Source organism: Eublepharis macularius, chromosome 14 (assembly GCF_028583425.1).
Source record: "Eublepharis macularius isolate TG4126 chromosome 14, MPM_Emac_v1.0, whole genome shotgun sequence".
In the NCBI taxonomy this organism is placed as follows: Eukaryota; Metazoa; Chordata; class Lepidosauria; order Squamata; family Eublepharidae; genus Eublepharis; species Eublepharis macularius.
Window position 1 is genome coordinate 5,465,940 of NC_072803.1, and position 71,402 is coordinate 5,537,341.

Below are 71,402 nucleotides of genomic sequence, written 5' to 3' on the forward strand. Positions count from 1 at the left end.
TCGCAAGCCTGCTGGACAAGAGGGCTCTCAACGATCGTTTGGGGGCGGGCAGCTGCTACTTTCTCCCTGGGCGTCCTGCTCCCGGGGAGCTGCTCTAGAGAAAGCCGCCGTGTGTATTGTTCCAGCCGCAGCGACAGTGGAAGAATCTGCTGCTGCTTCAGGCAGCGATTCTAACAGAGAGGGGAAGGACACTTGGACTTCAGTTCCCAGGAAAACTTGCGAAAACAATCAAGTGTTCTCCACGTGAAAAAAGTCACTTGTAGCTTGGCTCTGAGTCTACTTGTTTAACCAACTTCAATCTTTGTGTGCCAAATGACTCAACGACAGCAAATGTTTATTGATGTGTGTGTTCGTTTATTGTTTATTGTTACACTGTTATAAAAACATTAAAACCAAAATAAAGTATTTTTTAAAAAACTAAGCTATTATTTTCCAGGTTGCAACCTGGTAGCCCTGCTTGCTTCTGAGCGCAGTGTTCAGACCCAATGCAAGTCCTTAGCTTGGCAACATTTGGAACTGGCAGTCCTTTCAAGGGTTGTGTTTTCAGTGACAACATACAGTTGGAGCATTCCCTGCAGGCCTTCCTCAGGCACACCAATGGCTCTAAATCTTCAACGGACACCTTGACAGTCCGTGGGATCTCGAAAAACAAAGGAGGTTGAAGCGCTGGGTGCATTCCAAGGTTCTAGGCATGCAAGAAAGTCCGTGGAGAATTATTGTACCTCCTTTAGGATTATTAGCAGCTGAGGCCAAACTTAACGGAAAAAATCTTGAGAGCCTCCAGGGTGGAGAGATTTCTAGTCTGTGCTCTTTTGCACTAGAGTGCCTGATTCTTTCTCAGCCATGTAGCCCCTCTTTACACACTCCACAAAGCTCTCTTAAGGGCTTTGCATCATGTTGGAAGTGGGCAAATTAGTTTTATCACTTGGTCTGTTGAAAAAGAAAATGTAATATTTTTTTTACCCTGTGCTCTCAATGCCACACTATCGTTCTCCTGCGCCTTCCCCCACCTCGTTTAAAAGGAGAGATTAGCTGGGTGTATTCTTGCATCGTCATTTAAAATTCTGCAGTTCTTGAGATCTGGTAAAGATAGGGCTGTCACCTGAATAAAGAAATCCTAGCCAATTGATCATATGAATTTGAATCAGTTAATTGATAGTTTAAATTGGTGTACAGTTGTTTTTCTTTGGGGACAATGCACATATGTCAAAACAGAAGCATTTGAAAAAAGTATTTCTTCCACTGCATAAGAGAAAGGAGGTATGCCTCTTCTGAGATGATAAGTTGTATCCAGACAGCTTTTCCCCTGGTGAAAGGAGGAGAGGGTAGCGGACATAGGAGGGAAAGTCAGTGTGAGCCCAATTCCCCCTAACGAGCTCCGAAGACTGCCCCTTAATTGACAATCAGCTTGACAATCCCAACACTCTGGAAAAGTTCTACCACCTGGGGCTTTAGCTCTGATTTTTGGATGGGAAATAAAGGCCGAGAGTCTCCAGGCCAGGACTTGGCAGGAGTTCAACAATTCATTGCTCGACACCTTGAATTCATGTACCAGTGGCTGCTGTCAGGGATGCACCTCAAATCTCTCTCCTCTAAAATGCTCCCTGGATTTGAGAGTTCTACCTTATCTGCTTTAAGATGGGTAGCCATGTCGGTCTGTCTGTAGCGGTAGAAAAGAACAAGAGTCCAGTAGCATCTATAAGACTAACAAAATTTGTGGTCGAATATGAACTTTAGTGAGTCACAGCTTTCTTCTTCAGATACAGCTAGAATGTGAATCCATCTGTCCTATCCTGGAGAGTGGAGTGATTTCAGATGCTGAATGACATAAGCCAGTGAATGACAATAGCAGGGTACTTAAGATCACCAAGAAAGTATATGCAAGGGATCCTGGAACCCACAAAGCCAGAAGCCATACAAACACAGGGCAGGGGAGAAGAAGAGCGTCAGGCAAGAATGAATGGGAAAGCTGGTAGGATACATCCCAGCACTTTGGGGAAGTATTAATTTTTTAAAGTCTGCCAACTGATTAACTGGGGGCAATTTCTTTAGCTGATGAAAAGCTTTTTAATTGATTGCCTTTACTAGTTAACCAACCAAATACTGGAGCCCGGAGAAAAACTCCCGGTGAAATTACATTGCTAACATAAAGCTTTCTTGCAAGAGCAGCCCTGGAATGATTACAAGGCTCAGGGACGAGGTAGTTTGTCTCCCCGCTTCGGCTGCAATTTTTCCTGCCAACTTTGGTGACTTGCTGTGCATCAGAAAAAAGCACTAGCTTGTGGTCCTGCCTTTTCTCTTTATTTCTTCAGTCTGACTCATTGGCGAGCTTTCCAGTTCTACACACTCAGCAGCTCAGGATATAAACAATTGTGAAGGCTAGACAGAAAGCTTGCATGTCAAAGTCACAAATCCCTTGGTTTAAAAAGAAATGGGGAGACTGGTAGAGTTTCACTAGGAATTCTGAAAAGAAATAAGAGTTCTTTCTTGCAGGAACTCCAAACTCTGATAGGAAAGGAGGAGAGACAGATCCTAACTACCTATCTAGTCTAAGGAGGGACATGGGTGGCAGGGCAAGGCCTGCATCCATGCTGCCAAGATGGAGGGAGGAGAAGGAGAGAGGTGTTGCCTGGAACAATGCCAGGAAGAGAAGGAGGGAGAGGGAGGAAGTCAGGAGGAGGAAATACTGAGAATAGCAATCTGCATATCAAAGGATAGTCAGAGCAGTAAACAGTAAACAGAGTGCCCTGACCTCTCTATCTTTCTAACTCTTTGGTTTGTCCCCCTCTGAAACCTGAGAAGAGGGACAGCGCTGGATCCTCCTCTTCCAACAGAGACTTTGCTGGTAATGTTGCTGTAGTTATTGTAAGCTATTAAAAAAGAAAGACATAAAACATGCCCAATTAGAGGTGGGCATGAACCGCAAAAAAACCCTCAGCTTCCAAGCAAATGAGCTAAATGAGTCGTGTACCAAACATAAGTGACAGCATTTGTGATGGAGATATGCCATGTGGGAGCGGAAGTTTAGCAGCGGCCAGGGCTTTTTTTCTGGGAAAAGAGGTGGTGGAACTCAGTGGGTGGCCCTCGGAGAAAATGGTCACATGGCTGGTGGCCCCGCCCCCTGATCTCCAGACAGAGGGGAGTTGAGATGGCCCTCCGCGCTGAGGGCAATCTCAACTCCCCTCTGTCTGGAGATCAGGGGCGGGGCCACCAGCCATGTGACCATTTTCAAGAGGTTCCGGAACTCCGTTCCACCACGTTCCAGCTGAAAAAAAGCCCTGGCAGCGGCCCTCTCTTGTACAAGGCTGTGGGGTGGATCACAGCTGGGCTGGGTTTTGCCAGATCTTTGAAAAGTCTGTCACTTTTATAACTTACTGTTTTTCACCCTTGCAAATGTGAGGAAACAAGGATTGGATGGATTCAATAGGCTGGAAATCCCAAAGACAGCCCAGTGTTTGCATGGTGGCTTCTGAGTAGGAGGATATTGTGCAGAAGTGCAATCACAAACAGCCAACCTCAGTGTTATGAAAGGCATTTTAACCCCCCTTTTTCCTGGAAGGCTCAAGGCATCATTAACTACTCTTGTCATTTGCTTGTGTAGTTCGAATCCCTCTCCTTAAAGGCTGAACATACTCTGAGGCTGTTGGGAGGTTTTTTTTATTTTAAACTCACACACACCATCTGGAGCAAGCATTTTCTTCTCATTCCTGGAATGTGAAGACCTCTCCAAAGTTACCATTTCATTCAGTTGATTTTTTTTGTATTGGGTTTTAACTGCTGCAAGCCACTTGGGGCAGGAATTTTCTTGCATCAGAAATCAGGGGAACCATGCCACCAGGACAATGCAATACAGAAGCTTCTGCTTCTCAGTTGGCGCTGACCAACTTTGCTGGTACCTCAGGGAGCTCCACAAACATGCAAAATATCTGGGAACATTCCTGGACCCCTTCCTTGGGCTTTGTAAGGACAAGGAACATGAGGCTTCAATGAGAGGCTATGGGAGCTGCATGGTCAGGACGTCTTTTCTGGGAAAAGAGGTGGTGGAACTCAATGGTGGAACTCAGGGCGAAGCTACAAGTGACGAATGACACTTGAATGGCAAGTGAATTTCTCCCTGTTCACTTGCGCTCCACTCAATCCACTTGCCGTTCAAGTGTCATTTGTCACTTGTCGCTTGGCCCTCAGGACCACACAATGATGTCACTTTGGGTCAGCTGGAACAAGGGGGGAGTTTTTTAAAGTTTAAATCGCCCTCGGCGAAAATGGTCACATGATAGGTGGCCCCACCTCCTGATCTCCAGACAGAGGGGAGTTTAGATTGCACCATGGCGTGGAGGGCAATCTCAACTCCCCTCTGTCTGGAGATCAGGGGGCGAGGCCACCGGCCATGTGACCATTTTCAAGAGGTGCCGGAACTCCGTTCCACCAAACTCCAGCTGAAAAAAAGCCCTGTGCCTGGTACCCGCTCCTGCAGACCTCCACCTGGGAAACCTTTTCATTAGCAGCATCTTGCTTCCTGGAATGGTTCTGCAGGCACAAGATTTATAGACACTGTGCTAGCCCTGCCCTCTTGAGGCACAGACATTAGCAGGTAATACAGGTGCCTGCCTCTATGCCATGGGAAGTTCACCCGCTGCTACCTTCCAACGGTTGTTAAAAATACAGGAATTGTTTCTTTGCCCAGCCTGTTGGCAACTGATTTCTGGTTCCCTGGCTGAATGGCCAGCTATTGGTTCCTGCCTGAAGTCCATTCAGCCCTTCCTTTTCTCCTTTGTGGCGTTTTTTTCCTGCATCGCCAGTCACTCCGGATTACTTCTCTTAAATCATACGAGACAGATACTTTAAATGGCAACACGTCTTTGGCTGGGCCATAGTACAGTGAGATTCTGGATGCAAATCTCATTAGTGACAATGGAACTTTTTTCCTGCATCCACTCGCTGAGCATTTCACAGCCAAATTCTTCAGTTTGTTTCCTAGAGAGGAGGAGGAGGGAGTAGCCAGCAGGGGGCAGATTCACCCAAGAAACATCCATGCATACCAAGTTTTATGAGTCTTTAAAGAAATGCAGTTTAACCCTCTCTGGGGCACACGCTACAGAGAGAGAGCCATGCTACAAGTGACGAATTGCACTTGCCTGGCAAGTGAACAGACTCGCGTTTGTTCCTCCCTGTTCACTTGCCATTCACTTGTGCTCCACTTGAACAGGGAGGAATACACGTGAGGGCCAAGCTACACATGACGAATGACACTTGAACGGCAAGTGGATTGAGTGGAGGGCAAGTGAACAGGGAGAAATACACTTGCCATTCAAGTGTCATTCATCATGTGTAGCTTGGCCCCAAGTCTGTTCACTTGCCAGGCAAGTGTCATTCGTCACTTGTAGCTTGGCTCTCAATGGGACCCTGAAGTCATCAGACCCCACTTGCCACAAAAAGCCCTCTGTTGCAGAGAAACATTTAAACAACATAAATGACCCACTGAGAAAATGATTGGAAACCAGACAAGAAGAAAGCCAGAATTATCTCTCTTTGCCATGAGAAATTTTGGCATCTTTGGCAGCAGAGGGATATAAGAAAGAAAGAAAGAAAGAAAGAAAGAAAGAAAGAAAGAAAGAAAGAAAGAAAGAAAGAAAGAAAGAAAGAAAGAAAGAAAGAAAGAAAGAAAGAAAGAAAGAAAGAAAGAAAGAAAGAGTAAAAAGTCCAGTAGCACCTTTAAGACTAACCAACTTTATTGTAGTGTAAGCTTTCGAGAGCCACAGCTCTCTTCGTCAGAGGCATCCTTTAAAGACTCATAAAACTTGTATGCATGGATGTTTCTTGGGTGAATCTGCCACCTGCTGTCATCCTGCATCTGACGAAGAGAGCTGTGGCTCTCAAAAGCTTATGCTACAATAAAGCTGGTTAGTCTTAAAGGTGCTACTGGAGTTTGTACTGTTTTGCTACTACAGACTAACACGGCTAACTCCTCTGGATCTATGACCAAAGAAAGATGGAAAATTCATTGGCCACCGTCCCCAAATCCATGCAATTTAACATGCCCAAAGGTGGCTTTGGACTTGGTTTTCTGGGACAGCAGCTTCCTTGCACCTAACAGCAAAGTGCCTTTCAAAACCAAGCAATAAAGGAAGCCAGGATCCAAGGCCAGGATCTGCTGAACGATGTCCTCCTGCCCAGGTTAAGCAGGGGTGGGGGAGACGAGGGCAGGGTGGACTCCTGTTCTCAAGCAGCAGCCCACAGGATGCACGGTTGGCTGCTTTGGACAGCAAGGAGTGTTCTACAAACTTTGGGATATCGCCCGTTCTACCATTCAAAGATCAACAAAGCCAACATCCCCCTGGGGCCTCCATCCTCCCTTCTTGTGGCTCCAGCTCTCCCCATACTTTTGTGCAGGGCTTTTTTTCTGGGAAAAGAGGTGGTGGAACTCAGTGAGTTGCCCTTGGAGAAAATGGTCACATGGCTGGTGGCCCCGCCCCCTGATCTCCAGACAGAGGGGAGTTGAGATTGCCCTCTGTGCCGCTCGGAGGCACAGAGTCAATCCCCCATCCTTTACAATTTACAACCACGGAGGGTGGCAGAAGAGACTAGGAACAAATAAACTGTTTTGAACTGGTTGTGTCATTTTGGCAGTTGTATTTAAGTGTTGTATACTGGTTTTTAAAACGTGTTTATGAACCGTTGGCATTGGCTGTAAACCTTTTGGACCACGGCTGGTTCCAGAGTTGGTTTGGAGCAGGGCTTTTTTTCAGGGGGAATGTGGGGCAACGGAGTTCCGGAACCTCTTGAAAATGGTCGCATGGCTGGTGGCCCCACACCCTGATCTCCAGACAGAGGGGAGCTTAGATTGCCCGGCGCGCAGAGCAATCTCAACTCCCCTCTGTCTGGAGATCAGGGGGCGGGGCCACCAGCCATGTGACCATTTTCTCGGAGGGCAACCCACTGAGTTCCACCACCTCTTTTCCCAGAAAAATGCCCTGGTTTGGAGACATATAAACAGTCTTAATAAATACACTAGATCTGGAAAAAAAGGGAGGCCAATGGGGAAACTACTAGAAAACGAGGAGTTTGTCAGCACAGCCATCTGGATTCTCTGTTGCAAACGAGTACTAACAGCAGGTACAGTATCCAGTGTGCTGAAGCACATGAGCATGCTATGGGGAAATGTCTTACCTGTTATGAAAAAGTAACTAAACAAAGCCTCCTGCCCAAGTGAAATCCTGACATACAAAGAAGACTGCCTACCTGAAGCACCTTCTAGTCCTCCTGAGGCCGTGCTGATGGGCTCCTTCAGTTGATCCTGGCTCAGAGAGGCAAGTGACTCTCCTTCTATCAGATGAGCAGTGACTCACGCTAAGATAGACTCCTCTGAGTGCTGGAAGTCTTGCACACACTAACAGTAAACCTTTTGGACCATGGCTGGTTCCAGGGTTGGTAAGATGCTTGCCAGCGGGCCCCAGAAGCAGCCATGACACAGTGGGAGCAGGGAAATAAGCAGGGGTTTCATCACTCCTCTCTGGCTCAGCGTCCCAGGCAAATCAGCCACTGCCTCTGCTAGGAGCAGTTCGTGCCACATTCTTGCCTGTCTGAATTGGGGAGGGTACCGTTCGGCTTGCCCTCTGGTTATTGGGCAGAGGAGGAGAAGAGGGAAAGGAGGAGCTGCCATGGCACAACAGGGGGGGGGGAGGAGTGTATGTGTGTGCGTTATGTGCCGTCAAGTCACCTCCACCTCCAACCTACGACAACCCTATTAATGAAAGACCTCCAAAACATCCAATTATTAACAGACTTGCCCAGATGGTTGTTGTGGATTTTCTGGGCTGTATAGCTGTGGTCTTGGCATTGTAGTTCCTGACATTTCGCCAGCAGCTGTGGCTGGCATCTTCAGAGGTGTATCACCAAAAGACAGAGATCTCTCAGTGCTCTGTCTTTTGGTGCTACACCTCTGAAGATGCCAGCCACAGCTGCTGGCGAAATGTCAGGAACTACAATGCCAAGACCACGGCTATACAGCCCGGAAAACCCACAACAACCATCGTTCTCCGGCCGTGAAAGCCTTCGACAATATATTGAGACTTGCCCATACTTTGCAAACTGGAAGACGTGGTTTCTTTTAATTCAGTCCAGCCATCTTTCGGGGTTTTTCCTCTTTTCCTACTGCCTTCCACCATTCCTAGCATTATTGACTTTTCCAGAGAATCTTGTCTTCTCATGATGTGTTCAAAGTATGATAGCCTCAGTTTTGTCATTTTAGCTTCTAGGGAGAGTTCAGGTTTGATTTGATCTAGTATCCATTTATTTGTCTTTTTGGCTGTCCATGTATCTGCAAAACTCTCCTCCAGCACCACATTTCGAATGAATCCATTTTCTTCCTGTCCGCTTTCTTCACCATCCAACTTTTCACATCTATACATAGTAATGGGAAATACCATTGTTTGGATTATCTTGATCTTGGTTCCCAGAGAGACATCTTTATCTTTAAGGATCTTTTCTAGCTCCCTCACAGCTGCACTTCTTAGTCTCAAATTTCTTATGATTTCTTCATTGCAGTCTCCCTTTTGGTGGATAATTGAGCCAAGGAATAGAAAATCTTGAACAATTTCAATTTCCTCATTGTCAAGGAGGAGTGGGGTAGCTCAATTCTGGCAGGCGGGCCCGAGGCCACTGCTGCCACACAATGGCAACACAGTAGTTGGCCCGTCAAAGGCCATGGATCCTCAGTAGCTGCCTAACAAAACCCCGCACCCCTGCTTCTTGGTAGTGAATGCCTTATTTCAGAAAAAAAAGTCTCAGTTTTCATTTGGATCTGCCATTAATATTCCAAGGCTGGGATTCCAGGTGTTTGCAGGTGTAAGATGGGTACTTGGATCCCCCCCCCACCGTTCATCTCAACATGACATGTACACACACCACAATAATTCATCTTACTTCTGTAACTGACCACTGTGCGTTGAAAGGCTACGTATTTCCAAAGAGCAGAAACAGATAACATTTTTTTGTTTCAACTTGGTTAACCAAAAAATTGCCCATGTCTTGGAAGCGAAGCAAATGCTTTGTTCCTGTAGGAACATGCTCAGAAGGATGTCTTTTGTAATAAAGTGGAAAACTAGGCTGGGGGTGGGGGGAATCTTTCAGCTACTTCTTTTGCTTTGCTTAAGCGGCAGCTTTAACTACCGAAGCTGGCTAATTCCTCCTAAGTGCACAATGATTTTCGTAGAAATCATTTCAGGAAATGATTTCAGGAAATAGCAGTTCCAAAAAAAACAAAACAAACCCCCATGACCAAACGAACAGATACTTGATTTCTTGTTTAAATAATAGCAGGGCTTTTTTTCAGCGGGAACGCGGTGGAACGGAGTTCCGGAACCTCTTGAAAATGGTCACATGGCTGGTGGCCCCGCCCCCTGATCTCCAGACAGAGGGGAGTTTAAATGGCCCTCTGTGCTGCCAAGCGACGCAGAGGGCAATGTAAACTCCCCTCTGTCTGGAGATAAGGGGGAGGGGCCACCAGCCATGTGACCATTTTCTCCGAGGGCAACCCACTGAGTTCCACCACCTCTTTTCCCAGAAAAAAAGCCCTGAATAATATTATTATTACAGCCACTGTGGTCCAGTGGTTAAATTAGAACTGGGGAGGCCTGTGTTCAAATCCCTGTTCTGCCCTGAAGCTCACTGGTTGCCCTTGGGCTACTCACTCTTTATTATCCTAACCTACCTCGCAGGGTTGGTGTGAGGATAAAATAGGGGGAGGGGACCATGTGATCAACTGGAGCTTTTGGGGTGGTGGGCAGAAAAAAACCCCAAGAATTAAATCTCCACCTCTGTCCCCTGTGCCACGAGCAATCGGCCAGGAGTTTGGCAGGTTAAGGTAAGCAGTAAAAACTGGCCCTTGCCTATTTGTGTTCTAGGAGCGTTATACAAGGACATGTTTGCTGGGCATCTGTTGCTGGCACTAATCCACTTTTAGAAAGGACATCGCTTGTAATCTCTGCTCCTAACCAGAGAGCAGAGGCAAAAGAAAGAGGTATTTTGGCTTATACTTGTTTGTATCCTTTAATTGGGACAATACACACTAATTCTAGAGGTATCACAACAGAAAAATGAACCTGGGGAGTCTGGATAGTTGACATTTCCATGCAGTGATGTAATGAAGTAATCCAAATATTTCCATTTGTATCAAACTACTCTCTTTTTTTTTTTTGCAACCTCAAATTAGCTTTTAAAAAACCTCTCCTGATGAGTCCTCCTGCGTAATATGGACGTTTGCAAATTCTCGCAGTAAAGGTTGGCCCAGTGACATCTCTGTTTGGTGTAATCTCAGTAGCCTCTCTAGTACATTTGAAGGGCAGAAAAATTCCTACTCTAACAGGAGATATTAATTCTTGGGTGTTTGCACCTCTCCTCCCACTGAGTGGCAGGACAGAAGTGGATTTTGAAGCAAATCTACAAGCTGAATTTTGCCTGTTTCATTCCAAAGCTGAAGGGAGGAAGAATTCCAAAGTTTAGTGCTGTCTTGGAGAAAAAACAGCAGCCTCTAACTCCCTCCTTTTCCGAACCCGTCATGTCCTCCTCGTCAAGAACTTTTCTCCTACAGCTCAGACCCTTTTCAGTTTTCTGGGCTGGAAACCATTTTTAAAACACTTTGCAGTTGAAAGGCGTTGTTTAATTGTTCAGTGAGGATGGCAACAACTTTGTGACTGAGAAAACAGTCACTGCTGGACAGTTCTTACGGTAAGCAGCTCGCCATCTTGCGATGGCAGACCAGCCTGTCATACGGGCGTTCTCTGCTGAGCACTGGACAAAACAGGCGATGCGTGAGAAGAGCCTTTGGTGGCCGAGGGAGCCCAAAACCTGCAGCAGCTCTTTGGCTTCCTCAGTTCAGCTCGTTGCCCAACCAGTTTGTGGGGAGGTGTTGCTGCTGACATGTGTTTGGGGGGAGGGTTTTTTGGCAACGTACCTCTGGGGCTTATCTTCTGACTGTATACACAACACAGACACGGGTGATTGACCATCTGCTGGGCCAGCCAGCGTGTGGGATGCTCTTTTTTGAAAGAAAAAAAAAATCTGTGGACAACGTGCCCCTTGCAACTTCCTCATTTCAGAAATGTACTAGAACGGGGGGCGGGGGGGGGGCGGGGAGAGACTTGATTGTTTCAGTACTCCTGAGAATATATACAGGCCAAGCGGCAAATGGCTACTCCAAGGAGATGCTTAAGCAGGCCACATTACAGACGGCTTTGGGATTCTCTTGGATTTCAAAGCAGTTTTACGGAAAGCACCTAATTGCTGAGGAAAGTGCGCCGCATCTAATTGCTGCGCACTTTCCTCCAACTTGGCCACTGAGGGCCAAGCTACAGGTGACGAATTACACTTGCCTGGCAAGCGAACAGACTCACGTGTATTCCTCTCTGTTCACTTGTGCTCCACTTGCTACGTGATTGAGAGCTAAGCTACAAGTGACGCCTGACACAGGTTGGACACTTGTCAGCTTCCCTCAAGTTTTGATGGGAAATGTATACATCCTGGTCTTGCAGCTGTAATGGAGAGCCAAGCTGTATAACCAGGACGTCTACATTTCCCATAAAAACTTGAGGGAGGCTGACAAGTGTCCAACCTGTGTAAGGCGTCACTTGTAGCTTGGCTCCGAGTAGAGTGCAAGTGAACAGGGAGGAATACACATGAGTCTCTTCACTTGCCAGGCAAGTGTAATTTGTCACTTGTAGCTTGGCTCTGAGGGCCAAACTACAAGTGACGAATGACACTTGAACAGCAAGTGTATTCCTCCCTGTTCACTTGCATCTCCACTTGCTCTCCATTCGATCCACTTGCCGTTCAAGGGTCATTTGTCACTTGTAGCTTGGCCCTGAGAGAAAGATCTTCTCTTCTTCTACCAAGCTTCTTCTTCTACCAAGCTCTTCTTCTTTTTCATAATGCCCCGTGGCACAGAGTGGTAAGCGGCAGTACTGCAGCCCAAGCTCTGCTCGTGACCTGAGTTCAATCCTGGCGGAAGCTGGGTTCAAATAACTGGCTCAAGGTTGACTCAGCCTTCCATCCTTCTGAGGTCAGTAAAATGAGTACTCAGTTTCCTGGGGGTAAAGTGTAGATGACTGGGGAAGGCAATGGCAAACCACCCCATAAAAAGTGTGCCAAGAAAACGTCGTGGTACGACGTCCCCCCCATGGGTCAATAATGACTCGGTGCTTGCACAGGGGACTACCTTTACCTTTAGTCTGAAGCAGTGGGTGCCTGGATATAAACTCTGACCTTGCCTTCCCCCCATGCCTTCATCTTCACCATTCAGTCTCTCTACACAATACTTTTGACACGTTTTCTTCACGTATCGGGAGATGCAATGTTAGCTGGAAAGCGTAGTTTTGAAAGACAGAGTCAGTGGAGATCGCTCCAGAGAGGACAGATTCTCTCACAGCCTTCTGCTACCTCTGGCATCTCCCCTTCTGGAGCCTTTGCCCAGCTGAGGTCCAGTTAATTTAAAAATTTTAAGCGGCAAGGGTGGCAGGGTAAAAGCTCCGGAAGGGGAGACAGCCTGGCACACCAGAGGCAGCGGAGGGCTATGAGAGAATCCATCCCCCCCAGGGCGATCTCTGCCGGCTCTGTCTTTCAAAACTACACTTCCCAGCTAACATTGCATCTCCTAACACTTGACAGACATGTGCCCCAGCATCTCGTGTAGAGAGACTCTCAGCTATAGTTTGTTTAGGCTATGATGAGCCCTGGAGCTCCATCTTTACACTTTTGAGTTAATGTACTGTGGCAGAGATGAGGCTTTAACTGACTAAAAGGTCCCACTGTCTGAGTTAGAGGACATCAGATGCAGCCAGCCCCCCCACCCTCGTGTATGCTGCCTTGAATTTTATAATCGCCATCTATTGTTGTCAGTCCTTCCAATGCAAATGTTAATTTTGTGCAGCCTCGGTTTGCAGCTGGGCTATGCAGGGAAGGGAGAAGGAGTTTAACCCTTCAACCTTTGTACTATTTTGTTAATAAAAGCTGCCTCCCCCTTTGCTATTACCATTTTAAAGAGAAAATACCTCCTCTGAAAGCACTTCTTTCGCCCCTTTAACACAGGGAAGCCAAGTTTCAATTAATGAAACTAAATGAAGGATGAAGGGTTAAACCCTCTCCCTTCCCCGCATGGCCTCGAGGCAAATTGTGGCTGCATGAGCGGCAATTTGCATTTTACAGACAAAAGGAGATGGATGGTCCTGTCAGGTCTGGTTTTTCCCCAGAAGGATTTCAGTATTAAGCTTTCTGATTTCTTGGTGGTTAGGAAAGGGCACTCTACACATGCTCAGAAGCACATTTTTAATTTGGGTACCATCCTCCCATGTCATTTGCCAGGTACTATCAATCCTTTTGGATCTTTGTATTTTATATTTGAGGATTTATTACCAGTGATGTTTATTATTAATGACATTTCTGTTCACTCTGGGTTCACTGGCGGTGGTGTTATAGGTAACGGTTTTCCGCTGGTTTTAAAGTTTACTTTGAAAGCTGCCCTGGAGCCTTTTAGACTGAATGTTGTGGGTAAATATACAAGAAAGAAAGAAAGAAAGAAAGAAAGAAAGAAAGAAAGAAAGAAAGAAAGAAAGAAAGAAAGAAAGAAAGAAAGAAAGAAAGAAAGAAAGAAAGAAAGAAAGAAAGAAAGAAAGAAAGAAAGAAAGAAAGAAAGAAAGGGCTTGCAATTGTTTTCTTTTCCACTTGCCTTCCTTCCATGGTCTTAATACTACCTCAGCCCGTCGGAATTATCCAAATTCTCTTAAATCAGATACTGGCTCATGAACAATCACTAGGATATACAGCACTCAAGTTTAAGGAATTGCTGGGAACTCTGGCCCGGACGCATTTGGTTGGGACCTCTACAGCAAGACTCTTGGTTGTTCCAGCTGCCATAGGCTAATGGGGTTCCTCCTCCAGACATTAAGAAGAAGAAGCTTTTTTCTGACACATACACAAAATGATGGGGAGAATGTACTAGAGTAAGTCTGTCTGCCAGGCTGCTATTGATGGTTCAGGAGCAGGGCCAGTAAAAAGAAGGCCGTGGCTTGGCCCCTGAGCGTTCAAGTTGAATAATGCCAGGCTCAGTCTAGGCGGAAACTGCCATGGCGGTTTCAGGTTTGAATATTTCTGCCTTTTAAAGTGCCATCTTGACTAAGGGCTGACGAACCCTGCACTGTATCCCCCTGTCCACTGCCTTCTCTAATAGGAAATGTGATCTTTTAACATGTACAACCGAAGTCCTTTTTGGCCAACGATGCATGACATTCTCACAGGTGCTTCCTCTCGAGTCTTGGCTGAGCAGCCCTGAGGGACTACAGATTCTTGTAAAGAGTCCAAAATAAAACCAAAACCAAACCAAACTTGTTCTCTCTTTTGAAATGGTTGAATGTTGCCCAGCCAGGTCCTCCATCTGGTGTAAATAATGAGAGCCACATCAACGGCCTTTAACGAAACATTTGAGCCCCAGATCCTTGAATATAACCCAATCCTTCCAAAGAGGGATTTCAAACTGGGAATTCTACAGCCCTGCCTGGAAAATAAGGCCAAGCAAAGTTCCTTGAGTGGCATTTCTTTTTCCTGGGCCTTAAAGGCGTGTTTACAAAATGCTCCACTGATTAAAAGTGTCTTTGATGCACAAAATTTTCTCCGTTGCTGTCGCTTTGGAAGAACTCTGTGTGTTGTGGCAAAGAGCAACACACAGTAAAGAGGTGGGGTGGGGTGAATCTAGAGAGCGCTTGTGGGTAGAGGATGTGACAACGTCATGTCATTCAGCGGGAACCTGGACTTTAAAAAAAGCCGACGGGAGCATCTGGAGGGTCTCTCATCACATACAGGAGCAAAGAGCAACCCAAAACCAGAGAGAGGGGGGAAAGCGGCTCCCTCCGGCCACAGAATATGCACTGGCAAAAATGTGAGTTCTGAACTCTTTTTTAAAAAAATGTAGCTAATGTAGATATATACAAGGCTCTTGAGTAGAGTTATGGCAGTAATAACCACGGATGTTTAGAATTTGCATTGCTCTTTAATTTTCCCAAAGTGCTTGGACCCACTTGTGGCAGGTTATTATTATTCAAATTTTACAAGGCAGGAACTGAGGCAGAAAGATAGTTGCCTTCTAAATGCCACACAATGGGCTGCCAAAGACGAAGCCCAGACTCGGGTTTTCCACATTTGAGTTTAACTGGCCACCACGTGAAAGGGAGACGTGGAGCCTGACGCCTGCCAAAGACGATTACTTGCGATCCAGTCTCGTTGCCTCTCAGTCCCTGGTATGCGTGGTTGTTGCATGATAAGGCATGGGTACTTTGCACATGCTCAGAGGAACTTTCTTCTCTTTAGTGTTGTTCTTCTAGAGGCATTTTCACCACTAGATCCTGGCTAGAAGGCAACGGACAGTCTTAGTCATCTGCATTCTAACCAACTCTTTCTCCCACACTTTGCAAACTTTCCAAGTTTGTTTAAACTGGGCTCCTCAAAATCTCACCACCTTATTTATTTATTTATTTATTTATTTATTTATTTATTTATTTATTTATTTATTTATTTATTTATTTATATTCTGCCTTTCTCACTGAGACTCCAGGCGGATTACATAGTGTGGGATTAGTACCATCAGCGGCAAGGACAAGGGCAGGCATTTCCATACAGTGTCAAGAACATTTCCATAAACAATGTCAGGGTAAATGAATACCAATGGCAATGCCTTTATAAAGAGCACATTTGCCTTTTTGTGAACTGTTAGGGCAACTGCTGATCTCGCTTGTATTTTTCTGCACACCTATCCAATGTGCAGTTGCGCTTCTTCTCCAAACCAAAGATGTATAACTCCCAGGAAATTCATTAAACTTGTGTCTACCCACAACCTACGGGTCACTCCTCTTCAGCTCTTCTCCTGAAAAAGAATTAAAGATACATCATCCTTTCTACATCCATACTTATGGAACTGTTAGTAACGCAGGAGTCCCCGGTGTTCGGGTCATCTTTGCTGAATATAAGAACAAATGCTAATTATATTGAATGAAGAGACTTCCTTTTCCAACACGAGAGACTCTCCTAGAAGGACACGGTCTATGTTTAAAATTTCTATATTTTTCTCTGAGCTTGATGGTAGAATGAACTTTTGGATATGAACTGATATTTTTGTATTAGGATTAATGTTATATATTTATTGCACTGAGCACTTTGATATATGAGAAGATTGATGCTAATTAAGGTTCATTGAATGTTTAATCAGTCCCGAGGGTCGTTGTTTGGTACCCACAACCTGGCAAGGTTACGGTCAGGATAGAGAGAGTTCCTAAGAATTAGCCTCTGACTGCCATGTGAAGCCATAGCAGGCAACCAGGGTGTTGTGGGGTTGCAACATATATCTAGAACTTGGGGAGATCAGGCCTCAAATCCTTACTCAGCTATGAAGCTCACTGAGTGATTTGGAACCAACCACCCTCTCAGAACCTAACCTACCTTGCAGTGCTGTTGTGAGGATAAAAAGATTAAAGGGGGGAATCAGATATGCTACCCTGAGCTCCTTGGTAGAAACATGGGTTTGAAAATAGCTATATCGAGGATGGCAATGAAACGAGAGCACCATTCTACAGAGAAGTAAAGGGTCCAGTAGCACCTTAAAGACTAACCAACTTTATTGTCACATAAGCTTTCGAGAACCCGACGAAGCTTTCTGACGAAGAGAGTTGTGGTTCTCAAAAGCTTATGCAACAACGAAGTTGGTTAGTTTTTAAGGTGCTACTGGGCTCTTTACTATTTTGTAGTTACAGACTAACATGGCTAACTCCTCTGATTCTACAGAGAGATGCAGAGCTAAAGAAATGTAACTGGTAATTGCATCGGGCTAGTAAATTTCCAGCAGAGAAGATTTCCAATGCCTCTGTCAGCATTAGTCACTATGAATCAAATGTCAATCAGTGATTCATAAATGAAATATTACAAAGATGGCCACAGCAAAGCAAACAATTTCCACTTGGAAGGAAATGCATCCTTTTTTTCCATTTGCCTTTTATAAATGTGAAGTAACCGACCAAACACTGAAAGCATCTCTTTGGCAGGGCTATCACAACTGCTATGGGGATGTGAGGTCTGATTTCCCAGGGAAATAATCCTCCATGGAACAGAGGCATTTGAGGCACCCACTTTCCTGCCACAGCCCCCACGGCTGCCATTTCTCCCACCTCCCACCACCATTTAAAAAAAAAATTAATTAAAAAAAAACCTCACCATTTTATACAACAGAACATAATTAAACATTCAACATTTCAACTAAGACATTATTTACTAATTGTTAAAAATACTCCTGCATCTGGGGAGAGATGTATTACAGATGTTAATAGAATACAAAGCCCATGTACTTTTCTGGTTTGGAGATCTCTGATGGTGTGTAATTTGAGATGTAGTCAAAGCAAGGAAACCATTTTTCTGAGAAGTTTCACATCACAATTTTAAAATAAATTTTTTAAAAATGGTATTGCTCCCCAGATATGTAATTCAGCTACAAAACTTGCAATTTCACAGTAATTGGGATGAAGACTGCAATATGAACTGTTTGCTAAATTCTCCTCCCCATAACATAAAACTGTTCTTTGGGGGCAAAGTGTGGATGACTGGGGAAGGCAACGGCAAACCACCCTGTAACAAAAAGTCTGCCAAGAAAATGTCGTGAGGCGACGTCCTCCATGGGTCAGTAATGACTCGGTGCTTGCGCGGGGGACTACCTTTACTTTTTAAAAGCCCTAGTAGGGAAAGAGTGGAGGAGAGTGCCCTCAAGTCACAGCTGACTTATGGCAACCCCTGGTGGGGTTTTCAAGGCAAGAGACTAACAGAGGTGGTTTGTCATTGCCTGCCTCTGCAACCCTGGTCTTCATTGGAGGTCTCCCATCCAAGGCTAACCCGGCTTACCTTCTGAGATCTGATGAGATCAGGCTCACCTGGGCTACACAGGTCAGGGCAGTAGGGAAAGAAGACAGGCGTAATATGAGATGTCCTGCCTTGTTTTCCTTACATAAATCAGCTGGATGGAGATTTCAATCAAGGAAAGAGCATGTGCAGAAGAATGAATCCCCCTTTCCCCCATCCCATGGTCCCAATCCGTAATGAGGATCTCCTCTTCAACCTCCCACCCCACCGCAGCTGATTTTTGGTGCTGAATTATATGTCAAAAGATCCAGTTGTGGATTGCCTGCACTGAAGGCTTGCAGTCACAGAGATTTCACCCTCTCTGTTTAGCAGTTAACCATCAGGTTATATGATCATAGCAGCAGGAGATACATTTATTTATTTACCGTATTTTTATCCCTCTGGTCGGTGAAAAATTGGCTCCCAAAGCAACTTTTTGGGATATTTTAAAAAAAAAATCAGTACAAATGATGTTAAAATGGAATGCAAATATTTCTTGGGTGGAGCAGATCCGGGCACAGTAGAGAGATTCTGGATTGCTTCCTTCCCTCTCTCTAATGGCTTCTTGAATGGCAATTGGAAGCTCAGAGGAGCAGCATCTAAGGATGGTGGAGAGGCGCCCAGTTACTTCTGGTCTCTTTTGGACCAGAAAGGCCACCTTAAAACAGAATAGCACTGCTATTGCCTTGACCGTAGGCAGGGCTTTTTTTCAGCGGGAACGCAGTGGAACGGAGTTCCGGAACGTCTTGAAAATGGTCACATGGCTGGTGGCCCCGCCCCCTGATCTCCAGACAGAGGGGAGTTTAGATTGCCCCCCCCCCGCGCTGCCGAGTGGTGCGGAGGGCAATCTAAACGCCTGTCTGTCTGGAGATCAGGGGGCGGGGCCACCGGCCATGTGACCATTTTCTGCGAGGGCAACCCACTGAGTTCCACCACCTCTTTTCCCAGAAAAAAAGCCCTGACTGGAAGAAGGATTACTGTGGAGTAGGTCATTTTTTTCAGGCAGAAGATGTAGATGCCAATTTTTGGCAATCATGAGAGGGCTAGATACCGTCAGGCAGATCACATAATGGTGACTTACACCGCCAATGCCAAATCACAGTGGCTGTGATCCAGTCGAAGGAGAGCACTTTCCCAGACCCAATTTCTCCTGTGGAAGAGCTTTAAGCACGTGCTTAAACTCCCATTGAAAACCAACCAGGTTTGAATAGGCTTGAATAGGCTTAACTTTGACTGAATCATGTCCACTGTTATCAGGTTTTACCATGTTACCCATGTGCACTGTGCATTCTGGCTATGATACAATGCACATTCATATCATAAATCTTTGAAATGCTTCCCCTTGTGATGCATGAGTTGAAATGCACACAAGTGCAGTATGCAATGGCAATGCTCAAATGCTCCTTTAAGAAGGCTTAAGGAGCCTTTTCATACCCAGGGCTATGGAAATGAGCTGGAGTATTTTTGTGGATGCCCTGACCTGCATAGCCCAAGTAAGCCTGATTTTGTCAGATCTCAGAAACTAAGCAGGGGCGGCCTAAGTTAGTAATTGGATGGAAGACCTCCAAAGAGGGCCAGAGTTTTTACGCAGAGGCAGGCAATGGGAAACCACCTGTTAGTTTCTTGTCTTGAAAAGCACAGTAGAGGGTGCCGTAAGTCAGCTACGAATTAACGGCGCTTTCCACCACCATTTTGGTGGACTAGATCCTCAGCTGGATATTCAGTGCTTATTCTGAAATTATTTTGCCGCCAATGAGGTGCAGGTTTAGCGCTCACTTCTGAAAGCCTTGAGCAGTGATACTGAAAGACGAAACTGTCATGTGTTTCGTCACGCTCTTCTCCATTCAGGCGAATCCACCTTGAGAAGACGCGGTGGGGTCAACATGATGTGTGCTCGCTCAGGTTTCCTCAGCCAGCTGCTTGACTGAGAACTATGCTTTTATTAAAATGTAAATTGTATCATGGGTTGTGGATAGCAAAGAGAACTCAACAGGCAGGGGGAAATGGAACGTTTCTGAGCTTGGATGGACTCTGCGCAACTCTAGGATCGCAGAGGGATCAAAACGTCTGAGAGGTAGAGTTCAGCATCCTTGGATCTTCACTTTTTGGAATTATTTTAAACCAAAAAAGCACGGCAAGCCAGGATACAAATCCGTTGCACAAACCAGAATTCTCCTGGTCCTATGTGTCAGGTGACTCTGGAGAGCCAATCACTCTAGTAAGAGATAGGGCAATGGCTTGTTGCCCGGAGCCATCTTCTAGACCAGCTGCCCACCTTCGTGCCTTTCAAAGCGGCTTCCAGTTTGATTCCCACCTTATTGTGTCTCGTCCACCAAGAACAGGAGCTTGGCATTGTCTTGGCCTGCAGTGTTTTTTAAAAGGACTTTTTGAACAGCAAAGCGGTATATAATGGTAATTTGAATAAGTAGCATGCACTGTGACAATGCACCTGTTTGTGTCTCTTGTGTGTGTGCACATGTTTTGTTGCTTAGACCTTGGGACAGGGACCATGGATCCATGATAAAGCATCTACTTGGCATGCAAAATGTCCCAGGTCCATCTCATCTTTCTTTACTACAGTCAGCGACCAGAGAGGAATGAGATAAAAGCAACCAGAATATAGCACATATAAAATACAGCAAGAGTGTAACAAGTCTATATGTGGATACATAATTTCATAACAAACACTAACTTGCAAAATTAAAAGAAGTCCATCAGGACCGATCAAAAACTAAAACATATTAGTGCAATGCTACTAAAAGGCCAGAATATGCCAACTAACATCTAACAATTGAAACCAGGACTTACTACAAGTGGAGATAAGGGTTTGCACAACTCCAGACAAAGTCTGGCTAAGATGACGTGTTAGATGTTACAACCAATTCTTCATCAACATTGCCAGGCAAGATGTGAGAAGTCCCAGGTTCAATCTCCAGCTCAAAGAACCGGCAGTAGGTGATGTGAAAGAGCTCTGATCAGTCCCTGGGTAGCCATGGCGGCTTTGATGGACTGATGGTCTGGTTCAGTATAAAGCAGCTTCCTGGGTGTTCGTGTATGAGTTCATGGCTGCTTCCACACACGTTGGATAATCCACTTTCAATACTCTTTAGTGAACATTTGGAACTGCTTTTCCATGTGTGGAACAAAAAATCCGGTTCTAAAGGATTGCTGAAGTGCATTGAAAGTGCATTATTCAACGTATGCGGAAATGGCCCATGTGTTCACATTCTTTTTTTTTTTATTAAAGTCATTTTTATTGAATGGGTTAACATACATTCCTTTAAAATATACAATTTCATTTACCCTTCAAGTTGATATATATGCCCCCCATCCCTTCCCCCTCCCCCTTTTCCCTTTTTGACTTCCAACAGCACTAGAACCCCTTTATTTCTTATCATTACCTCTATTCACACTATAGTCCCTATTATCAAAGGTAAAGTTCATATACATTCTCCACACCTCTTAGTAGTTCTCTAAAGTCCACGATTGTCCTCTCACATCCCACTTATTTTACAGATAGTCCTTAAATTTCCTCCAATCAGTTAGAAATTCGTTTGGATTTTGCTCCCTCAACTTTCTTGTCATTTTGTCCATCTCCTCCACGTACAACAATTTTTGAATCCATTCTTCCACTTCTGGTATGTCTTCTTGTTTCCAGTATTATGCATACAATATTCTTGCTGCTACAGTCATATAAAATAACAGTGTCCTGTCTCCACCCATGTGTTCACATTCCATGTCATTTACAAACCTGCAAAGAGCAGGAGAAATCCTTGTAACTAGGCATTTGACATGACTGCAGGAGAGGATTATATTCAGGGTTCACATGAAAGGCACTATGAACTCTAGCAAGTCTTTTGCTGGAGTGAGGGAATATAAAAATCTGATCATGGGGGGGACATACCAGGCAAAGATGTTTTATGTAGCTCCCCCCACCCATGTCTTTGTAAAGAATGTCACATTCAAAATTTTTGGACGCCACTGCCCTTATCAGAAAATTAAAAGCGTTGCGTGACTTGTCAGGAAAGGGACCCCCACGTTCTGCAAAGAATTCCTTCCTCTTTGAAACACTGGCAAAATCTTTGTGGAGAGTCTTGAGTCTGCAGTGGATTTCTTTGGCTGGGAGAACAGAAATGGGTAGAGACTCTGAGAAAACTCGCCGTATTCTTCATGTGGTTATCAAGCACTTTCTACACCTGTTAATAGAAGACAACTTTTTTGCATGAGCTGAGTTTTTGAACTGCACAAATGACCTTTTAGAGCTCTATATATACACACACACACAATTGCACATTTTGTATCCTCTTGCACATTGCTCAATTCAAGGTATTGGTTATTATATACAAAGCTCTTCACGGCCTTGGCCCAGCATACATACGAGATTGCCTCACCTCTTATGTCCCTCCATGGCAGCTTCGCTCATCTGAACAGGGTCTCTTGCAGGTGCCAGCCTGCACATGGGCAAAATCAACAACAGCCCATACATGGGCTTTCTCTGTGGTGGCCCCTATCCTGTGGAACAGCCTGCCTAAGGAGGTCAGGAGAGCCCCCACTCTCCTGGCTTTCCACAAAGATGCAAATCTGAATTATTCAAAAAGGCTTTTTACTCAGGAGGGAAGTTTTATAGGGAGGGGGTCTCAAATGCTTCGCTAATGAGTTAGGGACCACAGACTTCACCACTGTTGCCTTGCATATTATCTGTTGCTCGGATATGTACTGTGCTACCTGTGCTTCATGTTATCTATGTCAGTCTTAGAATTGATTATGTTCTGTTTCAGCAATTCTTCAACTCTGTATTGGATCCTTGCTTATGCTATGTCTTTGTAAAATCCTATGACCTTAACACTGTAAAATCCTATGACCTTAAAATGTCCTTAACACTGTATGGAAATGTCCTTGATACTGATTGTACTAATCTCACACTATGTAATCCGCCTTGAGTCTCAGTGAGAAAGGTGGACTATAAATGACATAAATAAATAAATAAATAAATAAATAAATAAATAAATAAATAAATAAATAAATAACACCCCCTCTCGTGTCCCATGTAGCCTGCAAAAGCTACACACCCCATCCTATCACCACTACCTTTGCTTCTCTCCCAGGAGTTCGGACCTAACCCTAGCGGTACTCAGTTGGCCTCTGACAGCCAGCCTGGATGTATTGGCTGGCTTTCTTCCAAGGCACACAAAGGCCTGTCATTTCTAATGCTCAAGAGGAATCACTTCTGGAGACTTTAATTGGCTGTTCTCAGTGCTTTTTTTCTGGGAAAAGAGGTGGTGGAACTCAGTGGGTTGCCAGCACAGGGGGCAACTCTTGGCGGGAGGTGGTACCCCTAGTACCACATGCGCATGCGCAAACTGCGCGCATGCTCCCACAACCGCACAACGACGTCACTTTGGGTCAGCTGGAACAAGGGGGGATTTTTTTAAAGTGTAAATCGCCCTCGGTGCAAATGGTCACATGGCTGGTGGCCCCGCCCCCTGAGGGGCTGGAGCGGCGTGGAGGGCAATCTAAACTCCCCTCTGTCTAGAGGTCAGGGGGCGGGGCCACCAGCCATGTGACCATTTTCAAGAGGTTCCGGAACTCCGTTCCACCATGTTCCAGCTGAAAAAAAGTCCTGGCTCTTCTTAACATGCTGTATCATACTGAGTCCCGTTAGTGCTATTAATTTTTCTTATGCCTCAGGCTTCTTTGATTAGTTGTGTTTACCCTTCTTCATTATATATTTTTATTTATTTATTCTATTTTTATACCACTTCTCTTCAAATAAGATCTTCAATTAGTGTATCTGTAGCCCATGTGAGACTGGAACCTCTGACTGTTACGTGTGTAGTATCCAAACTGGTAACAGCCTAGTTTTGTCAATCTCCAGGAATTACAGCGTATCTCCAGATGACAAAGATAATTTCCATTGGAGAAAATGGCAGCTTTGGAGGGTGAAGGCGATGGCATTATACCCCACTGAGGTCCCTCCCCCTCAAATTCCGCCCACCCCTCCACCACCCAAATATCCAGGAAATTTCCAACCTGGATCTGGCAACACTTTTCCAGCCCCTTACACAAGAAATCACAGTATCACACCTGAAAGATTTATGAAACGGTTCATACCAGGTCTCTCTCTGCTCTGACTCCTCTTTCTTCTCCCTTGTTCTTGATTTTTCTTATACAAATCGCCACAATGATTTCTTTCCCATGACATCTGAAGAAGTGAGCTTTGACTCATGAAGAGCTTGTGCAAGAATAACTGCCGTGAGTCTTAAAGACACCCCTGGACTTCCATTTCCAGTTGTCCTGCCTGCCCCTGTGGGGTGTGCTCAGAATTCTCCAGAACGTCCCAGCCTGCCCTGCGTTTGCTCAAATGCCTTTGATCACAGAGCAAATGCTCCCACTCATGTGCTCAGCATCTTTGCACTTGGCAACATGTTTATCGAAGCACCTTGCCCCAGTTTAAAGATGACAACAACAACAATTCGGAGTCGTACTTGGAACTGTTTTTGGCTGGCTCTAATTGCCAGCTGTGCTCAAGGAACAAAAATCACGGTAAGATTCCTTGGGAAAGTAAGAATGTGTCCATTTCACAAGAGGGCATGCACGCTCCCTCCCGCAGACAAGCCTTGACATGCGCCCAGTGTGCAGTATTGACGCGGAGAGGGGATCAGAGCGTTCCGGGAGATGCAAATGGCATCAAATTGTGGCCGCAAGCTTTACTGACAAGGCGATGGAGCAATTGACAAGCAAGGAAAGAAGGTTTATCTTTTGCCTGTTGACACAGCATTGAGCTGGCACCAGAGAACAAGGGAGAAGTTATTCTCACAGACGCCACCTGATACACTGCAGTTCACCGGCCAAATCAGGAGCAGGCCCTTCGGTCGGGGGTCAGGGAGAGATCCATCTCCAGGGCTCCCTCCAAGACAACTGACATTTCAGATCCTGAGGCTATGTGAACAAAGAGTCAGGCCAATGGCCCATCTAACCCAAGATTGCCTATTGTGATTGCAGTTCTCCAGGCACTAGGGGAGAGGAACTCCTGCTCTGAGATCTTTTAATCGGAGATGCCAGGGTTTGAAGCGGAGATGCCTGGAAGGCAAAGCAGGCCCTCTCCTATTGAGCCACTGGTGGGCATCGGAAGCTGCTTTACACCAAATCAGATAATTGATCTCACCATCTCAGCATGGTCTCCCCTGACTGGCTGCAGCTCTCCAGGGTCATAGGCAGAGGCAGGTCTCTTGCAACATCTGCTACATAGCACAGTGGAATATAAAAAAGAGTCCAGTAGCACCTTTAAGACTAACCAATTTTAGCATAAGCTTTCGAGAATCACGTTCTCTTCGTCAGATGCATGGAGGGCAGAAGGAAACTGGTCAAATATAGAGGAGGAGAGGGGAAGGGAGGGGGGAGGAGGAGAGGGGGGGATGTAAACAACTCCTTTGATAGCACAGTGGTGAAGTGGTTCGGCTGCGAATCAGCACTCTACTGGTTCGAATCCCACTACTGCCATGAACTCAGTAGGTGGCCTTGGGTAAGCCACTCCACTCAGCCCCAGCTCCCCAGCTGCATTGTAGGGATAATAATAACATTAACTTATTCACCACTCTGGGCGAGGCACTAATCTGTCTAGAAGAGCGGTATATAAGCACAGTTACTACGATGACGACGACGACTACTATGATGTAAGATTCTTTCATAGGAGATGCCAAAGAATGAGCCTGGAACATCTGCCCACAAAGCATGCGCTCTGCCACTGAGCCATGGACCCTCCTGTGGGCTGTGTCTTCTATCTGACTCAGCAAATTATGTAGAATTGTTTATTCCCCTCTATATCTTATCAAGGAGAAGGCTCATGTTCAGAGACAGTATGGGAACAGATCCAGAGGAGTTAGCCGTGTTAGTCTGTAGTAGCAAAATCGTGAAGAGTCCAGTAGCACCTTTAAGACTAACCAACTTTATTGTAGTGTAAACTTTCGAGAACCACAGCTCTCTTCGTCAGATGCATCGTCAGAAGAGAACAGTGGTTCTCGAAATCTTATGCTACAATAAAGTTTGTTAGTCTCAAAGGTCTACTGGACTCTTTACTATATGGGAACAGAGTTCTTCAGTGCTCTACTTTCCAGAAGAACCAGAGGAAGCTGTGAAGAGGGCCCCACTTTGGTAATGTTCTCATCATGAGCCCAGTAAAGATGTGAACTCCTCTTCAAAGTTGTGTCCATACTCATCTCCCTCCCAACTTTTAATGACTCTTGAAGGTCTCTTCCTCATGTTATCTCACAGGTCTGGTTGCTAAAAAAGCAAGTGACCACAGCGGCGTCTTTCTTCTGAGGTTGGTGCCTCAAGATTCAGACCAACTTTAACCACACTAGTAAAATCTCTTATTCTGGTGTTCGCTAGCAAATTGTCCTGATCCTTAGAACCATAGAATTGTAGGGTTGGATGGGATCTCCAGGGTCATCTAGTCTAGCCCCCTGCACAATGCAGGAAATTCACAACTACCTCCCCTTTCCCGCCCCACACACACACCCAGTGACCCCTGCTCTATACCCCAAAGATAGCAAAACGCAGTCAGGATCCCTAGCCAAACATAAGCCTCATTGAGTTCAAATTTGATGCCCAGTTTGGAATGTTTCCCAACTAAGGGTCACTGAGTCAGGTAACCAATGGTCAGAGCTAAAGTGAGGTTGGGATTTGAAACTCAGCAAAAGAAGTGTATGTGTGGGTGGGGAGGGCTTCTGCCCTCTTGACTGGGCTCAAACAGAACGCTGAACTTGTAGCAAGTATTCCTGGTCTGGTCAACCCAGAAGTTTCAAATGGCTTCAGGAGCCAATGACAAATGACCTTATTTTCTTCTGTAGTTGTAGAAAGCTTTGGGGGTTTGGTTAGAACAAGTCATCTGTAGTCTTTTAGGTTATGCATTAAGGTTGCCATCTCCAGGTTTGGAAATTCCTGGATATTTGAGGGAAGTGGAGACTGGAGAGGATGGGTATGGGGTGGGGGGTATAATGCCATAGAGTCCACCCTTCAAAGCAGTTGTTTTCTCCAAGGAAACTAATCTCTGAGGCCTGGAGATCAATTGTCATTCCGGAAGATCTCCAGACACCATCTGGAGGATAAGGTGAAAACCAAGAAAGGCAAAATGTCCAATGTACGGAAAATAATGTATTCAGTAAAATCACAATCAATGACTCACAACTTGAGGGCGTGATTCATTGATTGTGATTTTACTGACTACATTATTTTCTGTACATTGGACATTTTGCCTTTCTTGGTTTTCACCTTATGTTCCATTAGAGAGGTTGCCCTGTATATTTGCACCATCTGGAGGATGGCAACCCTAGAAGGTCCCATTCACAGACTATGAGATTCCCAGTTGAACCCCAGATCTTCCAGGAAGGCAACAGTTAGTGATAATTCTATTTTGAGGCTATATATCTAAAAAGAAGTGAAATGGGCAACTTGTACGGCCAAAATCTTGTTCCCCAAGGCAAGGTTGAGGCCCTGTATAGACCACAAATGTCCAGTCATTTTGTACTACTTTTGCTAAGATGCCAGCAAATACGGGCAATTGCAGTTTGCCAAGGTGCTGAGAATTCTGTTAATCCCCTTTCTATGGAACTACAATCTCCAGGGTTCCGTGGAAGACGGAATGACTAGTTCTTTTAAAAGAAATGTCATAAACATTACAAATCAAAGGCAGATTAAAGAGGGACATAAAATATTAAACAGACCCCCTTATACCGATTCCTACAGGAATAGGCAGTACCTCCTGTCTTCAGGGAAGATGGAATGACTGTCAAATGGTCCCACACTTTAAAAAAGAAATTGCCACAAATTTAGGCCGTTTTCACACTGCTTACCTTCTCTTGGAACGACCCGGAACATCACACAAAAAACATGGAAGATCGAGTTTTCTCATGCGAGATTTGGGCGACATCGCACAAATCTCGCACGAGAAAACGTGATCATCCGTGGTTTTTGCGCAATGTTCCGGGTCATTCCGAGAGAAGGTAAGCAGTGTGAAAACGGCCTTGGTCCGAAAAAAGAATGCAGAACATGCTGGCATGCGATGGGGACATGAGTCTCTTGATATTCAATTTAATGGAGGAGGAGAGTGCCCTCAAGTTATAGCTGACTTATGGCGACCCCCTTGTGGATTTTCATGGCAGGAAACTAACCGAGGTGGTTTGCCACTGCCTGCCTCTGCAACCCTGGTCTTAAAAGGCCATTCCAAAACTAAATGGCTAGTTAGACCCACCAGAATTGTGTGCTGTGGCTGTGTCCTCAGTACTGCTTAGGAGAGCTTTAGTGGTTGAGTGCGTGCACACAGCTGTTGCGTTCAGGGGATCATCTCTGTATAAACAAAGTCAAGTGTGGTTTCTTTTCTTTAAACAGACATGAAGGTGTGAGAAAGTATTTTTGTGCACTGCTGGTTTCTTTTCCCAAAGCTACGGGCCAAGATTCCCAATCGGTTTGTTAAAATGCTTCTATGCCCCCTGCTTTTGCTGTCCTTGAATGTTTGCTTGTCAATTCTTCGACAAGCAGGAAAAGATTTCCATTGTATCTTCGCAATGTTTATTTGTGTTTTTTTTAAATGGTGTGTGTGAATTTGAGTGTGATTATATCAGAGAAGCAAGAAGAGAGAAGAAAAGAAATGTTTGCTTGGCTTTGCCCTGCACAACTGATAGATTTGTCACCTGCCAAGACCCGATGAGAAAAGTCGAGGTGAAAAAACAGCCGCCCAGGCATGTCAGCTCTCCCCAAATGGCAACGTGCTGTCAGTGGGCAGTTGTGGTGACTCAACTGGAAAAAAAGAGTTCACTTTCAACTAACTGGGAAAGAAGCAGTTTAAAGAGTTTAGCTTAGTGCTGGCAACTCAAGTCCATCATCAGCCCAACTCCTCTCCTGGAATGGAACAGGGTAGGACACAGTCTCTCTCTAAACGAGATGCCTCGCTGCGTGTTCATCAAGTGTAGGGAGATGCAATGTTAGCCAGGAAACATAGTTTAAAAAGATAGAGCTGGCAGAGATCGCTCCTCAGAGGGTTTGTTAATTTCATCTTTGCCTTCCTAAAGGCTTTGTCAATTTCACCTCTCCAATCTAAAACTGTGTGGGATCACAACCAGAGGGCAGAGAGGAATGGCAATGGGCTGGAGCTGCCTTCCAGAGCCAGGCTTGGACCTGGAGACGATATAATGAGCTGAAGTTTCCCTTTCACAGCCCCTTCACACAGAGTCTCTCTACACAAGACGTCTGATAGGTGAAGGTGCAATGTTAGCCAGGAAGGGTAGTTTAAAATGATAGAGCCGGCGGCAGGGCAAATGTTTGCTATACACTGGAAACTGCCACCTCTGGATTGGAAAATTCCTGGAGATTTCAGAGTAGAGCCTCGGGAGGGCAAGGTTTGGCAAAGGAAGGGACCTTAGCGGGATGTAATGCCAAGCAGTCCACCCTCCATAGCAGCCCTTTTCTCCAGCTGAACTGAACTCTGTAGTCTGGATATCGGGTGCAATTCCAAGAGGTCGCTAGGCCCTGCCAGGACCTTAGCAACTGTAAAGACTCATCATGGCCGGAGACCTGCATGGATTCATTCATCAGCCGGAGGAACTTGTGGCTTGGTCTGAGATCTGTTCTGTACAGGGGCCGGAAGGTGGTGGTAGAATGAAGTATTCAACTTCCAAAATTGTGCAAGGAGCATTTAAACTGGGATCTCCCTGTCTGAAGTGGAAAGTCTGCTCCTCCAGCTCGGGGTTCTATCATCCCATTGTGGAGCTGCGCGTGTGGACCAGGCATGACTTAGAGTTCCCCTCGGTTTATCCCTGTGATCAGATTTCAGAGGCAGAACGAGTGACGCAATCCCCAGAAATCAGCCGAGAATGTTTATAGAGACTGTTGATATTTTGGAAATGGGGATTCTTGCGGAGACATGCTAAAACGTTCCCTTTCCCAGATAGATAATTATGTTTACCTCTTGGCAGCAATAAGCTAGCGGATGCCCTGGGAGGAGGGACAGGGTTCAATTTGGGTTTAAAAAGTCTATTTAAAAATAAGATTTAAAAAATCTCTCTGTCAGTCCTGAAAAATCTAGCCTAGCGCAATAAACACCACTAAGAGAAAGACCGCAGGCTGGTAGGATGCTGGTGGAAAGCTTCCCAAGGCAGGGTCCCTTTGGCGTTCTTATCCCACCCACAGACACTGCGGTGCTTGGTGCAGCGAACAGAACTGAGATAAGAATTCTGCCTTTGAGGAAGCCAAGACAGCAAGAAGCCTCCTCTTTGCTCCTTCAGGAGCCAATGTTTGCCAGACCGATGGCAGAGCTATCCATCTGCTTAGCCTTGCCAAGCTACCCATGCCCAGGCTGTGGGGCATATTCTGAAGGTGCTCCTAGACACACGGCTGTTCTTTCGAAAGACCAACAAGCAATGTTTTCCTTGCCCCCATTAACGACCCTGGTCAAGGTTCAGCTGTTCAGATAGCTTTCCGGTGTCAGGATCTTAGGCCTCAACAATTATTATACTTAAGCAAAATACCCATCGTGCTGGTAGGGATACGCACACAAGGATACTGTCAGGTTGGGGACTGTGTGCATGTTTCCTGCCCTCGTTGCTGGAAGTCAGAGCTGTTCTTATGTGCCAGCCCGAGTTCTGTTTCATGGCCATGCTGGAGGATTTTGGGATAGATAAGGAAACAATCTTCCTGTGCCAGGGACAGGGCCGGCACGTCCATTGAGGTGGTGGGGGCAGCTGCTGCAAGTGCTGAACTTAGAAAGAGGCACTGTCCCCGCTTGCCTCTCCACCCCTTCGCCACTGCTGCTTGCCTCGGCTCGGGTCCCAGCAAGCTGGGCACCCTGGCAGCACGGCAGCGAGCAGGGAGGCGAGTGGGGAAGCAGGCTGCCCCACTCGCCTCTCCACCCCTTCTCCGCTGCTGCCCACCTTGGCTCAGCTCCCGGTAAGCTGGGTGCCCCGGCGGTGCAGCAGCGAGCAGGGAGGCGAGTGGGGAAGTGGGCTGCCCCACTTGCCTCTCCGCCCCTTTGCCACTGCTGCCCACCTTGGCTCGGCTCCCAGTGAGCCAGGCGCCCCGGCAGCATGGCAGCGAGCAGGTATCATGCCTCAGGTGCCAGAAACGCTGGCGCCAGCCCTGGCCAGGGAGCTTACAGGTTCAAGGTTTGTCTCTTTCTCCTCAATGGTCTCTCCTTCTTTGGAGGTTTTTAAGCAAAGGCTAGATGGCCATCTGACAGCAAGGCTGATTCTGTGAACCTGGGCAGATTATGAGAGGGAGGGCAGGAAGGAGTGCTTAGCTCCTGTGGCCCCTTCTTACACACCCGGGGAAATGCCAAGCGCCACCTTAGAGTCAGGGAGCAATTTTCCTCAGGCCAGTTTGGCTAGAGACCCTGACGGTGTTTTGTCATCTTCTGGGCATGGAGCAGAGGTCACCGGGGGGGGGGCAGTTGTGAATTTCCTGCATTGTGCAGAGGGTTGGACTAGATGACCCTTCAGATCTCTTCCAACTCTATGATTCTAATAGAGATCCAAAGTGTCTTAAACCATTCTCCTCTCCTCCATTATATCCTCACAACAACCCTGTGAGGTAGGTTAGGCTGAGAGGGTGTGTGTTATGTATTGAGCTAGCTTCAAGGTAGAATTCGAACCTCACAATGTAGGACTCCCAGTCCTTGGAGGCTGAGTCAAAAGGCCCAAAGTGGCCCGCGGTAGCCATTGTCCCCTTGCGCTGGCGGAGGGGCGAGCGAGTGCGGCTGGACAAGGCGACAATTCCTTGCTGGGCGTGATTCAGCTCTGTGGCGCGGGGCTGCTTACCCGCATGTCGTGATTTCTCTCAGCGCGGGGCTGCCTACCCGCATGTAGTGATTTCGCTCTGGGCACTCCTCTTGCGGGGCTGCATACCCGTGCTGTATCCCACCTTCGTCGCCAGTATTAAGTACTGGGGTAGGCCCCACAAGTGACTCAGCCAGGCAGTGACTTCAGCTCATAGTATAGTTTATTGTACAAGAGAAGAACAACTGGCCCCGAAAGGGCCACAATATATACACTCCCAACTCCACCCCATATCCATAACAACCCAATAAGAACGTGGGCTTTAGGATCCTTCATTTGCATGCACACAACAAAAGACATCCTGTTTACTTGATTGCAATTGGCTCCTGTCCAAGGAATAACGATTGGTTGCTGACATCCCAATTCCTGATAGGATTGGTTACCTTAGGAGCCTAGTTCTCCTTGAAGCTAGCTCAATACATAACACCTGATCGCGGGATCCGCCCCCTCCGAGCTCTCCGACAGGCTCCGGGAAGTGCTGCGCCGCCTCCAAGACGCGGGACTCAAGGTAAAGAAGGAGAAGTGCCAGTTCGGCGTGCCCAGAGTGGAGTTCCTAGGATTCCTCATTGATGCAGACGGAATCCACCCAACGGATAGCAAGGTGCAAGCCATCTCCCAAGCTCCGCCACCTCGCTCCAAGAAGGAACTCCAAGCCTTCTTGGGGCTACTGAACTTTTACCACGCCTTCCTACCACACAAGGCGTCGCTGGCGGAACCCTTGCACCGCCTCCTGGAAAAAAACGCCAAGTGGACGTGGGACCGCAGGCACGCCCGTGCGTTTACAGCGGTCAAGGAGCTCCTGTCATCCGAGGCAGTGCTGACGCATTTCGACGAAAGCAAGCCGCTCATCCTTGCCAGCGATGCTTCTCCGTATGGGATCGGCGCTGTGCTGAGCCACCGGATGCCAGACGGCCGGGAGGCGCCGATCGCCTACTTCTCAAGATCCCTGTCACGAGCTGAGCAGAACTACGCACAGATCGACAAGGAGGCCCTGGCACTGGTAGCAGGAGTCAAGAAGTTCCACGACTACGTCTACGGGCGGCGGTTTGAGATAACCACGGACCACAAGCCGCTACTCGGCCTATTAGCGGCGGACCGGCAAACGCCGCAAGTAATGTCGCCCCGGATGCTGCGCTGGTCGGTGTTCCTGTCTGCCTACGACTACCAGCTGTCCTACAGGCCGGGGAAGGCCATTGGGCATGCCGATGCCCTCAGCCGCCTGCCATTGCCAGAGCCTGCCGATGACCCCTCACCGGCCCACGGGGTCATGCAGATCGAGGACTTGCCACAGCCCCCCCTTGTGGCTTCGGACATAGCGGCACACTCTGCCAAGGACCCCACTCTCTCCTGGGTCCTCAACTGGGTGTGGAGGGGGTGGCCAGCGGGGGGAGCTGAACCTGAGCTCCAACCATTTCACTCCCGCCAACTTGAGCTATCAGTGCACAAAGGGTGTCTACTCTGGGGGAGCAGGGTCGTCATTCCCCCCAAGCTGCGACAGCGGGTGCTAGAGGCGCTGCACGTGGGGCACCCAGGGATAGTAAAGATGAAGGCGCTGGCCCGCAGCTATGTGTGGTGGCCGGGAATAGACAGGGAGGTGGAAGGATGGGTCCGTGCTTGCCAGCCTTGCCAAGAAGCCCGGCCCGAAATGCCGCAAGCTCCGGTGCGAGCCTGGGAGACAACGCGAACGCCATGGTCGCGGCTCCACATAGACTTTGCGGGCCCCTTCCAAGGACACACTTTCCTAGTTGTTGTGGACTCATACTCCAAGTGGCTGGAGGTAGTCCCGGTATCAGCCATGACGTCGGGAGTTGTCATCCGCGCCCTTCGGCGCCTAATTGCAACACACGGGCTGCCGGACACCATCGTGTCGGACAACGCCGCCCAGTTCACGTCGCGGGAATTTCAAACGTTCCTGGAGAACAATGCCATCCGGCACGTCACATCGGCGCCGTTTCATCCCTCCACGAACGGGCAAGCGGAGCGCATGGTGAGGTCAACGAAGGAGTCACTGCACAAGCTTGGCCGGGGGGACTTTAGCCAGCGCCTGGCGGACCTCTTGCTGCGTCAACACATCACCCCCCATGCCACGACGGGCCGGAGCCCAGCAGAGCTGCTAATGGGGCGGAGGTTGACCACACTACTGGATCGGCTGCACCCAGACTTCGCACCCGACGCCAAAGGAGAGACGGAGGCGCCGGACCCACCCCGAGCGTTCCAGCCAGGCGACCGAGTGTATGCCCGGAACTACGGGGCCGGGCCAGTCTGGATACCGGCAACCATCTCCAGGACTACCGGACCCGTCTCCTACGAAGTAGCCGACTCCGAGGGCAAGATCTACCGCTGGCACATCGACCAGCTGCGGAAACGATGGCCACCGCGAGAGCCGGAACGGGACGGTAACTTGCCCCCTTGTGTCACAGAGACTAGAGAGGTAGCTGGTGCGGCAACCGGGAGCCACCCGGGCAGGCCGCGGGGAAGCCACGACCCGCTACCCATGACACACGGCGCTGCAGGCGCCGCCGAGACAACCCCCTCCATTCCTGCTGGGGAACCGGCAACCGATAGCGAGGGACCGACCGCGGGGAGCCAGAACACAGAGGGGTTGCGCAGGTCCCAACGGGTGCGCCAACCACCGGCCTTTCTGGGGGACTATGTTTGGAGCGGGGCGCCCCAAGCTTAGGGGGGAGGGGTGTTATGTATTGAGCTAGCTTCAAGGAGAACTAGGCTCCTAAGGTAACCAATCCTATCAGGAATTGGGATGTCAGCAACCAATCGTTATTCCTTGGACAGGAGCCAATTGCAATCAAGTAAACAGGATGTCTTTTGTTGTGTGCATGCAAATGAAGGATCCTAAAGCCCACGTTCTTTTTGGGTTGTTATGGATATGGGGTGGAGTTGGGAGTGTATATATTGTGGCCCTTTCGGGGCCAGTTGTTCTTCTCTTGTACAATAAACTATACTATGAGCTGAAGTCACTGCCTGGCTGAGTCACTTGCGGGGCCTACCCCAGTACTTAATAGTGTGGCTGGCCCAAGGTCACCCAGAAAGCTTCTGTGGCAGAGTGGGGATTCGAACCTGGGTCTCCCGGATCCTACTCCTGCCCTCCAACCCTACATCACACTGGCTGTCAAGGTTGACAGAGAAAGAGAGAGCGTGCAGAGGAAGAAGAGCAGAAAGAACGGCAATCAATAGAAAGGGCAGGAGAAGGACTTTACGCTTAATTCGAATTAGGAAAGAGGTTTGTGGATGCCTTTGAATTGGATAAAACTTATGTGGCATAGCAGTTAACGTGTCACATTTGGATATGGAAGACCGGGATTAAAATTCCTACTACAAAGTTCTCACTGGGCGACTTTCTGTCAGTGTCATTCGCTCGGCCTAACTTGCCTTATGGGGATAGTTTTAGGCAGGGCTTTTTTTCAGCGGGAACTCGGGGGAACGGAGTTCCGGAACGTCTTGAAAATGGTCACATGGCCGGTGGCCCCGCCCCCTGATCTCCAGACTGTCTGGAGATCAGGGGGCGGGGCCACCGGCCATGTGACCATTTTCTCTGAGGGCAACCCACTGAGTTCCACCCCATCTTTTCCCAGAAAAAAAGCCCTGGTTTTAGGTATGTACCTGTGTTGGTCTGCAGTCGAAGAGCAAGATCCAGGTCCAACAGCACCTTCTAGATTTCCCGGGTATGAGCTTTCAAGAGTCAAATCTCCCTTTGTTGGAGAAAATGGGGCGGGGGCTCAAGGTTTACCCAATGACAAGCTGCAAGAGCAGATATCACGTGTACATGGAGCTGTCGGATCATAAACTGCTTCTGGAAACAAATCCGAACTGCAACTGAAGAAATGCCAGGATATGAAATACGAAGAAACCCAAAAGTGGTATTGTCAGGTTATTTTAAAAGCTGTGCTGGAATGGACGATACGCAGAATTGGTCACGGCCTTGCCCTTAGCAATTGCCTTGACGGATGCGCATCACTGCATAATGCAAGCTTATTACCTCACCTTCAGTGACGCCGCGGCAGAAACGCATCGGGGATATAGCATTCTTAATAAAATCGACTTTGTCCCAGAGGGAAACCAAGAGCAATCAAAACAGGAGATTTGTAAAGAACTGGATGCTGTTCATTGAACATTGCAATATAACTTTTGGGGGGGGGGCATTTTCTTTGCTATAAATAAAAAATTAAAATGAGTGGTGTGAAGCAGTCTTTGAAAAAAGGGTGGGATTAAAAACAATCAAATAGATCAGTTGACTTTTTGTCTACACTCTTTAGTATGGAATTAACCTTAGTTTGACAACTTTCATTTGTTTAGAAAGCCAAAACATTTATTATTTTTTTCAATAATCTAGCACCCTCTTTCTGTAGGGCTTGGGGTGGTTTTTGATGGTCCATTCTGAATAAAAAAACAGACTAAAATAATGTATGCTAAATCCTCCACTGTCCAGACATTATCAGCTTGATAGTGTGCTCCATAATATGCATGACTATATACACTCTGCAAGCGTACAAGTAGAACCACTGAGGTCAATAGGACTACTCGTGCTTTTGTTTATATGAAGATCTTGAATTGCTTTTGAGGGCCTGGAACCTTTCACAGTTGTGAGGTTGATTCCTCAATGAATCTTCAGACCTGTACGAAATAATATTCTGATTTGTGTCCAGAGATCCAGAAGGATTAGTAAACCAGTTTATTTTCTCACCTGTTCTGCAATAATGTCATATTTGATGGATAGCGTTTTGTGCTAGATTTTTGTGCTGAGGAGCATTAAAAGTGTCGACGACCAAGTGACAATATTTACAGAAGAGCCTCAGGCATACGCAAGGCAGTTTCCTGGCACTTGAATCTGAAACAGATTATGGTTTAGGTTGAAGTGAACTGTGCATTTTAGCTGGCGGATTCCATTAAGCAAAGCCCACTAGGCCAACCTGATTCCAAGTCCAAAGCTGTTATTTGAAATCCGCTGGCTATAACAGGCATTGCATAGAGGCTGTAATGCTAGAGCTGGACACCAGGGGCGCCATTTAGGTAGGGCAGGACTGAGCATTTCTGTCCCTTCCATATCTGAAACCACGTTATCACTTCTTAGGAGAACCCTGTTTCTCTGGCCAGCACATTGTTTCTGCATTGAGTTACTACAGACAATTTAGTGAGCCTGCTATATTCCAGACAGGCAACCAGGGGATGTTCTAATTTGTCTACCAGCGTACCCAGTGATCCCAAGCCCACCCTCCCCTCATTATTATATGGTTCACCCCTCTTGGGTCAAGGTGCAGGCCATGGGTTTAAGCCTCCAGTGTGAAAAACTAACAAAGGCTCAAACTCCTCTTACATAAGCCAGGAAAAGCAGGAAAATGCGATGGACAGTGGAAGAACTTTGCCAAAGCCTCTGTAGCTGTTTGGTGTTCTGGTTAAGAGCAGCAGGACTCTAATATGGAGAGCCAGGGTTGATTCCCCACTCCTCCACTTGAAGCCGGCTGGGTAAACTTGGGTCAGTCACAGCTCCCTCTGAGCTCTCTCAGCCCCCACCTCATAGGGTGATTGTCATGATGATAATAATAATAATACATTTTGTGAACTGTTCTGAGTGGGCGTTAAGTTGTCATGAGGGGTAGTATATAAATCTAATGTTGTTGCTGTTATTTGTTTAACTTATTTGGAGAGGAGAGGGTTAAAGAGCCTTTCCCCCATGTTTAATCAAAAAGAGTCCAGTAGCACCTTTAAAACTAACCAATTTTATTGTAGCATAAGCTTTTGAGAATCACGTTCTCTTCGTCAGATGCATGGAGGGCAGAAGGAAACTGGTCAAATATAGAGGAGGAGAGGGGAGGGGAGGGGGGAGGAGGAGAGGGGGGATGTAAACAACTCCTTTGATATGGAGATGCAGGCAGCTCCTTTTGGTGTGGGGATCAGTTTGCTTGTGTAAAGATTCAAAGGAGTTTGCCGTGTTAGTCTGTAGTAGCAAAATCAAAAAGAGTTCAGCAGCACAAGCCCTCGATAACCACAGTCCTCCCCGCCAGATGCGAGAACGTGATTCTCAAAAGCTTATGCCACAATAAAATTGGTTAGTCTTAAAGGTGCTACTGGACTCTTTTTGATTTTGCTACTACAGACTAACACGGCTAACTCCTCTGGATCTATGACCAGAAGCTCTGCTTGCCCAAGCCAGATGCTGCCCATTTTCCGAGCATAAGTACCATATTTACTTTCCTCTGCAGAGCATGTATGACTTATCAAAAAGAGTCCAGTAGCACCTTTAAAACTAACCAATTTTATTGTAGCATAAGCTTTTGAGAATCACGTTCTCTTCGTCAGATGCATGGAGGGCAGAAGGAAACTGGTCAAATATAGAGGAGGGGAGGGGAGGGGAGGGGGGAGGAGAGGGGGATGTAAACAACTCCTTTGATATGGAAGTGCAAACAGCTCCTTTTGGTGTGGGGATCAGTTTGCTTGTGTAAAGGTTCAAAGGAGTTTGCCGTGTTAGTCTGTAGCAGCAAAATCAAAAAGAGTTCAGCAGCACAAGCCCTCGATAACCACAGTCCTCCCCACCAGATGCGAGAACGTGATTCTCAAAAGCTTATGCCACAATAAAATTGGTTAGTCTTAAAAGTGCTACTGGACTCTTTTTGATTTTGCTACTACAGACTGACACGGCTAACTCCTCTGGATCTTTTCCCCATGTTTGTGTCTCCATGGGACTGAGTATGTGGGCAGATCCAGTTCCAGCCCTTCAGCATTTGCTCCGGTCATCATATGGCCACAATTACATGCCAAGTCTTATGTATACATGCCTAGAGACACACATCTCTTTGTTAGCTCCCGTTTGTTTCTGAGGAGAACTCCCTGGTGGATTATGCCCCTCTGTGGACAAGTAAGAGGACAAGGTGGCTTTTGGGCTTTCTTTTTTAGGCACCAGACTGTCTTGCTGTTCACACAGATGTACAAAGCGTTCATACGGCGTTCTCATCAAGAACACTTCAGGGTTGCTCAGAGCCCTTTCAATTCTGGCCACATTCCACTGTGTTTGATATCAGCACTCCTACACTTCACATTAATTTATGTTTCTGATATGGATATAAAGAAACTTTGGACTCTTCAGATTTCTGGTGAATTTGGACTCCTTTTGTGTATTGACTTTTGCCTGTTTGTTGATTTGCTGCTGGGTAGAAAGAAGGAAAGGGGAGTTATTCGTTGAGCTATGCGACATACTGATTTCAGTCACAGCACACTGCAGAAATGCGGCTATGAAGGGATTTATCTATATTTCACGGATTTCCTGAACTTTGATGCAGCGGCAATTCACTGCCACAAAATAGTTTGTGTGTGATAAAGCTTAACAGTTTCAGATAGGAAAAAAACTGAATATTATATTTCCTTGTGACTCATACTGTCAAGACTTCAGAGTGGCTTTTGGTCTGGCTGCAGACCAGGTAGTACAGAGGAAGTGTTAGCAATTCATTAGCTTCAGCCCCCTGATCTGTAACCATACTGCTTAGCTAAAAAGCAATAAAACAATTACACCAATTCCAAACTATTTTATTCATCAGGATTCCCAAACAGCATATCCTAGCAACAATAAACGCACAACAGGTCTATTGTCTTCCAACACAGGATCTTTTCATTAAACCTAGGACAGTCAAACCAGATTCAAATCCAGTTTAAATCGGGGGATAGGTAGATGTGCCCTCCAAGTTACCCACGAAGAGTCACAAACCAAATAGGGAAAGTAACCAGTAATTTTGTGAAATGGTCTGAAACGTAAACCTGACTCTTGCCAGGGCTGGCCACTACGACTTTGGAAGAAAATGTTCAAAATCTTGATATTGAAATAACTTTTATCGAAAGCCATAGCGAAATCAGAACGTCTCACAATCCACAATTCAATATTCTACAATTCGCATTCAAGCCTGAGTCTGTGGGAAATGCACTCTGCACGTGCTCCAAGGAAGCCATGATTATTGCTTAACGTGTCTCAGCTCTGAACTTTGGTAATGGGGCCGAGCGCTGGGGAAGCATGCCAGATTAAGTCTTTTTTCATATCCGTACATTTACGCCATCTCATCAAAGGGGGGCTACGTTGTATTGTCAAAGGCTTTCATGGCCGGAGAATGATGATTGTTGTGGGTTTTCCGGGCTGTATTGCCGTGGCCACGGCAATACAGCCCGGAAAACCCACAACAACCATCGGGGGCTACGTTCATCCCCCACCCCACTCGATTAGAATCAAATCCACATTTTGCTCTGAAGGAGCAACACAGGAGTGTTTGGAGCCAAGAAAGGAAAGTATCCAAAGTAGCGTGGAAGAAAACTAACGCTCCAAATATTTTCCGTAGCTTCTGCAACTGAGCAACCTCCCCTGCCACGCCCCTATCAAGGTGTCCGTGTCAAGGAGCCAGTGAGGGAGCTTCTGAAGCGAAAACGTGGAATTGCTCAGAACGCAAACTCGGCTTCAGGAGCAACGGTAAGAAAGGAAGTTTGTGGGGGAAAGAAAGTATCTTCCTCCTGTGTAGATTCCATGATGTCAACTACACCGACCAGCCACTTGGGGATGGCAGATTAAAAGGGGAGCTGAAAGGAAATTTTGCACAACTTCTAAAAAAAAGGCAAGATTGCAAAAGTCTTGAGACTTAAATCTGAGTGGGGACTTGAGCATGACACCCACACACATGTGCAGCAGAAACGAAGAGATGCTGCTTCTGATCACATAGTGATCGAGTGGAGCGCAAGTGAACAGGGAGGAATACATGTGAGGGCCAAGCTAGAAGTGAGGAATTACGCTTGAATGGCAAGTGTACAGACTCACATGTATTTCTCCCTGTTCACTTGCGGTCCACAGGCGCTCCAATTGATCACGTAGTGTCTGAGTCTGTTCACTTGCCATTCAAGTGTAATTCCTCACTTCTAGCTTGGCCCCGAGTCTGCCCACTTGCCATTCAAGTGTAATTCCTCACTTCTAGCTTAGCCCTGGGATCCTTCCCGCCTTCTCCAAAGAGAGGCTTTTATTCTGAGAGCTTCTTTGACTTGGCTTGGAGGGGGTCATGCTGTGAACATTGCTGATGCTGAAATAAGTTTCCTACTTGGCCTCTGAGTAATTGTGTTTCTGGCATTTATATCTTGCTTAAACGGCTGATGCCAATCTGTTCTTTCCTTTTAGGTGTTTTTCCCCCACCAGCCACTTCCATCCTATTCACCCACTGGTAATGCTTTCAGAATTCTTTTCACCCCCCACCCTTTTGTCCATTGCTTTGTTTTCTGCTCCCCTCTTGGGTGAACTTTCGATTGTCTTCTTTCTTGCAGGCCAGGTCTGCACAGAATCGGATTTGGTTGCACCTTCGTTGCCAATTACCGATGATACGTCGCTCTACTCTGGGTGGGTGGCTCAACCAGCGGCAGCCTCCCTACAGCCACTGACCCAGTGGACTACCTACCCAGATTATGTGTCGCATGAAGCGGTCAGCTGTCCTTATACAGCAGACATGTATGTTCAGTCCATGTGCCCCAGCTATACCCTTGTTGGAACGTCTTCAGTACTGACCTATGCATCTCAGCCACTGATCACAAACTTTGCGGTAAGTTTGTTCACACAGCAGGTCCAAACTTCAAGGTTGCTAGATGTGGATATGAAGAACTAACTTTGCTTATTTGTTTCTAGAAAAAAATGTTTTGCTGAAAACCAATGCTGAACAGGAACATACACATATCTTTGGAGGAGGGAGTTCTGCTGCATAGGGCTACCAAGTCCATCTTGGGAGATTTCTGGAGGTTTGGGGGTGACGCCCAGGGAGGGAGGAGTTTGGAGATAAGAGGTGGCACATGGGACATAAAATCATCCTGTGATGTCACATCATGTGATATCATATCCTGTAATGTCACATCCCAATCAAAGTTTTATCAACCCCTCCCCTTCATGTGAGGTCACTTCCTCCCACCAAAATATAAAATTTAAACTTAAATTTTCCACCTCATATCATGACCCTTTCCCTCCCACCTTGCATCACTTGTAGGCTTCTGTATGTCATACTAATGTTTTGATCCTAAGTATTTGTGGTGGTATAACTGGCTGCTATCCAGATATGTTCCACTCAACCTTACAAAGCTTTTAAAGTTTTTTTCAGTGTTGGGGGAAGTCCAATCTGGAAACCCATAAGAGGATGCTAGCAGACAGCAGTCCCTTTCTCATCTCAGTCTCTAACAGCCTCTGGCCTTTAGTGTCTTCACAGGTGACAATCACCTTCTCCTAGTCTTTATGATATACCATAGTGTAACTTTATATGGGTTCTATGGGGCTTAGGAAGCAAACTTTCACACAATTGTAAGTTAAGATTTTTTAAAAAAATCATTTAACAGTAAATACAATACAGCTATTTTTTCCTTTAACTCAACTCATAAGTGCAACCATACAGAAACTTTCAGCCAACAATATCTTTGAAAAGGTAAACGGTAGAGGTGGGCACGAACCAGGAAAATACCGAACCGTGCGGTTATTGAATTTTCACAAACTTGCCCTGGTTCACGAACAGGTTTGTTTGGTTCATGAAAACGCCACTTTCCGGAGAGCAGAAGGTCACTTCTGGGGCTGCAGAAAGCCCATCCCTCCGTTGCCTAGGAAACTGATTGGCACCAGGTGGTCTGCAGTGATGGACTGAAAAATGAACCAAACGAACCGGCCTAAAGTTCGTGGTGGTTCATCAGAAATGGGCTCTGATGAACCACTGGTTTGCGAACCATGAACCGGCCTGGTTCATAATGAATTTTGGTTCGTATTTCGATTTGTGCCCACCTCTAGTAAACAGTTCAACTTGTCAGATCCCAGCAAGTGGTAGAATCCTTTTTCACAATCTTTCCAGTTTGAAGCAATCGGAACCCAGGCTTCTGTCCTCTTCTTGGAGAATTACAATCCTGCAAAAATAATACAATTCCAGTTACATCAACCAAACACAATACACAAATACCACTTTCAGTCATATTGTTCACATACAACATTTCTAATTACCTTATTCAAGGTGATAAGAGCATATTAATTATTATCAAGCTCCCCAGCAACCGGCTTCTTCCTCAGCTGCCTGGCTCTAGCTACTGACTCCGCCCTACTGGGCGAAACCAATTACCTCAAAGGGGTTACAATAGCAGAAGTAGAAGTTCACCCTCTGTAGTCACTCTACAACTTCCATTTCTTCTAGACTTTAGGGTAAACCATAGAGTCTACCCTCCAACACCTGCCATTTCCTCCAAGGAAACTGATGGGAGATCAGTTGTCATGACGGGAGAACTCAGGCCACTCTTCTGCAACTTTCTTGCCAGTGGTGAAAATGCTACATCTCATGCGCTTATCCTACGCACTTCAGATTAGTCTGGGCTTGAACCTCTACCACTACTTCGCAGGGTGGGGAGGAGTGGGGGGTGATTCAATTCTATGAGTTTGGGGTGAATCCTAGAATATTGCCCCAATGCAATGCCATCATTTCCAGTTTCACACTGGAAGTGATGTCACAAGTTAGCACACTGTTAAATTACTTGTCCTGCTGCCCCCAATTCTCATACTGGGGCACCAGCATCAGTTGAGAACCCTACCTCAGATGGATGGAACACACACAACAACAACAGACCCCCCCCCCCCGCAATAGATCTCCCCCAGTAGGTCTGTTTTCCCGTTTCTTTGCAGATTTCAAATGTGATGTTTCCCCCATCCCTTCAAATCGCACTTCACTATCAATTATCAAATATTACAATTGCATAATATTGGGTGCTAAATAATTACGTATTATCTAAAGTATTTGTATCCTGTTTTTCTTCTGCATAGTGGGAGAATAGGAAATTGTTGTGAATATTTAGCAAATATTTTAATTGTCTGGCAAATATTCAATATCAGCATTTTACAATTTTGGGTAATCTTGTGGAAAATTTGGGGGAGCAAAACCTCCTTGCTTCTGATTTAAACTGAGTTAAGGTTCGTATAAGGAAGGATCCTTAGGATATCATTCTCAGCTGAAGAAGAATGAAATGCAGGATGGTTCGTTTCCCAGAAGCCTTGACTGAGCCAGGAGTCTCACCGTTTTGATTCACAACATTTGAGCTGTTGTAACGGAAGAAGGCCATAAATTCCATTGTTCTGTCTTGCTACCTGGATATTGAATATCAGATTTGAATATTAACAGAGAGGCCTGGATGATATATTTAAGCTCTCTGTTTTTCAGCGCACTATTTTGACAATATTATTTATTGTGGCCTTTTCAATTGCAATTACTAATAATTTTCTTTATACAGTTTGCTACCAACAAATAGGGTCACACACAACAGAATAAACCTATTTTCAGAAAGTGAGACTTACTAGATATTCTAGAAATGCTTAGCTAAACAGTGTAATCTGGCTGCTATCGGTCCTCTGGGGCAGCGAATGACTAGGAACGTTCACATTATTTAAAGGGTCGATCTTCCCCTAAGAGGCAGTATCAAATAACATAAAAACATTAAGAATTCAGAAACCACAGCTTAGAAAGTAATTACTACCTCCCGCACAGTAGATATCAAGTATAAAAAAAGGAGGGCAAAATAAAAGAATCAGTAGAAGAACCATTAAATCAAGTTTCAAAGATGAGGTGCCAGCAATGAGAAGGCCCTGTCCCTAAGGTAGGGAATGTGGAAGTCCACGCCTCCAGATCTAAACTAATGGACAGGCTGTGATGGGGGAAAGCTATCCTCCCAGTTTCCTGGTCCTAGGTCTTTAATGTACAGGTTAGCAACAATTCTGTTTCCTTTCTTTCTTGCTTGCTTGCTTTCATTCATGCTTGCTTTTGTGCATTGATGTTTTTGGTTTTTGGTTTTCCCCTTTGCCCTTTTGATTTTGCAGATTCATTTTTATGCATGCTGTAATTTCCATGCATGTTCTGCATTTGTGCAGAATTTATATTTTATTTACAAATCTATCCAGTATTTTTTATTCTCTTCTTCCAAGGAGCTCAGGGAACTATACATGGTTCTCACCTCCCCATTTTATCTTCACAACAACCCTGGAAGGTAGGTTAGGCTGAGAGTGACTGACCCAGGGAGTTCGATGTTAGAGTGGAGATTTGAACCTGGGTCTCCCAGATTCTAGTCCTGTGACTGTAACCACTATACAACACCATTCCTGATTGTAACTCACCTTTAGTCCTTTTGGAGTGAAAGCTTGGGTAAAATGTCTAATATAAATACATAGGTAGATTTACACATAGAATATACATCATTTATATGTATATACAATGCTGATTAATAGCAATAGTAATACCCACAATTATATACTGATCTTCTAGATAGATTAGTTAGAGATGGGCATGAACAGGGAAAAAAACCAAACATGATGTTCGTTGTTCATTGCCATCCACAAACAGAGACTCACAAACAACCACGAACATAGTCCTGTTCATGTTTGTGGGGACCAGCAGGCTCTCCTCCAGCCATCATCCAAGTTTGGTCAAAATCCCTACTGCACCACTCCCAAAAACCTGACCTGAGCAGGCAGCAGGAAAGGTACCAATAATAAATAATAGCTTGGCCCAGAGCCTGGCAGCAGCCCTGGAACTTGAAGGGGTAGATCCCTATTCCACCACACACAAAGAAAATTCAAGCTCCAATGCACTCTCTCTATCAAAATGCCAACAGCAGCTGTCTCTCCCGCTCCACTGTCTGCAAACTAAGCCAGAGCTAGGAGCCCCCCTCCCCCCTGCTCTTTGCTCCCTTGTAACAAATCTGGAGCTCCACACTTGGAAGAAAGACCTGCCTATCAAGCTAAATTGGGCTTAGATTGGGGTTTCCAGGGCAATAGCAGGAGTTCAGACAGAGTTCCCTGCCTAAGTTGCCAAGGGAATTGATTGCAGGTGCCAGCCTGATGAACAGCAACAAACAGCAACGAACGAGGCTTGCAACGACCACCTGTTCGTTTAGAATGGGGCCTCATGAACAGCTTGTTCACAAACAGCAGAATGGGCCGTTCGTGGCTTTTTTTGTTCGTATTGTTGTTTGTGCCCATCTCTAGTGACGAACCAAAAAACGAACCAAACAAACAGGCCTAAAGTTTGTGGCGGTTCATCAAAAATGGGCTTTGATGAACTGCCGGTTTGCGAACCACGAATTGGCCCAGTTCGTGATGAACGTTGGTTCGTATTTCGGTTCATGCTCACCTCTAGTGGTGACTTGCACATGTGAACAGGCCATGTTGGCTTGAACACCCTAAAAGGGACTTTCATATACAACGATGCCTTTTCCAAACTTCGCAATGAAGCTGCAAGGGTTGAGTTCTCAAGGGTCGGGCAATGGCAGGATGAGAGATGCATGTGTGACTCAGACTTTTGGACTCCTACATTGATGTATGGATCAGCTGCAAATCCTCAGATCAGGGCTGATGGGTTGGTGCATTTTCTCAAACAGGCGAGACCCTCCACTCCGGCTGTCATGCCTCATCTAGACGTGGTGGACCAGCAACCCTCCCTGAGCTACTTCCCGTGGACTCAGCCCATCTCAACGTTGCCAGGCCCTCCTCTGCAGTATCAACCCGTTTCGACTGCCCTCCCTGCCCCCCAGTTTGTCCCTCTTCCTGTTCCCGTTCCAGATCCAGTCCCGCATGAGCTGGAAGATGCCAGGAAGGAGATGGGCACGTTGACCATCGAGAAGCTCCTTCTGCAGGACGAAAACAGTGGCGCGTATGATCTAAACAACGGTCTCCCCGTCGAAGGACTTTAAAACCAGCGTGCCAGGAAATAAAGAGGGTGTGGAGTTTCTTGCGTGTTTCAGGGAGAAGTCAGTTGGGATGTGCAGCCAGGCTTGTCTCTCATTGAATCTCTCTCCAGGTTCTCACAAATACTGATAGGGAAACGCCAGCATCTGGGTGGTCCCTTTCATTTCCAAATGCTGGGCCAAAGAAGTAGAAGCTTAGAGTTGCCAGCCTCCTGGAATCTCCCAGAATTACAACTGATTTCCGGACAAGAGAGATCAGTTCCCCTGAAGAAAATGTCCGCTTCGGAGGGTGGTCTCTCTCTGGTGCTACACCTCGCTGAAGTCCATCTCCTTCCTGAACTCCACCCCCAGAATCTCTAGGTATTTCCCAACCAGGAGTTGGCAACCCTAAAAAGGCAACCCCTAATACTAGCCGCAACCTGCAACCAGAAATGCCGCTCCTCCTTTAGCTGTGGGTGAAAAAGCCTCCTTCTGTCTAGCTGGGTCAATCAGGCATGGAAGGAGAGAAAGGACACCAAGCTTGAAGGTAGATGCTTCAGTTTAAGTACTATGTGGGAAACAATGACTTGCGGGGGGGGGTGGGTTGGCCCAAAGCATTCCGTACTCCCGGCTTCTGCCTCAGGCTCAGAATTCAAGAGGTGTTGGGCTCTTTTAGAAAGCCCTCAATGTGTGTGTGTGGAGAAGACACAACTGCCCTCTCCGTCCTGGGAGTCTAGGACAGGGTGCAGATGTGTCCATCTCTCCCCAAATCATGATTCCATCCATTTTTGGAGCCGGAGAAAAGCGTCTCTCGAAGACCAAACAAAATCCACAGGCAGCAAGAGGCAATGTCTGCTGCGCTAATTTTTTGCTGGAGCAGCAACATGTGGCCCTGTCTCCCAGGAGAGAGAGCCAAGCCTTCCTTTCAGTCACAGATTTTCTGGTGATAAGGAAGAAATGGCTACCCAGAGAATGCATATGAATAAGGGAGGGGGGGGAATGCTTTCGCCTGTTGCCTTGTTAGAGCTGCTGGAAATAATGAGCAACTGAAGGAGAAATTTCTTTCATGGTACTGGAGAGACAGGACCCTCTCAAGTGTACTCAACCCCTTTCTAAAAGGGGACAATTTCACAGAAATATAATGTTCCTCTTTAGAACTCAAATTTACATCTCTTAGCCACTGCTTCGGGACAAATCCATCAATATTATGGTGTGCACCATGTTCAGGAGCCATAGCAACTTCCAGGCTGCTGGTTTGGTGCATTGATGCATGGAGAGCAGACAGATAAACAGCGAGTCCATCTTCTCTGCTCGGCAGACTGCCTTGGTCTGTCTTTGGTTTTGCAATTTCCTCTTATTTGTAAGCATAGGGAAGGGATGGGGTAGTGTACATTTTAGGCTAACGTTGCAGGCCGTGGAGTTGTTTGAAGGACAGATCTCCGATGGATGCATATTTAGTTCCTTGTGCCTAAGCCACCTTAGAGCCAAGCTACAAGTGACACCTGACACAGGTTGGACACTTATCAGCTTCCCTCAAGCTGTGATGGGAAATATAGGCATCCTGGTCTTGCAGCTGTAATGGAGAGCCAAGCTTTAAAACCAGGACGCCTACATTTCCCATCAAAACTTGAGGGAAGCTGACAAGTGTCCAACCTGTGTCAGGAGCCACTTGTAGCTTGGCTCTTAGTCTTCCAAGCCATAATCTTGCGCAACTCAGTTTTAAAGAGGCGGTTTCCTTGGATGAAAGTTAAAGTGTAACTTTCTAAATGCTCGAGCCAACATTCCTTCCACTTGGCTTACTAGTCCTGCATCCTTTCTTACAACTGTTTAGTCTCTTGGAAAAACCTACTGCACAAAAAATGCTTCTTTGTGTGTAAATATATCTTTGGACTGAAAAATACCACCCCATGCCTCTGGAAATGTTCTTTAGTATAACATTTAGATTCCGGAGCTGGACATATCTTCTATTTAAAAATCAGACACTCCGCATTCTTTGTAAATATTTAATCAGGATAAATCAATTCAGATGAAAAAGGTCCTTCCAGTTCTTCAGATCTGGCTGGAATTCAAAGAAATGCAAGTGCTTTATGTGGTTAGCAGAAAATCAATCAGGACTGCATTTCTTTAGGACACTTGAAGTGTATTGCATACACAGTCTCATTGGGGTCGTATCACACATGAGGGATTTCCTCCACAGCCTTGGCTTCGAGGTAAGGAAAAGTTCGTGTGGGACTTGTGTATCTGATAGCTGTGGGATCAGTCTTTCTTGATGCCTGTGCATGTCACGGAAACCATCCACCAATGAGAGCTCACAGACATGTAGAGACAAGGCAAAATAGACACATGTATTTGGACTCTAGAAGTGGATCGGTTATCCGGGACCACAAGCCGTCTGAACGTCGGCTCAGCAAATGTTATGGGATGTATGCCTGGGTGATGTAGAAGATGGCGTAGCGTTGCGATAACCCCTGATGCCAGGTGCCACATTAGTGTTACCCCTTCTAAGAAAAAGCCCACTTTCACATGGCCGTTCTGCTCCCAAGGGAACCACAAAATGGTAGCGACCGCTCCAAAGCAAACGGGGAGAATTTGGGGACGGCGGGGGGGGGGGGGGCGGGTGAAACGCTAGTTGGGATGCAATCAGAGGTCATTTCGTAGAAAAAGAGCTGCAGGAACTCATTAGCATAACTCATTAGCATAACTCATTAGCATATGCCATGCCCCTTGACATCATCAGAAGTGTGTCATTAGCATGACTGATTTGCATATGCCACACCCCCTGACATCACCTATTCTGGCTGTTTTGGACCCAATCCTGGCTATTCAGGGCCGAAATTGGGCCCAAAATGGCCAAAAGGGGCCCAAAATGGCTGGAAAGGGGCCCAAAATGGTCAGGATCGGGCCACTGCTGAGTGGGAGAGTGATCCACTACCCGTCAGAGGCCCAATCCAGGCAGAAATGGGCCCAAAATGGCTGAGTCAGGTGGGCGGGGCCACCTGACATGTGACCTCTTTGGGGAACTGCCGGAACTGCGTTCCTGCATGTTCCCCCATGAAATGAGCCCTGGATGCAATACTTCAGAAATCCCTGTGCAAAAGACAATCCTTTTAAAGAAAGGAAGCTCTTTCTCGAAAGTGTACTCAACATCTAGCCAGCTTCATTTCTGAAAAGTGTTGACAGTTCAAGAGTTTGTGCCGTCGAGTCACTTCCGACCTATGGTGATCCTATGAATTAGAGACCTCCAAAAGGTCCTATCATTAACAGACTTGCTCAGATCCTGCAAACTGAAGGACGTGGCTTCTTTTATTGCATCAAGCCATTTGATTTTGGGTCTTCCCCTTTTCCTGCTGCCTTCCACTTTTCCGAGCATTATTGACTTCTCCAGAGAATCTCTTCTCATGATGTGACCAAAGTATGATAGCCAATGGTTTGTACTGTGAAGCTTTTATCATGTGTAATGCTGCAACCGTCAGGGTTTGTGAGACCTGGGGGCAAATGAGAGGGAGAAGAAAGGTGCTTAAGATTTTCCCTGCTTTCCCACCCTAACCCTGAGAATCATTTATTTATTTTTTTGGCATGAACTGGCTGCCAGAGACAATTGGCTCTTTGTTTTGCAGTGAGGAGGGGAGCTTGGACTGGATTCTGTGTAGCAATTTTTCATCTTAAATCTGAGATGTGGGAGGGTACCACCAGCTGGGATGGGTGTAGGGTTGCCAGCCTCCAGCGGGTGGCTGGAAATCTCCAGGACTTACAACTGATCTCCAGACGACAGAGAGCAGTTCAGCCAGAGAAAATGGCAGCTTTGGATGGCATCATATCACCACTGAGGCCCCTCCTCTCCACAAACCCTGCCCTCTCAAGGCTCCACCCCCCCCAAAAACCTCTAGGAATTTACCACCCCTTCACCCTGAATTCTCCAGAAGGCCCTGAGCCTTAATGGATGACCTTCGCTCCTCCATCTCCTCTTTAGGGCCCCCTATTCTCTGCCCACTTTCTCTTGTTGCCTCGAGGCCCAGAATCTCCTCCCAGAAGACTTCCATGGTGTCCCTCCCTCTTCCTTTGCACCCCAAATGAAGTCTTTTGTATAACTCCTGTGTTCCCATCTTTGACCAGAACAAAGCCTCATTTTATGTAACTTAAATGTGCTTGTATTTAGCGCTTGTTACCCTAACACTTTCCCCGCTCCCTCTGTCCCCCTCACCTTAGACTGCAGTCTCCTTGGGGAAAGGACCTGCCTTTTGCTTTCCTCCTCTGCTAATTGTCACGGATATGCAGAGCGCAATAAAGTTTGTCAAAGGAACTCTCTGGTCTGTCGCCTCTTTCTGCATGTCGTCTTCCTTCTTTGGCAAATGGGAAAGTGAAGAGACGCTGGTAGAAAATTTGTGTCCGCAGATGCAAATTGTCTGATCTTATAGGTTTCTTTCAAATGGAGGCAAGAGTTACTTCTCCTCACATCTAGCAAGACCAACAGGTATGTCCATCCACTGTTTAATTCAGTGCAGCGGTTTCTAGTTTATATCTTTCATTATCTTCCCACCTAGCAGCACACAGAGGAGGAGAGCTCTGTTATAAAAGCTTTGATGTTTGCATTCACAGGATGTGAAAGAGCAGCACAATTGTTCTGCCATACAGGATGGGTACTACTCACTCGCTTGCATGCATTTTCTCTCTCTTTCTCTTTCTCTCTCTCTCTTGCTTGCTCGCTCTGTCAGATATTTCTTAGAATTCAAGTCCCGGAACTTTGTCAAGTATAAAAAGGTTTGGGTTGCCTGAAGAACAGAACTTGCTTTCATTGTAGCTGAAGTTCATGTTCCAAATTCAGAAAGTTTTCTCATTTTTGCCCTGCCAAAGGGTAATGCAACACGTCCCAATTTGGAAGCTGAATTCTGAGTGCCGAAATGTGAGTGTTCTAGACTTCTGTCATCTCTTGATGGCTTTGATTTTGGCAAGTGTCAGAGATGAAATGTCAGAAGATGACAGCAGATATCAATGTAAACTGGAGGCAGGGAAGCAGACGGGATGCTTGTCTTGTGAGCTGTCTGCTTTCGGAAACAGTTGCTGAACTAGATGGAGTTTACATGTGAAGGAGCAAGTTGGTTCTTATGAACTGTGCAGCTGCAGCCCATTTCTAAATACTACTGCATGTCACTGATGAATCTGTTAATAATTGCCATTGCATGTCAGCTATTAAATACAACAATTGCTTTATGCTAAATTTGAAATGAGGGTTCATAGAACATGTCTTACTGGCTCTAGTACGTCGTGCAAAGCTCCTTCAAAATTGTGCCAGGAAGACACTGTCCTAGTGGGAGCTTTGCGCGACGTACCAGAGCCAGTAAGACGTGTGAAAATGGCCAATGTGCAACCAGTAAATTGAAGTGCATTTCTACAGTTGAATGGGCATTAAAGAACATGTCTGCAGTTCAAAAAGTCATGCATAAGTTCCATAAAAATGACCGACAGCCATACAGCAAGGAAAGTTCAGACCCCTCAACCCACATCTGCTCTCCTTAAAGACATTCCTGGTAGTCTACAGGGCTCAGTATAAGCCAAGTGGGTGCCACCCCACAGTAAATGTCACTGCTAATCAGAGCGGGCAGCTTTTATTAGGGACCGTACAAATTGTATAGCTCTCTAAGCTGCAATCTCTAAAGACAAGAAATGTAAACAAGAGAAAGGCAAGCTAGAAAGCCAAGCCCTGGAAAACAATGCACGGCCCGAAGTTGTATTTTACAAGAAGCACCAGGAAATCACCTAGAGGCAAGATTCCTGTCTTCTTGCTTTAAAACCAAAAGGGTCTGCAGCTCCCCAAGGGTGCGTGCGTGCACTGAGATGGCCATCAGCTCGCTGGCTGTGCAGAGGGCAGGTCTGAAAAGTAGCCCCCGCTTTGGTCCATAAAAGGCCGCTTCGTGGAATGAATGTTATGTTGCAGAGCTGACGGCCACAAGCTTAGGCTTGATTTAAAGATGGGAGGATTTGCCTTCATGCAGCATCTCATTGAAACTGGCTGCTTCCTGGGTTGCCAAATCCAGTTTGAGGAAATCCTGGAGATTCGGGGAGGCTGTGCCTGGAGAGACTGGAGCTCAGCAGAGATGTGTTGCTATAGAATTCCCCTTCTATAGCTGCCATTTCCTCCAGGGGAGCTGATTTCTGTAGTCTGGAGAGCAACTGTAGTTCCAGGAGAAGTCCTGGCCGTACCTGGAGGTTGGCAACCCTAGCTGTATAGCTGCTTTGTAAAGCTCCTGGTCTGTTCAAACAAGAGTCCATGAGTGCGAGAAGCTCAGCCAGCTAATGGCCTTAGGTAATCCAAGTTAGGTTGCTTCTGTGTGCCCAGGCAGCATATGTGAGCAGAACGCAGAGGTAGAATCCTGAAATGGGCTTGTACTGTGGCATGGGGGGGGGGGAGACCCAGTTTCAGTACCCCCCCCCCCATGCAAAATAGCACACCAAGGAGAAAGGTACTAGCCTAGTCCTTTGTGTGAGATGCTAACTTTCCACTTACAGGGAATTTGAGGGCAAATATAACCTCTCTCCTGTAGTCTGAAGCAGGCCAGTCCATACTATGACCTCAATAGTCAACCACTGTATTACTCTTCATTCTGCCACGTCTGCAGATTGGGCCTTAGACAGCTTTTAAAAGGATAACAACAACAACATTCTATTTATATACCGCCCTTCAGGACAACTTAACGCCCACTCAGAGCAGTTTACAAAGTATGTCATTATTATCCCCACAACAAATACCCTGTGAGGTGGGTGGGGCTGAGAGAGCTCTGAGAGAGCTGTGACTGACCCAAAGTCACCCAGCTGGCTTCAAGTGGAGGAGTGGGGAATCAAACCTGGCTCTCCAGATTAGAGTCCTGCTGCTCTTAACCACTACACCAAACTGGCTCTGGCAAATGCATGTTGGCAAGGTCTATCTATCTGTCTTTCCTCCAAGAAACCTTGAATGGAGTATCTCCATTTCATGATTTCTCAGGAAGTTTCAGGGCATAAAGATTTGAATCCAGCCCTCCCAGATCCTAGTCTGATACTCTAACCACTATGCCATATTACAATCAACGACTCTGTTAGCCATCACAGGTACATGGAGCCTTTCCGTGCCGAGTGAAAGAAACAGGGAAGATCTGTCGAGCGTAGAAGAGCCCTGCTGGATCAGACCTTCCTCTGAGGCTGAGACCTTCCCCTGAAATTGCCTCCTAGAAGGAGTCACTCAGAGCCAAGCTACAAGTGATGCCTGACACAGGTTGGACACTTGTCAGCTTACTTCAAGTTTTGATGGGAAATGTAGGCATATGGCTCTCCATTTAATTGAAATTGGAGTGCAGGCGTTGGGCTCTCGCCGGGCACCCCCCTTCCCCACTGCTGGGTGTGGGGCAGGGGGTTCTGTAAACTTCAATTAAATGAAGAGCCAAGCTGTCAGACCAGGATAGCTACATTTCCCATCAAAACTGACAAGAGTCCAACCTGTGTCAGGCATCACTTGTAGCTTGGCTCTCAGTCCAGCAAGACAATTATATACAATCTTACTTCAATATACTCCACCACATTTAAGGGAAAAATAGGCACATTTCCTAGAAGCAATAACCATTACCCTTGGAAATACATTGTCTATGTCTACAGTATATAGAAGAACGATTATTTATTTATTTATTTATTTAAAATACTTGTATCTTGCTTTTCTTCCGATTGACGAGACTTCAAGCGGCTGACAATGCTCTCCTTTCCAGAGTCTCTGAAACTCACAGAGTTGGGGTGCCCATTCATTCCACAACCCCACGATCTTACGCCATCAGTGGTCTTACATGAAATTTTTTCAGATGAGTAACTCTGTTGGTCTGTACTAGAAGTGCAAGATTTGGGTCCGTCCAGTAGCACCTTAAAGACCAACTAGATTCCCAGGGAATGAGCTTTTGAGAGTCAGAGCTCCCTTCGTCAGGTATTTGTGAACGTTTTTGTGATACACATTTTGAGTGAGTAAAATGTTGGTGTTTTTTGTTTGTTTACTTCATAGTCCACTTTTCTCTCAGAGCCTCAAGGCAGATCTTTTTCATACAAAGTTCCGTTGATTGTGGAAAGTGTGCCTTTTGCGACAGAATTACCGTCTTTGCTGAACATCTTTAAGCCAAAAGCTATAGCTGGCCCATGTCTCTCTTTCACTCTCTCTCGCTGTCTCTGTCTCTTCTTCCTTTATCTTTCTGTAAGTGCTGTACAGGCAATAACTCATCCGTAAAATAGCCTGCGTCTTCTACTGTCTCCTGATAATTCTCTAGGCTCTGTCTCAGTTGATAGAATCACTTGCAAATTGTTGTTTTATCTCTGCAGTGTCTCTGGAAGATCCATCCCACCTTCTCACTGCCCGGGGAAACAAGGAAAGGACAATCATTTCTTCCAACAAAAATATTTGAATAATTTCTGAATTGACCCTTGGTCTCTATTTGGTCCAAATTCTTTTGGAGAGGCTTCTGAGTTTTGTCATGCTTTCCACCCCAGTTTCTTCACGGCTGCCTTAACCACATGGAGAGCTCTGTGTAGGGCGTGGTTACAGGGGACAGGAAGCATGTAGCCCCCTTGCTGGAGCTGAGCAAGGTGAGGGGCTGGATGGGAAACCTTCCAGATTCTACCAATAGGGGGCGACATGGCAGAAGGTGTTGGGCTCAGGAGCCCAAGTAGGAGCCATGTGGCTCAGGCCCAAAGCACTTGCTTTGAACGCAGAAAGTGCCCAGTTCAGTTCCCGGCTTCTCCAACTGAAAAAGGGCCTGGGATAGAAAATGTAGGGGAAGCTCTTTCTCTGCCTGAATTTCTGTAGAGCTGCAGCCAGTCCATGCCAGAGGTTGTGCTGAGCTCCACAGGCTGGTGGTCTGACTCGGTGTAAAGCTACTTCGCATATTCAACAGGAAGTTTGCATGTAGAGAGTGAGAGGAAGCCGACGATCACTTGCCGGTGTGGTCACCTTTTCCAGATGTCTCACTCAGCAGCTCTAACCACACCGGGTGATGTGCAGTCCCTGGCCACCCACACCTAAAAGATACAAGGGGAGACAAAGGTGTGTAAATTCCTGCCATTTGATTCGGGTACGTTGCCTCCAGAGCCAGTTCAGATGCAGAAGGAGAGGAAGACAAGGCCACCCACACACTACAAGAGCTGGTCTCTTGTCACTACAAGAACTGGTCTCCGGAAGGAAGCCTGACCGGGAAGCTTTTATAGTAGGCTCAGGAATATCAGGTGGTCCATTCTGGCTAGGGTTGCCAGCCTCCAGGTAGTGGCTGGAGATCTCCCGGAATTACAACTGGTCTCCAGGCCACAGAGATCAGTTCACCTGGAGAAAATGGCTACTTTTGAGGGTGGACTGTATGGAATTTTGCCATGCCAAGGTCCTTTCCCTCCCCAAACCCCACTTTCTCCAGGTTTCTCCAGGTTTCACCCCCCAGATCTCTAAGAATTTTGGAGCTGGCAACCCTAATTCTAGCCTATGGTTGCAAGGAGCTCCCTCCTCTGAGCTGAAAATCCAGCTGGGGTGGTGATGGTGGTGGACAGCCTGCCAAACTCTCCTCAGGTCACCAGTTCGGGGCCTGAGGTGAGGTGAAGTCCTTGCTATTGTGTGGCTAAAGATCCCCACCTCACGCTACACGTTGTCCATCTGGTACATTATGAAACAATCTGCCTCAAGTATGTCAGTGAAGGATGTACACATTGCCTGGAGCAGTATAGGAGCCGGCATGTGTCTGAAGGTGTTTGGGCCCCCAAGGCACACGGGAATGGACTCTTAACTTAAGGGCTAATGTAACTTCTCCTTGTATGGGTTCTACGGGGCTCAGGAAGCAAACTTTCACACAAATTTAAGTTAAGAAAAAAATCTTTTTAAAACCTTTTAACAATTAATACAATACAACTGTTTCCACCCCCCCCCCCCGCCGCCCCTTTAACTAAACTCATAAGTGCAACCATACAGAAACTTTAAATCAACAATGTCTTTGAAAAGGTAAAGAGTTCAACTTCGTGGAATCAGAAGCCGTTTCCACACTACTCACCTTCATCCGGAACGCTGCGGAATGTCCCAAAAAAAATGCGGAAGATAGCGTCTTCTTGTGCAAGTTTTGCGTAATGTCGTGCAAAACTCGCATGAGAAGACGCTATCTTCCGTGTTTTTTTCGCGACGTTCGCAGCGTTCCAGATGAAGGTGAGTAGTGTGGAAACGGCCAGACAAGAGATAGAGTCCTTTTGCACTATCCTTCCAATTTGAAGCAACCGTATCCCAGGTTTCTGTCCTCCTCTTGGGAAATGACAGCCCTGCATAAATAATATAATCCCAGTAAAACCATCCAAACACATTAACACCATCCAAACACCACTTTAAGTCATATTGTTCACATACTACATTTGATTACCTCATGGGGTTACACTAACCTTGGCTGAAAATAACTCTGCTTACACAGGTCAGATGGACTTGGAAGCAGGGCCGAGTCTTGGTTCTGCTCATTCTTGGATCCTGCCCTTTTGCCTTGCTCTTATTTTTAGACCCTTGGACTACATTCTTCAATCTGCCCCTTAACAGGTCCAAAGAGACCACATCGCCGACTGATCGCTCTACGCTACAGATCCTGCCCGACACTGCCCTTGCCCTGGAGTCTCCTTTGGTTCTGATCATGGATTTCTATATATTTATTCACTTCATTTATACCCCGCCTTTCCCCACAAGGGACCCAAGTGGCTTACTTCATTCCCCTTTCCCTCATTTTATCCTCACAACGATCCTGTGAGGTAGGTTAGGCGGAGAGTGTGCTACTGGCCTAAGGACACCAAGCAAGATTCCAGGGTAGAATGGGGATTCAAACCCAGGCCTCTCTGATTCTAGTCTGCCACTCTAACCACTACAAATGCCGTCTCACTTGACTTCTGCCTGAAATACCCCGGATCCTGTTTATACTCTGGCCAAAGGGCCGTTGAGAGTAGTGCTATGAGCACATAAAGAATGCAAAAGAAAACCTTTGCATTGTTATTATTTGTGATTTTTTAAAAAGAGTCCTTCCTCATGGAACCCTCGCTTGGCGTGAGACGTAACTCCCTTCACACCTCAGTGCTGGCATTGCAAAATTCAGGCTGCCTGAAATCACAGCCAGCATGCACCATTTGTCATCTTCCTGCCCGGCCTGTAAGACAGAGCTGTTCCACCAGGCGTACGGTTGAGGCTGGGCCAGGCCTCCGCCAGCCTGGTAGAGGAGAAGAGTAATAATCTAAACCCCTCCTTATTCGGCTTGTCCGCCATCCTGCTTTTAATTGGCCAACATTGACTGCTGCCATCTTGGAAAAACTTATTAATTATATTTTATGAAATATTGATTGGATGGTTATAATGTTTTATTGATTTTAAGGAATATGTACAAGCTGTGCTATTGTGTTTTTAAATGATGTGATCCGCCCTGAGACCTAGGGCTGCCAGATCCCCCGCCCCCACCCTGCCACCCCCGCCCCTCCATACCTGGCCAGCGGGGGGGGGGGGCGCACCTTCCAGCCGCGCCCCCCTGTGGGGCTGCTCTCCCCCGCGCACAGCAACCGCCAGGATCCGGCCTGTTTTGGCCTGGATCAGGGCCCCTGTGGAGCAAGGGAGCGTTCCTGCGCTCCGCAGGGGCCCACAACGGGCCCAATCTATGACCTGAAGATAAGGCGTAATTCTAGAGATTTCCAGACACCATCTGGAGCTTGGTAACCCAATGGCGTAAAGTTGCCAACTTGTGAAATCAAAAGGGGGGGATGCCTGTCTGGTGGTGGAGTCCCTTGTCGCTTAGAGCTGATTTGATAGTGCAGCTCAGATGTTGAGCCCAATGTTTCAGACTCAGACGACGGAGCTCTGTGGAGTTTCATGGGCCTGAGATAACTAGCACAAAACCTGTTACCCCCACTGCAATGACTGAGGTAGAATTCAGGCAGCTGCCACCCAGAGAAACTCTAGGCGGGCTATTTTTTCTGGTCGGTTGGCAACCTAGCTGCTAAAATGACAAACTGCATGTTTTGTTTCACTCCCCCCACCCCACCCCACCCACATGGCATCAAGTAAAACTTCCTTGTGACATCACAAAATTCTGCATTTCTCTGCTCCTTCCAGCTAGGATGGGGTCAGCCAATGACATGGGGTGAAAAACATGGAATGTCAGGATGTCACAACATGGAAAATTTGACGGGATGTTATGGAGAAGGAAGAGGAGGCAAAACACACAACAGCTCCTGAACCCATTCTAACTGGGCCCTGAATGGCTAATCTTCTAATCCATTAAATGCATCTAAATGCTACCAAGTAGATATTCCAAACCACTGAGCCTCATGGCGCAGAGTGGTAAGCTGCAGTACTGCTGCCCAAGCTCTGCTCACGACCTGAGTTCGATCCTGGCAGAAGCTGGGTTCAAGCAGCCAGCTCAAGGTTGACTCATCCTTCCATCCTTCCGAGGTCGGTAAAATGAGTACCCTGTTTCCTGGGGGTAAAGTGTAGATGACTGGGGAAGGCAATGGCAAACCACCCCATAACAAAAAGTCTGCCAAGAAAACGTCGTGATGTGACACACACACCCCGCCCCTGGTCAGTAATGACTTGGTGCTTGTACAGGGGATTACCTTTACCTAGATATTCCAAAGGTACGAATCCCTTTGCTCCTGGTCCTGTGAATGACCTCCCCCCAGTACACACACACAAGAAAAGTGACAAGTGTGTTGCAATTTAGACGTAAATATATTCAAAGTTTCCCAGGAATCTTCCCTGCCACACTAGACTTTCCACTGAAACCTGTTGGCACTCTGCAGTAACAGAGATTTGGGAAATCCATTGCTCACTGCCCGAACATGCATTCTGACGAACAGAGAGGCCACTGGTTGCACAATACAAATTTACTGTAATGTTCTACTAATGCCCAGCAGAGGTCATGATTTTCCTGATGCTGCAGGATTTGAAGTATTTCCACCGGAGTTTGGCTTGGAACTCGCCAGCAACAACTAGAGAGGAGGCAACAGAAACAACCAACTACTTTGAACCACTCCTGCTCCATTGTTTTTTCTAGAATAAGCAGCTTCAGATGTAGCAAGGAATGACTGGGGACAGAAGGGTCCGCTTAACCTGTAGTATACCTGCCTGTCGCTTCTGTGCTCCAAATCTACATTTTCCCACCACCAAGTTGTTCAGCTGCTTCCCTCCATACTGGGTTCCAAAGGTGTTTGCACAAAAGCCAAGAATTCACAAAATAAACCTATCAGGAATTTCTCAGACACTGATCTACTGGGTAGTTCTATGTTGTTTAAAATGTCAGGCTTAGAACTGTTTATACTCTGTTCCAGAATTTCTTCAACTCTGTATTGGATTTCTGCTGGTTTTAAATCTTTGTAAATTTGCATTTATAGACCCTATTACATTGTAACCTTCCAGGACATTCAGTTGCTGACCTAAAAGTAGCAGTTATCTTGCAGAGGAATTTCAAAGGGAGATTAGAGAAACAGCTAAACTGCAACTGGTAACAAAGCTCAGGAAGACAATGTGGTCACCTGGAATGAATCAAGACCTAGGCTTCCTGTCTCATTATCAATGCCAATTTTTCCACACCCACCACCCTTCTGCATACTCCACCCTATCCAATCATACCTTCTATTGTCATTCACTGGCTTTTGTTATTTACCTGCTATTGTCATTCGGCATCTGAAATCACTCCCCTCTCCAAGATATAAGGACAGGTGGACTCACATTCTAGCTGTATCTGAAGTGAGCTATGACTCATGGAAACTCATACCCTACCACATATTTTGTTAGTTTTATAGGTGCTACTGGACTCTTGCTCTTTTCTCCTATTACATTGTTTATTAAAATGTTCTTGGGATTGAATGTGCTAACTCATGTTGTATAATCCATCTAGAGCCTTGGTGAGAAAAGTACAGTATAAATGAAGTAAGTAAATAAGTAAATGTCAGGGGACCCCAGTGCAAACTTCACCTGCAAAATGCACCCCTGACTCCCAAGGAGGGATATGAAATGCATTCTGCCCCTTATTTACTTGGAATCAGGGGTCATTTCGTAGAAAAAGAGCTGGAGGAACTCATTAGCATAGCTCATCAGCATAACTCATTAGCATATGCCACACCCCTTGACATCACAAGAAGTGTGTCATTAGCATAACTGATTTGCATATGCCACACTCCCTAACATTACCTATCCTGGCTGTTTTGGCCCCAATCCTGGCCATTCAGGGCCGAAATTGGGCCCAAAATGGCAAAAAGGGGCTGAAAATGGCCAAAAAGGGGCCCCAAATGGTCAGGATTGGGCCGCTGCTGAGCAGGAGAATGATCCACCACCCATCAGAGGCCCGATCTGGGCCATTTTGGCCCCAATCCAGGCCAAAACGGGCCCAAAATGGCTGAGAGTCAGGTGGGCGGGGCCACCTGTCATGTGACCTCTTTGGGGACCTGGCAGAACTGTGTTCCTGCGCGGTCCCCCTCAAAATGAGCCCTGCTTGGAATAGCCTCTAGTTTGGGCCACTTCCTACTTTGTTCTAATTGTGAAAAATCTTGTTAAAATTTTGTCCAAGGTCAGTTGTAATTCTGGGAGAACTCTAGCCCCAGCTGGAGGTTTGCATCCATACCTGGCATGCCGTACCCAACGGCAGTGCTGAAGGGGAAGGGGCTCACATTTTCAGCAGCAGCACCTGGGCCAAGAAGGGGCCTTGGGGAAGGGACAGCATTCACTCCCCTCCCCTCCCCTCCCCCCCACCGCACCCAAGGGCTCTCTGACTTCCTCTTGGCAGGAACAGCCATTTTGTGGCTGCCAGGAACAGCCATTTTGTGGCTGCCAGGAACAGCCATTTTGTGGCTGCCAGGAACAGCCATTTTGTGGCTGCCAGGAACAGCCATTTTGTGGCTCCGCTTCCATTCCTCCCTTTGAGTAGGAGGGTTTTCATTCCCCCGTCCCCATGTCACTCCTCCCTCAGCCACTGCCCAAAGAACCGTACTGCCATTTCATGTCCCTCTCCACAACGAGCACAAGCAGTTGGCGTTGCTTGGCCTCAGGATTTTGGTATCTTTAGCCCTGGGCATAGGTGAGGGAATAAGGAGGGCCTTGGCTAACAGACCGCTATGGTTGTGCCTCCTGGCCGATCTAGTAGCTGACCATTGCATTGATATTTTTGGCTTTTTACCTGCGCTTTTATATCAGCTTTTATTGGTTTTTAAAATGATCGCTTCGGTAGATTTTTATGTTGCATGTTTGTTGTATTGTATTAATGAATATTGTAAGACATTTGAGAAATATAAGTGGGGGGGATCTGCAAAGATTTTCTGGGGGACATCTCATTTCCCCCTCCCCCACTATTTCCTTCAAATGTGGGTCTCCTGGCCGCTAGTCTGACACCACACCACACTGGTTTTCATAGGTTGGCAGCTGTTGAACCGTAGCGAGCAGCCAGGCCTGGATGAGTCATCAAGTCAGGTGGTAATGATGAGTTGCCAGTGGTTGCTGCCAGGCCTAGCCCTCAAGTCCTCCTTTAAAGGTCAAAACAGCCCTAGAAATGGCCCTGCCTTTCACTGACAGAAACCATGGCTTGAAGGCTGCCAACACTGCTGTGGTTGCCTATATACAGGCCACTGGGGACCTGTATTACTTAAAGCTACAGGCACGGCTTCTACGTATTATTTTGTGGGTTTTAACCCCCAATGTATTTTTTTAAAGATTTTAGATTTTTCTGCAACCCCCCCCCCCAGCTTTCTAGAACAATCTGTTTTGTCTGCTCATGGCTCCAACCTTTGGATTTAAGCATCCACAGATTTTGCGATGTTGACAATTAGATAAATTATCTACTATAAAATCATAAAACCAATGTATTTATCTGTCTGATCATCCATCCATCTATTGCCTTTCATGCAAACACTAGAGGCTTAAAGATGCTTTAAGAAAAAATATGACAGTCTACAATATTGCAGAAGTAGATATGGATGAGCTGAATGCAAAAACAGCTTCAACATAGCCAGTGATAGTACGGTGTGAAAGAAGACACATTCACTGTAAATCTGTCAAAGTTCATTTAATGGAATCTTAAAACAAAGAAGGTGAGAAGATGGGAGGAAAAAACACTGTGATGTGGTTAAAAAGTAAAATGAACCCCACAGAAAAAAACACCACAGGAAAAAGGCCCAGGGTAAGTTGTAGTGAGAGTTTGCAAAGGAAAAATGCCCGCTTACTTGATCTGAACTCAAGCGTGGAGATATGAAGTAGGTAAAATATCTCTTATTGATATGCAAGCTTCCAAGTTCCACAGAATTCTGCATCCAGTTGAATGAAAAGCAGGCAAAAAATACACATTTGTATCTCTGACTATAGATACATACATTAACAGCAAATGATTGTACATACCAAATGCGAATAACCAATGTGAATAACAGCCTATTTGATACAGAGGCTATATATACATCATTATTCCATGAATACCTAGAAATATTGGGAAATGTGATATTGAGCACAGATGCCAGCTGGGAATCTGAGGGTTTAAAAAAATGTTTTTAAGGATGTTTCTGTACCACATGGGCCGTTTTCACACTGCTTACCGGCCACAGAACATCACGCTGAGCTCCTGGAACGACAGCGTCTTCCTGGTGCAATTTCGTGCGAGAACTACTCGCACAAAATTGCACCGGCAATTTCAAGCTCGGCACAATGTTCCGTGGCCAGTAACCAGTGTGAAAATGGCCATGGTTAAAAAGACATGTTGCAAGTGCTCAGTAAAATTCCAGAAGTTGCCAAGGTTGCTGAAGAAGATACCCTGTGGATTTCAGTGTTCTTCATGTCTCTTAACACCTCTCCAGATTGATCCAATGCAGAACACGGCTCACAAGAGAGACAGAGAGAGAGATTATGCAAAACCGAAAAATTTATAGATTCCAGAATCCAAATTTTCATGGCTTCCTGGTGCAGAATTCTGACATTGGCACCTATTTATATAGACCCAAAACACTGGCCATTTTCCGTTCAGCCTGAAGAAGATCTCTGTGGAACCAGGAAGCTTGCATTCTTCCCCTCCAACCTGTTGAATACAAGACATCATTTTACCTACTCAGCATTTCATGTACTTCAGAATCAAAGTTGCCAGCCACAATCTACATAACTCTGTGGCCCAATATATACCATTAACTGTAGCATGTGTCCCAGGTCCTATCCCTCCGGAAGAAGTCATCTGCCGCAGAGATGGAAGGAGCATAGTCCCTGCAGTCTGTGTTTGCATAGGGGAAATATTCAGGTACTCTGAAAGTGTCTAAGTGCTGGGAGCCACAGGACGTGCAGCAGCACGTGGACGAGGCATGGCTGTATTGGGGGTGGGGGTGTTGCTGGTAGGGGCTTCCCTCCGGCGATGGAAACATGCAGCTCTTGACGTCCAGACAAGAAGGAGAATTGTAACTGAGTGGAGCGAACGAAGGCACTTGAGGGGGCGAGTAGCTGTAATCGAATGAGCTGGAGGGGTCTGAAGAATCCAGAGATCCGTGACCCTAAAATAAGAAAGAGGGAAGGAAAGGGGGGGCATTTACTTACGATCAGGACTTTTTTCCAGCCGGAATGTGGTGGAACGGAGTTCCGGCACCGCTTGAAAATGGTCACATGGCCGGTGGCCATGTGACGATTTTCGCTGAGGGCAATTTAAACTTAAAAAAAACTCCCCTCCTTGTTCCAGCTGACTCAAAGTGATGTCATTGCGCAGTCCCGGAAGCGTGTGCGCACTTTGCGTGTGTGCATGTGATACCATGGGTGCCACCTCCCTCAGGTGTTTCCCCTTGTGCTGGCAACCCACTGAGTTCCACTACCTCATTTCCCAGAAAAAAAGTGCTGCTTACGATTAAATCTTAATTAAGATTACAAGCCACAAAGAGCGGCAGTTTGGTAAAACATGTGGAGTGTTGCAGGTTGAACTGACATCTCCTGTTAAAGAGTTTTAAGTAGCAGATCTCGTTGTCTGTAGATCAATGCTAACCTATAGAGGCCAAGACTAGATTTGTATGTGATTGTCTGCTTAACATAATCGACAAGCACCTGCATTTTAAGGGTCTGAGGCTCACTGGGAGATACAGAAGGTCCCAGATTCAATCTCCGGCATCGCCATATATTACTGTTGTTGTTGTTAATTTCATTCCTATGCCGCCTGTAGAAAGCTCTCTGGGCAGTTTACAACAAGTATAAAACAGTGAAATACAACAGATACAATATTAAATATTAATTAAATATTAAATATTTAATTAATTAAACATTAAATATTTAATTAATCAAATATTAAATATTTAATTAAATATTAAATATTAAAATTAAAAATTAATATAAAATTACATAGAACGTTACAAGAAAAAGATACCTTTGGCCCAGATCCTGCAGAATGCTGTCAGTTAAAAGTAGGCCTAAATGGATCAATGGCCCAACCCTGTAGAAGGCAGGTTCGCAGGGTCCATGATTTTAACCTGCTAGTAGACACATCAGCTAAAGATGCAATTGATTAAGCAGGGGCAACCCATTTTAATCAGGGTGGGCAAGGGGCTGTTTATTTATTTATTTTGCAGAGGGGAGCTATTTTTGTTTGGCTAAAACAGACTAAGACAGCAACTTCTCTGGAATTATTTTTGTGCAAGCCTAATAGGGAATAGAAAAGAAAATTTGAAAGATCGTCTTTTCCTTCTAATGCTTTTCAATCATTTGTGTTTATGGCTTTTAATACATAGAAATCAAGGTTGCCAACCTCAAGGTGCGGAATGACCGGAATGAAAACTCATTTCCAGATGACAGAGATTAGTTCCCCTGGAGAAAATGGGTTCTTTGGAGGGTGGAGTCTGGCATTATACCCCCACTGAGGCCTCTCCCCCAAATCTCCAGGAATTTGCCAACCCAGAGTTGGCGACCCTAACAGCAACTCAGTGAATCCCTTTGGTGAAACCCTGTAACTTAGCTCAATAGTGTGGTCTCTTGGTCTTCAGATTCACCTTGAAGACGTCAAGTGACCCAATGAACAGAGCCATGGGATTCCATCCTTTACACCAAAGAAATTGTTTCTGTAAAGATCGTTGCACGTGGGTAGCTGTGTTGGTCTGTAGTAGAAAAGCAAGATTCTGATCAAGTAGCACTTTAATCTAGTTGGTCTTTAAGGTACTACTGGACTGAATCTTGTTCCTGTAAACTTTTCCCCTGGTGTGCATCATCCATAAGACACATACCCCAGACTACATACTTCATAGGACCCCAAATTCTGGCATGGTTATTTATGTCTTGACTACTGTAATGAAGTCTGTATGGGACTACCCTTGAAGTCTGTCTGGAAACATGAACTGATGCAACATGCTAAGGATTTTTTCAGGAACTTCCCATGAGCCAGTAAGATCTTTATCAAAGTCCCTGTCTTGCGTGCCTCCGTTTTCACAGACTGGGCCTGCCCTAGCGGTACCCAACTCTGGAACTCCTGCCTTATCAAAGCCAGCCAGGCTTATAACATTTAAGGTATCAGGCAACAATGATTTTATACTCTCATGCTCCTTTGTTTCCTCTCCACTGAGAATTTTTATTAGCTGCTTTATCCATTTTCATTCTTGTTCTGCTTAGCGTCGTACGCTGCTTTGCAGATATTTAGATACAGTGATGGGATATAAATACTGTAAATAAATATAGATGATGATGATGATGCGCATATAAAACTAGGGCTTTATCAGCTGTATCAGATCCAAATTTGCTTCTGGACCCCAGTCAAAGTGCTGTTTTTGACTTCTAATGCCTTAAAAGTGGAGGAGGGCAGAACCAGGCATGCTGCCCTTAGCTCCTTGGGGAAGGGCACGATAAAAATGTAATCAATAAACAGAACTGGCTCCAAAGTAGAACTGGCTCCAAAGTACCAGGAATACCTCCTCTGCCTGTACGAACTTTCCTCTATCTGCCCAAGTAGCCTGCGTTTTCGGATGTATGGTTGGGGGTACCAACAACAGAGCTCTTTCAGCTGCAGACCCTCCAAGTTGTGGGGTTCACTGCCCTTAGATGGAAGGCTGTCACCTAGCATCTTCTTTACCTGCCAGACGATCGACTGTATACTTGCATGAAAAGGTCTTAAAAATCAAAGCCTGAATAATCTATTTTTTCCTCTTTTATTTTGTAGCATCTGGCCTGAGGAAGACTTTTGGGGAACTCGAAAGCTATATGTCATTACTAGGTTCGTTCTAATAAAAGATATTGCATGGATTGTGTCCTTGGCCGATTCCAGACGGCCCTCCGCATCCTGAAACGTCGCGCGTCGTCGCGCGAGAAAATGCGATATTTCGCGTTTTCCGTGCGACGTTTCGGGATGCGGAGGGCTGTCTGGAATCGGCCCCTGTTTTTTTTGGAATTTCCCATCTATTTTAACCTTCCTGGCATACTTGGGAAAACCTCATTCATTCTGGAGGGCCTTTGAAACTAGGTGATATCTACTTTCTTGCCCTGAAAGGATTTCAGATCACTGTTAGGTGTTTTTCAGCTGAGGTCAGGGCTTTTTTTCTGGGAAAAGAGCCGGTGGATCTCTCTATTATGTTATGGGCATGTGCGCAAAGTGTGCCCCCCCACCCGCCAGAAACACATGGTGACGTCACTTCCGGGAAGTGGCATCACTTCCAGGAAGTGATGTTGCTTCCCGGAAGTGACATCTCTTCCTCTTCACTGCCACTGCCACATGAAGTAGCAACTGCTAGAGGGTATTAGGGACTTTAAAAACAGTTAGAGAAATGTGTGGATGAAAGGTCTATTCACAGTTATGCATGGATGAAAAGTCTATTCCATATCATGAGTGGCACTGGGTCATTTTCAGGAAACACTGTTTTCTCTAGTGTATCTATTTTGAATTTATTGCAGCATTATTATTAAAAGGAAAGTAAGTTTTTTCCAGACCCCAAATCAAATTATTAAATTAACTAGCCATGTAATCCAAATCAACACCTTTCCAAGTCCCTGAAGTCAATGGGTTTAGAAGGCTGTAACACTATTTAGGAATGCTCTCTCTCTCTCTCTCTCTCACACACACACACACACACACACAATCTTGTACTTTAAACACTTGAAAATGGAACATTGAGCCAAAAGATGTGATGGAAGATAAAGAAAGGAACAAAGAAAAGACATGGAAAGAGAAAGGCATGAAGGGAGAGAAAGAAAGAAGGAAGCAAGGAAAGAAGGAAAAAAAGAGAAGGGGAGGGAAGAAGGGAAAGGCCAGGGAAGAGACCACGGAAGGAGGCAGCCCAGGAGAAGCTTTGCCCGGGGAGGTGGCTCACAGGTCTTTGGGCGCCAGGGGTGGGGCCACCAATCATGTGATCTTTTTTCAGAGGTGCCGGATCTCGGATCCCCGGAGATACCGCTGAAAAAAAGCCCTGGCTGGGGTTAATGCATTTTTAGTGTTTCTTTGTTGTTCCTGCATCTTCATGTCTCAGATAAATACAAAGTGTCTCTGAAACATGACGACAGTACTCTCAGGAGCAGCAAAGACATGCTTAAAACTTTTTACTGACTCTTATTATTTTGTGGTTGGTAAGCTGCCTCAAAGGCTAAGTACAAATTGATGAAATTAACCAATAAAACCAAAGTGAGCAAAGACTGAACCTCAAATTACCAGGCTTTGGTTGAGACAAGCAGGGCCTGGCTGGAAGCTGTCAGAAAAACAGTGCAGATTGTCCTGGGCAGCCCCAATGGACGTTTCCAAGGGCATCTCTGCTTGAAGACAGGAATCCACAAACTGCTCCAGGTAGCTGGGGATCTCCTCACAGGAAGCGCAATTCTGGAACTGCCATGGTTGCACACAGCCAGACGATGGAGAAGAGACAGCGTCTACATACGGTTCTAAGTGAAGGAGAGAGGAAATAGGCCATGGGATATCAGGACCTGCCTCATGCCACAGTCAACACAGAGTGGGCCTGACACATTGAACATGCAGGAAGGAACCCTGTGAAACTTTCCCCAACACACTGTTTTCATCTCGTCACCTCAAACTTCAACTTGCCATGGCAGAGTTAAGCCTGAGGGGGTGCTCGTTTTGAGAAGATATTAAATAACTTGATAGTGAAATCGTCTCGTGCTGTATTTTTCTGTGTTGTCCGTGTGAGGGAAGGTCAGGGTTTGAGTCGAACACCCCAGCTTTCATAAACTTAGCCATCGTTTCAAAATTTCACAACAAAGGCTTTTTGAGACATTTAGGTGACTGGAGAAAGGACAGGGCTTTTTTTCAGCGGGAACGCAGTGGAACGGAGTTCCGGCACCTCTTGAAAAAGTGGTCACATGGCTGGTGGCCCCGCCCCCTGATCTCCAGACAGAAGGGAGTTTAAATTGCCCTCCACGCCACTGCAGCACGGAGGGCAATCTAAACTCCCCTCTGATCAGGGGGTGGAGCCACCGGACATGTGACCATTTTTGCCGAGCTGACCCAAAGTGACGTCATTGTGTGGTCCTGAGTTCTACCACTGAGTTCCACCACCTCTTTTCCCAGAAAAAAAGCCCTGAGAAAGGAAATTATTTTTAGGAAATAATAATATATGGTTCCTTGTTATGTACTGTTTCCAAAGTTCTGAGGAATATTCTCTGGCCATATTTTCAAGCGTTCTACAATGTATACATTTATTTATTTATGACATTTTTGCTCTACAAAGAGCTCTCTCCCTTCCTCCATTATATCCTTAAAAAAAAACCCTGTGAGGTAAGTTAGGAGAAGAGATTTTTTTTTTGAGTGACTGGCCCAGGATAGTCCTGTGAACTTTACAGCTGAGTCAAGATTTGAACCCAGGTTTTCTCATTCCAAGCCTACCCCTTGATGCCATTCCTGGCCAGAACAAGTTCAATCCTGGTTTATGGGAAGTGTCATTTACATAGAATTATACAGTCACAGAAGAAATGGCCATAGATAAGAAACTATTTTGTAGCCCAAGGCTCTGATAATGTAGATTCTATTTTTTAAAGCCAATTCAGTTGCATTTCTGTGTTATTTTGAAAGGATGTCGCCATCTGCATTACTGTGAAAATTGGTGGGACATTCAAAATTATTTTTCTTGGTTTCTATGGCTTGTAAAACTAACGTTCAACTTTGAAATGAAAGCTTATGCCACAGTGTATCTTTGACTCTTTGTGGGACTACAAAATTCCCTTTTATTTCAACTCTATGGAATTTCTCTTGCATGTAAAGTTACTTTTTATTTGCATGCCTCTGTAGGATCCAAAGCAATGCTGTTTACTTGCCTTTAAAAAAAGTTTCACACTAAAAAACAGAAATACATTTTTACATGCCAGAAGAAGGCTCTAAATGTATCATATTACTGTATTATTAACATAAGCAAATTCAGTTCCTGATTACTTAGGTATTTCCTTGTCCAAATATATATCTGCAATAACCCAAACAGAGGGTTTTTAAATAAATGTCTTGGTCATTTAGTTACCAGCACCTAAAGGATCCAGAACCCCCCAAATTCAAGGTTCCTAAACTCTGTCAGCTTTTGGATAATTCGGTACACCGAATTGGATAATTCGGTACACTAAGAAATTCTGAGATGTATGGAGAGAGAGAGAGATGGGAAAACAGTTGGGGAAAAGATGATCAGAGCATCAAGATTTCCTGGATCTATTCTGGCAAGAGTGGGGAGAGAGAGGGAACAAAAGAATCCCAGGTGGTCTGCTAACTGCCATTCCCTTTGTGATTGATTCTTTAGGAAACAGCACATCCAAAGACAAGCAGCAAATTGAGCTTGAGAAGCAAAACAACAAAAAAAATTGCCTTGTTACCTTCCCCCCTCACACCCCGTCATCTGCATTTAGCAAGCTCTTTCCACGGTTCCGATTGGCCAGGGTCCTAATGAAATGCAGGTGGCCGACTTCAAGACAGGATTCCAGATGCGGCCTCCAGGAACGGGGCTGAGGAAGTTTGATATGAAGTGGGGCAAGGAAAGGGGGGGCACTTTTTGTACCAACCTGCACAGGGAGGGGAGAAAGCCTCTGGGATTTGGACACTGCCTTCGCTGGAAACCTGAGAACAGAAGAGGGAGACGTAAAAAGCCAAACCAAGCTGGGTGTTTCTCCCTTTGGATTTTTTACTCTTTCCTCCCCCTTCATCCACTTACTTACACAGTGGAGGTAAGTCCAGGATTTCTCTCCCTGCAAAAAGCTGAATTATTGCATGCAACAGCAATATTAATGAGCTCGTGATTTTTTTTTAAAAAAGACGGCTGTGGCTATCTGGTTCTACGTTATGGGTGCCCAGTGATCTCTGAGATAAATAATGCGCTCCCCTAAGCTGTACGTCTTGTTTAAGCATGAAATACCTGACACCTCTTCAGATTGCACCGTTCCGTGTCTGCGGTTTGCCACGGGACAAGTTTGCCACTTTTAAGACATATTTTCAAAACACTTCTGTCTAAGAGACTGTAAAGCCGCACCGGGAGCAGGAAATTGCAAAGGTAAGAGGAAGGTCAAGCGCAACTGGCAGGTCTTATTTGCAGAGCGTTTCCTCTGGAATTTACAGCCCTCCTTTGCTTGCACACAGTCCAGTCCTTCAGGGCAAGTATTTGAGCAGCTGCTGCCTTTGCGTGGGAAGCAATCTGCCCTTGCTCCAAGCTCCAGATGTCTAGGATAGCAACCAAAATGTTGTTGAAAAGATGTGAGAAGCAAATGTGAAGGTTCGTCCTTGGGCAAAACTTCTGAGAAATGTTCAGGATTCCCAACGCTTTTAGATAAGTCAAGTGAAATTCCTGGGGCAGGCAAGGGATGGCTTATGCGTGGGGGTTTCTAGAGAAGTGAATCTTCCCAAAATTTGAGCAAGAAGCCAAAGCAGTTTTTAAAAGATGAGCAGAATGTCTCAAGTGAGTCTCATGCACCCCAATAAAAACTGTCCAATTTGCATTTTAATGTTCCTCCACCACAGAGGAAGCACACGAACCTATAGGTCCCCATCCAGAAACCAGAAGGAAATGCTTGGTAAAGTTCTGCACGAATGCTCA

The 71,402-nt window shown here is 46.1% G+C and overlaps 2 protein-coding genes across 2 annotated transcripts; one reads left to right on the forward strand and one right to left on the reverse strand.

Moving 5' to 3' along the window:
* The first annotated feature begins 14,859 nt into the window (after positions 1 to 14,859).
* Positions 14,860 to 46,911, forward strand: POU2AF1 (POU class 2 homeobox associating factor 1). The gene is made up of 5 exons (XM_054998389.1): positions 14,860 to 14,923; positions 40,073 to 40,200; positions 40,894 to 40,936; positions 41,037 to 41,308; positions 46,143 to 46,911. Exons 1-5 carry the CDS (start codon positions 14,908 to 14,910, stop codon positions 46,452 to 46,454), a joined length of 771 nt encoding a protein of 256 aa, XP_054854364.1. The 5' UTR covers positions 14,860 to 14,907; the 3' UTR covers positions 46,455 to 46,911.
* Positions 46,912 to 62,458: 15,547 nt separating this feature from the next.
* On the reverse strand, positions 62,459 to 70,806 carry POU2AF3 (POU class 2 homeobox associating factor 3). Its single transcript, XM_054998017.1, has 4 exons — positions 70,728 to 70,806; positions 70,378 to 70,432; positions 68,039 to 68,265; positions 62,459 to 63,929 (listed from the first exon to the last, which is right to left on the reverse strand). Exons 3-4 carry the CDS (start codon positions 68,132 to 68,134, stop codon positions 63,573 to 63,575), a joined length of 453 nt encoding a protein of 150 aa, XP_054853992.1. The 5' UTR covers positions 68,135 to 68,265; positions 70,378 to 70,432; positions 70,728 to 70,806; the 3' UTR covers positions 62,459 to 63,572.
* Positions 70,807 to 71,402: the final 596 nt, after the last annotated feature.

Coding starts and splice junctions, on each gene's coding strand:
- POU2AF1 (XM_054998389.1), top strand. Junction 40,201..40,893: donor ACTCGGCTTCAGGAGCAACG/GTAAGAAAGGAA, acceptor CTTTCCTTTTAG/GTGTTTTTCCCCCACCAGCC. Junction 40,937..41,036: donor TCCATCCTATTCACCCACTG/GTAATGCTTTCA, acceptor TCTTTCTTGCAG/GCCAGGTCTGCACAGAATCG.
- POU2AF3 (XM_054998017.1), bottom strand. CDS start 68,134: ATGCCCTTGGAAACGTCCATTGGGGCTGCCCAGGACAATCTGCACTGT. Junction 63,930..68,038: donor CTTGTCTCAACCAAAGCCTG/GTAATTTGAGGT, acceptor TTCTTATTTTAG/GGTCACGGATCTCTGGATTC.